The sequence below is a fragment of the Littorina saxatilis genome, linkage group LG6 (assembly GCF_037325665.1).
Source record: "Littorina saxatilis isolate snail1 linkage group LG6, US_GU_Lsax_2.0, whole genome shotgun sequence".
Taxonomy (NCBI): Eukaryota; Metazoa; Mollusca; class Gastropoda; order Littorinimorpha; family Littorinidae; genus Littorina; species Littorina saxatilis.
This window is the reverse complement of record NC_090250.1, coordinates 22,690,752-22,762,840: the sequence shown is the minus strand read 5'-3', so window position 1 is coordinate 22,762,840 and position 72,089 is coordinate 22,690,752. Positions and strand designations below refer to the sequence as shown.

General features: G+C 42.8%; 3 protein-coding genes and 3 long non-coding RNA genes across 6 annotated transcripts in view; 4 read left to right on the top strand and 2 right to left on the bottom strand.

Annotated features, from left to right (window-relative positions):
- Positions 1-1,208, top strand: part of LOC138967961 (gamma-aminobutyric acid receptor alpha-like) — a 28,386-nt gene extending 27,178 nt beyond the window's left edge. Inside the window, exon 9 of the mRNA XM_070340521.1 lies at positions 502-1,208. Within this exon, the coding sequence (XP_070196622.1) occupies positions 502-780 (279 nt within the window). The 3' untranslated portion in view covers positions 781-1,208. The remainder of the gene's footprint in view (positions 1-501) is intronic.
- A 2,507-nt stretch (positions 1,209-3,715) lies between these two features.
- On the top strand, positions 3,716-5,438 carry LOC138968773 (uncharacterized). The gene is made up of 3 exons (XR_011456278.1): positions 3,716-3,775; positions 4,370-4,475; positions 4,865-5,438. It is a non-coding gene; the product is annotated as an uncharacterized lncRNA (long non-coding RNA).
- A 1,910-nt stretch (positions 5,439-7,348) lies between these two features.
- LOC138968774 (uncharacterized) lies at positions 7,349-9,321 on the top strand. The gene is made up of 3 exons (XR_011456279.1): positions 7,349-7,404; positions 7,999-8,104; positions 8,494-9,321. It is a non-coding gene; the product is annotated as an uncharacterized lncRNA (long non-coding RNA).
- Positions 9,322-25,164: 15,843 nt separating this feature from the next.
- On the bottom strand, positions 25,165-55,313 carry LOC138968772 (uncharacterized). The gene is made up of 12 exons (XM_070341415.1): positions 54,183-55,313; positions 46,266-46,357; positions 45,288-45,377; positions 43,725-43,824; positions 42,965-43,123; positions 42,244-42,382; positions 41,613-41,719; positions 39,955-40,102; positions 36,922-39,266; positions 28,836-28,873; positions 27,749-27,997; positions 25,165-25,745 (listed from the first exon to the last, which is right to left on the bottom strand). Exons 1-12 carry the CDS (start codon positions 54,202-54,204, stop codon positions 25,182-25,184), a joined length of 4,053 nt encoding a protein of 1,350 aa, XP_070197516.1. The 5' UTR covers positions 54,205-55,313; the 3' UTR covers positions 25,165-25,181.
- A 7,427-nt stretch (positions 55,314-62,740) lies between these two features.
- Positions 62,741-72,089, top strand: part of LOC138968770 (cytochrome b-c1 complex subunit 8-like) — a 14,656-nt gene continuing 5,307 nt past the window's right edge. The window contains exon 1 of the mRNA XM_070341414.1: positions 62,741-62,768. Coding sequence (XP_070197515.1) covers positions 62,756-62,768 — 13 coding nt within the window. The 5' untranslated portion in view covers positions 62,741-62,755. The remainder of the gene's footprint in view (positions 62,769-72,089) is intronic.
- On the bottom strand, positions 66,137-67,949 carry LOC138968768 (uncharacterized). Its single transcript, XR_011456276.1, has 3 exons — positions 67,517-67,949; positions 66,960-67,057; positions 66,137-66,339 (listed from the first exon to the last, which is right to left on the bottom strand). It is a non-coding gene; the product is annotated as an uncharacterized lncRNA (long non-coding RNA).

The following is a 72,089-nucleotide window of genomic DNA, read 5'->3' as shown; positions in this document are numbered from 1 at the left end:
CACCTGCACCACCACTATAATTTCTATTGCTTGACATTATAACATTTATTTGATTGATTTGATGCAGTTATTTTGAAAAAAAATTGCATGATCTTTTTTCCCTTCACTGACATTATTACGCATATAAACATTTCTACAAATTTGAAAGTAGTAGCGTAAAGGTTCGATTCATTAACATACTATGCAGGGTACTGTTCTTCTTTCTCCTTCTCTCTCATCTGAGAGTTGATTTTCTTCTGTGCCAGTCCTGTAGCTTCCAGCCACCTCTATTCACCTTAAAGCACGTCCTTAATTGAGCCCGAAGTCGATTTTGCGAAGACTGCGCATAGACTTTTTACCGAAAATGTAGTGCTATAGCTTCGTGCAACAAGCTTCGCGAAGTATACTTTACGTAGTCGACTTCGCCCAATTATGACAGGCTTCACCCTCTTACTAACTTGATGTTTTCTTACTTTTAATGAATCTGCGCTCATCGTTGTTTTTTTTTCTCTGCCTTCAAAGGACTCGATGGAATCGGAACTAGGACTGACCGCAGACGAACTGGACAACGGTGTGGGCCGCCAGGGGCCCACTAAATTCAGCTCTGCATGTCCACGCAGCCTGACCGTCGCTCTGTCTTGCCTGTTGTCCGCCAGAAAGACCCGCCTCAACAAGCGCGTGCGAAATGCCCTGGGTCTCAACAGCGTCAGCAAGATTGACCGTGCCGCACGTGTGGTTTTCCCTGCTTCCTTCATCGTTCTCAACATCCTGTACTGGATCGCTTACATCGATCTCGGTTGAAGAGGTCTGCTGTGTTTTGTTCGTTTGCTGTCCCCGGAAAGCGACGTTTGGCTACCTAAATGGCGGGATACAAACAGTAAAAACTCACTCGTGCAAAAAACACAAAGTGTACGTAGGAGTTTCAGCGCATGAATGCAGAAGAAGATAGAAAGAAGTTTGTTTGCTGGACTTTCTACAGGTGTAAACCGTTTGGAAATAAGAACAGCACAGTGGGAGGTGTTCCTGCTTCTTTCGTCGTTTTCAACATCCTGTACTGGATCGCTTTGACCTTGGCTGAAGAGGTCTTCAGTGTTTTGTTTGTTTGCTGGACGTAAAATCCAACCTCTACATCATGCTTGCGGGGATCCTTGCCAGACATTATTCATACATCATTTTTCATTGGTGCTTGCACGTATATGCTGCATGCAGTGACATAACCCCTACATCATGCTTGCAGAGATGCTTTCCAGATAGTATCCATACATCATGTTTCATGGAGGCTTGCATGTAAATGCTGCGATATATAACCCCTGCATCATGCGTGCAGAGATAATTTGAGATATTATCCATACGTCATGGGGGCTTGCACGTCGGCCTACATGCTGCATGCAGCGATATATCCCATACATCATGCGTGCAGAGATCCTTTCCAGATATTATCCATACATCAGGTTTCATGGAGGCTTGTACGTACATGTTGCGATATATAACCCCTGCATCATTCTTGCAGAGATGCTTTCCAGACATTACCCATACAGCATGTTTCATTGGGGCTTGCACGTAAATGCTGCATACCGAGTGACATAACCCCTTCATCATACTTGCAGAGATGCTTTCCAGATATTATCCATACATCATGGGGGCTTGCACGTCGCCCTACATGCTGCATGCACTGATGCAGCGATATATCCCACACATCATGCGTGCAGAGATCTTTTACAGACATTATCCATACAGCATGTTTCATGGTCGGGGCTTGCGCATGCATGCTGTATACAGTGATATATCACCCCTACATCATACCCCCCCCCCTACACCATGTGTGAAGAGATCCTTTCCAGATATTACCCATACATCATGTGTCATGGGGCTTACGCGTGCATGCTGTATACAGTGATATATCACCCCTACATCATACCCCCCCCCCCCCTACACTATGTGTGAAGAGATCCTTTCCAGATATTACCCATACATCATGTGTCATGGGGCTTGCGCGTGCATGCTGTATACAGTGATATATCACCCCTACATCATACCCCCCCCCCCCTACACCATGTGTGAAGAGATCCTTTCCAGATATTACCCATACAACATGTGTCATGGGGCTTGCGCGTGCATGCTGTATACAGTGATATATCACCCCTACATCATACCCCCCCTACACCATGTGTGAAGAGATCCTTTCCAGATATTACCCATACATCATGTTTCATGGGGCTTGCGCGTGCATGCTGTATATAGTGATATATCACCCCTACATCATACCCCCCCCCCCCCTACACCATGTGTGAAGAGATCCTTTCCAGATACTACCCATACATCATATTTCATGGGGCTTGCGCGTGCATGCTGTATACAGTGATATATCACCCCTACATCATACCCCCCCCACCCCCTACACCATGTGTGAAGGGATCCTTTCCAGATATTACCTATACATCATGTTTCATGGGGCTTGCGCGTGCATGCTGTGACATACCCCCTACATCATCATGCGTGCAAATCTGCTTTTTATTTGCCATGTGTAGGGCTTAATTTTTTTATTTTTGACCCTTTGTGCCAAGGATAATCCGACGGTCAGTTTTCAGTCAACAATATTTCATTTTATAAACAGATCACACGCAACCAAATGCACACATCTCATCAATTTAAACAACATAAAACGGTTTCATACACTATTTTCCCAAGAAAACTGAACTTCATACAGTAATTAGCGTTGGAACACGGGTGCAAAAGTTCGTCTGCTAGTCCCATTTGACGAAAGAACATTATCCTAAGCGATACTAAAACATAAACAGAACACACAATATCTGCCTTTACCGCCACAGCAGAATAACAGCATATCTGTGTACTTGATTTTAGTCCAAAACAGGGAAACTGACAAGAAGTGTTAACAGAATGGAACGATTTGCACGGAACTATACAACCGCGCATTAATCGATCGCCTGCGCAGGTTGACTGGTTGAGTGATTCGGATTCGATCAAACTTTCGCACAAAAACTCCTGTTTTCTTTGAATAACTGAAGAAAGGAGGAATAAAGAGGTTACACACCTCGTCTCAGTGATTATTAAAAATAATGGTCTCAGTTCGCGGTCATGAAAAAGCTCGCTGAAGCTTGCATTTTTCATGATCCGCCAACTTCGACCATTATTTTTAATAATCACTGAGACTCGGCATGTAACCTCTACTTACAAATCCAACATGTGTGTAGAAGTGGTCAATAACTCGTTATGTGTGTGTGGATCATATCCATTCATCAATGTGTAGTGCTCTTATCCATCGTGTGTGCAGAACTGTTATCCATGCACCATGTGTGTAGAGCTCTACCTCGAGGATCATTTGTCCAGAGCTCTGAACCATACATCTTGTTAGTGGGGCTCGTATGTTGCAGACGCACTCATAAATCATTCACATCTTGCAACAAACATCATACTTTGTGGTATTGTTCCTTATAATTATTTAAGGGATTTCAGATACAGAGCCACTTCAGAAATCGTTTTTTTGGTCTTTGATAGGGAATAAAAGGCTGCATTTACAGCAGACGAAATTCGTACCAAAAGCGCTCAGCAGTAAATATTCCCAACTCAGCAAATGTAAAATTCAATGGTTTACCATGCACCAGAAGTTGTCTGCTGATAACACATGCATGACATAAATACTCTTATGGGTATTTTTGTGTTCTGGTATTTAATTTGATCGTTTTTAGAATTTTATATATCCGCAGCATGAAAATTTAAGATGGCGGCCTCCGCAACATTGCGTGTTTTGATTTGAGCGAAAACAACGTTTCTGAAGGTAAGTTTTCAAGAATACGCATCCATTCACCAATGTCACATCATTTTACTGTTTAATTCTCCCCTGGGGTCTGTTATTCATCGGATGAAGCGCTGAAATGCAGAGTAATCTTGCAATAGCTCATCAAGCTGGATTGTGATGCTGATAGATCTAGATCTATCTGTTGATTACAAGTAAGGAAATCATGATCGCCACGCTGGTGATTTTAAACAGATCAAACGAACTTTGAATAAAAGGCGAGGAGAAAGAGATTGTTCATGGTATGATAAATGATTAGTCCTGCCTACGTTAAGGACTTCCATAAGGTGGGGAGGGGTAGAGTCAAAAACTGAGTGAGGGTAGGCCAGATAGTAGGATGACCAGCTGGAGATAAAAACACTCCACTCCCCATGTCTTTACAGTGTTGTGATCAAACTTTCCAAGACGGTAGGTAACAGACAAAAGCATACAGTATGCTAATCAAATGAGATAAGTGGTTTTGAAAAATGAAGAGGTACCGCTCTTTGAGTTTTACAATTTTGGTTTGTTGCTTGTTTCTCATCCTTTTGCTTATTTTAAGTTGACCGTGCATTGGTGTGAATTTTATTTTTACAGGATATATACAAGAGTTACACCACATGCCGGTTCCTGGGAACAAGCGTTCTGCATTTATTCCGGTGCCACAGAAGGGAGCCGATTTCACTAGTACTACTGTATCAAGGTTTGTTACCTAATACATCTTAACAGTAAGATTTTTTTATTTGTATTAATTGGAACATGTTTGCACATCATTTGTAAGCGACCTCTGTGAATTTGATGGGTTTAACGTACGAACCCTCACTATGGTCAACATTCTGTTAGCGACTGTTTGAAGCGAATAAATGTAGCGGTCAGAAAGATTCCAGAATCAGTTGGGTCACTGGAAACTGTGTTTGTTTGTTTTTTAACCTGAAACAGTAAGAATTATACGAATTCATGAAATACAATTTTCTTTCATTTTGGTCTGTTGTGTGAAGACTTGCTAACCCGGCTTTGACCGACTCTCTGAGATAGTAAACATTATTCAAATACATTCAAATAAAAATGTCACTTTTCATCTTTTGTGTGAAGGGTACCACAGGCTGATTTCCTGCACCATGGATGTAGAGGAGGCCAGACAGTCTGCTTCTCATTCCAGCTGTGTTGCGGTTTTTTCTGCTCGTGAAGTGTATCGCCACATTGCCAAAGCCATTGGCCAAGAGAAGTCACCCTGTCTGCCCATTTTGCATAGCCTTACAGGCTGTGACACTATGTCGTTCTTCAATGGTATTGGGGAATCAGAAGGCTTGGGAAGTATGGCAAGCATTTGAAGACGTCACTCAAACTTTCTTCAGGTTGTCTGCTCCTCTTTGTAAGCTGAGTACCACTGACAGGGCAGCACAAGAGCTTTTTGGTGTACATTTGTAGGACAAAACCAGCAACGTACTGGGTGTAAACAGTGCTAGACGGTACCTCTTCAGTAAAAAGAGCTGCCAAATTGACCATAATCCCCTTACAAGTGAGGTGCTGCTGCAGGACATGAGATTGAGAAGAGCCATCTACCTATTAGACTTCCAAACTCTGTGGGCTGGCAGTTCAAGGCTGGAAAGTGGGAGTCATTCTGGACGAGCTTTCAAGAGGTATCCAGCGTGTGCCGAGAACTCATGAGGTGTGCCTGCAAGAAGAGCTGTACAACAAAACGCTGCAAATGCTGCTAAGAAGGACTGCAGAGCACAGCTCTCTGCAAATGTGCTTGCATGCCTGTAAAAACTGTCAGCATCTAAACTGTGCAAAAATATTATTGCACCCATTTTCATACCCCAACTCAAACTTTTATTCCTGTGTCATTTTATTCAAACTGTCTATGCCATTAAAGGCTCGCATCTTCGCTATCTGGCACATTTTTTTTTAACATCATCATTTACGCCGTCAAAATAAGGATACCCTTGACGTGACAAAGAGATGTGACAAAAACTTCGGGTACCTTTTAAAAAGCCGACGACAATTCCTGAGGCACAACTGGGTCACTGTTGTATACGAAGAGAAAGTCAACTTGATTATCCATCCAGAACAGGTTGTTTTATTTCGCCATCTTGCATATTTCTAGTGTTGTGCCATTGTACCTACTGATGTATGTGTCGATCTCACGGATGAGATGTTTATACGTGTCAAATTTGAGGGATACCCAAGTCAACTAAAATCCATGTATTTTAGCAATGACCAAGTGGGTTGCGTTGAAACTTTCAGGAATGTGTGTCTACGCACGAGGCGTAGTTCAACCGTTTGAGTACACTTTCAAATCTTCACGAAATAATATTTTAAAAACTGCCACAGGTTTGTTGACTTACATCCCACATATTTTTGACTTCGCATGTATATATGACAGATGGTTGTTTCAAGTACTGCCAAAGTTTCTTTTGAGTATAGACACTTGCCGGAATGTGCTAGTTGTGTAAACACATGAGAACAAACAACGTTTTCGAAATACAGCGATTATGAATTTTAGTCGACTTTTGAGTTGATACATTACATTTTTATCAGTTTTATTTTGGGGGTACCCTTATTTGGGCGGCGGTCAAATAACCCATGTAAAGGCCACCTTTTATCTTAAAAGTGTTCCAGTTAGCCAAGTTGAGTGCCCTCAATAGCATACATTGAATATAACAGCACAGGAATGAATGTTTTCGTTTTGGTATGAAAATTGGTGCAATATATTTATTTTTGCACAGTTTAGGTAATCCACAAATTCTTCAACCCTGCCACCCACACCGTCCAATCATTCTCTGCACCAACAATACATGTATTGTTTTGTTTAAAAATGTGTTTGTGTTAGTTTCTATTGCAAGAGAATGTCTTGTAGCATCAAAAATGCCTAAATACCCTTTTATTGGCGGCCATTTTGAAAATTGTAAAAAAAACTACTGATTTCTTAATTTTTTCACGGTGGCTCTGTATCAGGTTTTGTTAAGCAAAAGCAAATGTCCATTTACGCCAAATTTGCTGTTAATCACATAAAGTGAAATATGCCTAACATACCCAACCGTTTACACTGGCGGCCATTTTGAAAAATTGTTTAAAAACTACCCATTTTTTATTTTTCGCGATGGCTCTGTATCAGGTTTTGTTAAGCACATAAAACTCTTCATATTTGCTTAATTTGGTGTTTGTTGCATGATTTGAATGATTTTGCAACATAGGAGCCCCACTAGTGGGGCTCGTATGTTGCAGACGCACTCATAAATCATTCACATCTTGCAACAAACATCATACTTTGTGGTATTGTTCCTTATAATTATTTAAGGGATTTCAGATACAGAGCCACTTCAGAAATCGTTTTTTTGGTCTTTGATAGGGAATAAAAGGCTGCATTTACAGCAGACGAAATTCGTACCAAAAGCGCTCAGCAGTAAATATTCCCAACTCAGCAAATGTAAAATTCAATGGTTTACCATGCACCAGAAGTTGTCTGCTGATAACACATGCATGACATAAATACTCTTATGGGTATTTTTGTGTTCTGGTATTTAATTTGATCGTTTTTAGAATTTTATATATCCGCAGCATGAAAATTACAGATGGCGGCCTCCGCAACATTGCGTGTTTTGATTTGAGCGAAAACAACGTTTCTGAAGGTAAGTTTTCAAGAATACGCATCCATTCACCAATGTCACATCATTTTACTGTTTAATTCTCCCCTGGGGTCTGTTATTCATCGGATGAAGCGCTGAAATGCAGAGTAATCTTGCAATAGCTCATCAAGCTGGATTGTGATGCTGATAGATCTAGATCTATCTGTTGATTACAAGTAAGGAAATCATGATCGCCACGCTGGTGATTTTAAACAGATTAAACGAACTTTGAATAAAAGGCGAGGAGAAAGAGATTGTTCATGGTATGATAAATGATTAGTCCTGCCTACGTTAAGGACTTCCATAAGGTGGGGAGGGGTAGAGTCAAAAACTGAGTGAGGGTAGGCCAGATAGTAGGATGACCAGCTGGAGATAAAAACACTCCACTCCCCATGTCTTTACAGTGTTGTGATCAAACTTTCCAAGACGGTAGGTAACAGACAAAAGCATACAGTATGCTAATCAAATGAGATAAGTGGTTTTGAAAAATGAAGAGGTACCGCTCTTTGAGTTTTACAATTTTGGTTTGTTGCTTGTTTCTCATCCTTTTGCTTATTTTAAGTTGACCGTGCATTGGTGTGAATTTTATTTTTACAGGATATATACAAGAGTTACACCACATGCCGGTTCCTGGGAACAAGCGTTCTGCATTTATTCCGGTGCCACAGAAGGGAGCCGATTTCACTAGTACTACTGTATCAAGGTTTGTTACCTAATACATCTTAACAGTAAGATTTTTTTATTTGTATTAATTGGAACATGTTTGCACATCATTTGTAAGCGACCTCTGTGAATTTGATGGGTTTAACGTACGAACCCTCACTATGGTCAACATTCTGTTAGCGACTGTTTGAAGCGAATAAATGTAGCGGTCAGAAAGATTCCAGAATCAGTTGGGTCACTGGAAACTGTGTTTGTTTGTTTTTTAACCTGAAACAGTAAGAATTATACGAATTCATGAAATACAATTTTCTTTCATTTTGGTCTGTTGTGTGAAGACTTGCTAACCCGGCTTTGACCGACTCTCTGAGATAGTAAACATTATTCAAATACATTCAAATAAAAATGTCACTTTTCATCTTTTGTGTGAAGGGTACCACAGGCTGATTTCCTGCACCATGGATGTAGAGGAGGCCAGACAGTCTGCTTCTCATTCCAGCTGTGTTGCGGTTTTTTCTGCTCGTGAAGTGTATCGCCACATTGCCAAAGCCATTGGCCAAGAGAAGTCACCCTGTCTGCCCATTTTGCATAGCCTTACAGGCTGTGACACTATGTCGTTCTTCAATGGTATTGGGGAATCAGAAGGCTTGGGAAGTATGGCAAGCATTTGAAGACGTCACTCAAACTTTCTTCAGGTTGTCTGCTCCTCTTTGTAAGCTGAGTACCACTGACAGGGCAGCACAAGAGCTTTTTGGTGTACATTTGTAGGACAAAACCAGCAACGTACTGGGTGTAAACAGTGCTAGACGGTACCTCTTCAGTAAAAAGAGCTGCCAAATTGACCATAATCCCCTTACAAGTGAGGTGCTGCTGCAGGACATGAGATTGAGAAGAGCCATCTACCTATTAGACTTCCAAACTCTGTGGGCTGGCAGTTCAAGGCTGGAAAGTGGGAGTCATTCTGGACGAGCTTTCAAGAGGTATCCAGCGTGTGCCGAGAACTCATGAGGTGTGCCTGCAAGAAGAGCTGTACAACAAAACGCTGCAAATGCTGCTAAGAAGGACTGCAGAGCACAGCTCTCTGCAAATGTGCTTGCATGCCTGTAAAAACTGTCAGCATCTAAACTGTGCAAAAATATTATTGCACCCATTTTCATACCCCAACTCAAACTTTTATTCCTGTGTCATTTTATTCAAACTGTCTATGCCATTAAAGGCTCGCATCTTCGCTATCTGGCACATTTTTTTTTAACATCATCATTTACGCCGTCAAAATAAGGATACCCTTGACGTGACAAAGAGATGTGACAAAAACTTCGGGTACCTTTTAAAAAGCCGACGACAATTCCTGAGGCACAACTGGGTCACTGTTGTATACGAAGAGAAAGTCAACTTGATTATCCATCCAGAACAGGTTGTTTTATTTCGCCATCTTGCATATTTCTAGTGTTGTGCCATTGTACCTACTGATGTATGTGTCGATCTCACGGATGAGATGTTTATACGTGTCAAATTTGAGGGATACCCAAGTCAACTAAAATCCATGTATTTTAGCAATGACCAAGTGGGTTGCGTTGAAACTTTCAGGAATGTGTGTCTACGCACGAGGCGTAGTTCAACCGTTTGAGTACACTTTCAAATCTTCACGAAATAATATTTTAAAAACTGCCACAGGTTTGTTGACTTACATCCCACATATTTTTGACTTCGCATGTATATATGACAGATGGTTGTTTCAAGTACTGCCAAAGTTTCTTTTGAGTATAGACACTTGCCGGAATGTGCTAGTTGTGTAAACACATGAGAACAAACAACGTTTTCGAAATACAGCGATTATGAATTTTAGTCGACTTTTGAGTTGATACATTACATTTTTATCAGTTTTATTTTGGGGGTACCCTTATTTGGGCGGCGGTCAAATAACCCATGTAAAGGCCACCTTTTATCTTAAAAGTGTTCCAGTTAGCCAAGTTGAGTGCCCTCAATAGCATACATTGAATATAACAGCACAGGAATGAATGTTTTCATTTTGGTATGAAAATTGGTGCAATATATTTATTTTTGCACAGTTTAGGTAATCCACAAATTCTTCAACCCTGCCACCCACACCGTCCAATCATTCTCTGCACCAACAATACATGTATTGTTTTGTTTAAAAATGTGTTTGTGTTAGTTTCTATTGCAAGAGAATGTCTTGTAGCATCAAAAATGCCTAAATACCCTTTTATTGGCGGCCATTTTGAAAATTGTAAAAAAAACTACTGATTTCTTAATTTTTTCACGGTGGCTCTGTATCAGGTTTTGTTAAGCAAAAGCAAATGTCCATTTACGCCAAATTTGCTGTTAATCACATAAAGTGAAATATGCCTAACATACCCAATCGTTTACACTGGCGGCCATTTTGAAAAATTGTTTAAAAACTACCCATTTTTTATTTTTCGCGATGGCTCTGTATCAGGTTTTGTTAAGCACATAAAACTCTTCATATTTGCTTAATTTGGTGTTTGTTGCATGATTTGAATGATTTTGCAACATAGGAGCCCCACTATGTTGGTTAAGCTCTTCTCCGTGTATCACGTGTGCAAAGCTCTTATGATATGATATGATATGATATATTGACAGACTGGTACTTAGGCTGTTGAGCCTTTGTCTGATCTTTTGATCAGTTACTATCCTAGCCTAACTTTGAGCTAGGTAACCTACACGATCTTTTGACCGTAGCCTATTCTATCAACTTTTTCTTGGCTGGTGGGAATTTGTAGTGAGAGGCATACTGACATTTGGGCTATACATATAGTCTTTCAGTGCATTGTCCAAGCGATTTTTGAAACTGTTCATTGTCGGCGCTTCTACCACATTCTTGTCCAAGGAGTTCCATGTGTCTATGATTCTGTTCGTGAAGAAAGATTGTCGGAGAGCTGTTCTGCATTGTTTCTTCTTGAGCTTGAACTGATGTCCACGGGTATTACACAGACTATTCAGCTCCAGTGGGTTCTTGCAATCGTAGTATCCATGCATGAATTTATATGCTTCAATCATAAACAGATCCATTCATAATTTCGGTAGAGCTCTAATTCAATGATCATGTGAGCTCTCATTCACTGATTCATAGTTTGGGTAGAGTTCTTATCTACTCTTAGATGTATAGCTTTTATTCACTGGCATGCATAAGATGTGTTGAAATGTTGTCCGGGCATCTTGTTGAAGTGCAGCTTTAGTGAAAGCATTCTGTGTAAAACAAACAATTTTCCGCATGGCACTTTCTAAATTATCTCATGTTTGTTTCAACCATGTTCATAGACGTGGCACAACTTCCGTGTAGTTGTTCAATAGTGATATTGATATCTCCATAGTTACCAGAATTGCCACAACGACCGTAGAGAATCAACACTATTAGTAAAACGCACAGCCGTAGTCCATCATAATAAATAAAACTTACATTACTTAATGTACATGATCTGTCGTTCTATTTGTAGTATATCGTATATGACAGCTGAAAACGAGTTGCAATGTCTGCAGTTTCTTTTCTGTCTCTTCAACTGTTCATCGTGTATATGTTGAGATAGTAAAGTGTGAATTCTTTCTACGATATCAAATGAATCAGATAGTTCAAAAATATGTTAGAAACAGACATGGTGTGCACAGGGAACATAATGTAAAATGTTACGTTGCTTTGATTGTTAGCTATTGCATTGTATTAATCATTTGCAGTAAATCTATTACATGTTTCTTTTTATTTTCCCTCCATTTTCGGGAAGGGTTTTCAAAAGTTTAAAAGTGCAGGCCGCAGCTGAGTGCAATCGTTTTCTTAGTCGGATTCGTTCAAAAAATGGAAATTTGTGGTGATCATAGTTGTACCAGAAGTTTAATTTTGCCTGAAAGGAGTTCCGGTATAAGTCATGATCATCACCACTGTTACATTTATTTTTTAAATCCCTTCCATAAATAGATATATGAATACATCACCCAAAATTTTTTGTTTTCAATGGTTATTTTTGTATTCTTTCTGTGTGTTTAATTTTCCATTTCTGGACGTTTACAGACGTTTAACGTCCTACAAAAAAGAAATGTTTGTCACACATACGCATTTACGTACGAACTCAATAGTGACATTGAAAATAAAAGTAATTAAGACAAGAATGAGCACAAGCTTGGAGTATTTGTGTTTGCTGGTGCGTCTGTTCGACTTGTTGCTTCTTTGTCGTTCTCTGGTAGTTAATTGTATCAGTCACATATGTCCATCATACATTGAACACGTAACACCCGCTTAGCATCTCTCTCTCTCTATCTTTCTCTCTCACTCGAGTATATATATATGTGCATCGAAAACCTTGAAGCAGTGTACATTGAAACACCCTGAAATTGCCGCAAAATTAGTGTTATGAAGAAGTCATATATACCCGCACGTACCTAACATTTATTTCTGGCTGATTTTACATCACTCACTTTTGTCATTTTATGCGGAACTCTGAGAAGAGGAGAGAGGGAGATCAAATCAAATCAAATCAAATCAAATTTTATGCTACGAGGGTTGTGGCATAAGCAATACAAACGACCTTTTTTTCTAACCAGCCCTTGCCCAGAGAGGGAGCGGACAACTCCAATCACATTGGTAAGTTTCGTAAGTATTATTGCGGTGCGTCCCGCTAGCGCTACGTGTCATTTGTGCTACGTATCGTTTGCGCTATTTTCTGTAGTGCTATCGACACAAATTGCCAAAAACAGTAGTGCTATCGGCACGTAGTGCTATTGCCACAATGCACACATGCCATTATCACTACGTCTCAGTAGAACTACGTGTCGATATAACTATTTTTGAAAAAACAATGTACTGTAGCGCTACGTGTCGATAGCGCTACGTGTCGATAGCACTACTACATGTTCAAACGGCAGACACTTCCCTTTGTGTGTGCGTGTGAGTGTGTGTATATAATATTGTCTGCATGGCTGTCTGTGTGTGTGTGTGTGTGTGTGTGTCTCTCTCTCTCTCGCTCTCACTCTTTTTAACCACGTATTTATTTCATGGATGTAGTTGGTGTGTGTTTGTTTTGTTTTGATTTTGTTCTTCCCCCATCCTGCGTGGTTTGTATACGAGTCTGTGGCCAAAACCATTCTGAGCACTCTCTCTCTCTCTCTCTCTCTCTCTCTCACACACACACACACACACACACACACACACACGCACAAACGCATACGTACACACGGTATCGTACACACAAACTCACACACAGAAAAACATCCGTGTATGTATATATACGGTATAATACGAGAGAGAGAGAGAGAGAGAGAGAGAGAGAGGGAAAGAGGGGGGGAGGGGGAAGGGAGAGAGGGGGGAGGGGGAAAGAGCGAGCGAGAAAGAAAGAGCGAGAGAAGACAGAAAGACAGATGGGGAGATAGGAGAGGAGAGCGGGAGAGACAAGGAGAGAGCGATGTTTAAAGAGGTACAGCGATTAAGAGAGAGAGAGAGAGAGAGAGAGAGAGAGAGAGAGAGTACTCAGAACTCAGAATGGTTTATTATATTAAGGCCACAAAGAGAGAGAGAGAGAGAGAGAGAGAGAGAGAGAGAGACAGACAGACAGACAGACAGAGACAGATAGAGACAGAGAGACAGAGAGACAGAGTGAGTGAACCAGCGAGTGAGCAAGAGAGAGAGAGAAAGATAGAGAGAGACAGACACACACGCACATACACACACACAGACAGACACACACACAAACACACACACTGAAACAGACATACATACACACACACAAACCAGAAGGAGTGAGAGCGAGAGAAAACAAGAAGAGCAAACGCTCGATCGAGTCACTTTCGCAGTTCTGAATATTATTTGAGGCATCAGATGGACAGGAAGAAATTGCTATTCACAACACAATGAGTCACGTTCACATAAAATTTGAGCCCGGTCACTTTTATAGTTTCCGAGAAAAGCCCAACGTTAAGTTGTGTGTTGCCGAACAGAAAAGGCTAGTTATCTCCCTTGTTTTTCTGATAACGTTCGTAAAAGGCTACAGATGTAAATACTTTGATGTAAAGAATAATCCTACAAAGTTTCAATCACATCCGATGAACTTTGTCAAAGATATAAAATGTCTAAGATTTCCTTTGACGCTGACCTGTGACCTTGAAAAAGGTCAAAGGTCAACGAAACCATCGTTAAAGTGTAGAGGTCAATGGAGGTCACGACTAAACAAAATATGAGCCCGATCGCTTTGATAGTTTCCGAGAAAAGTCCAACGTTAAGGTGGTGTCTACGGACGGCCGGCCGGACGGCCGGCCGGACAGACTAACACTGACCGATTACATAGAGTCACTTTTTCTCAAGTGACTCAAAAATGAGAAAGAGAGTATCGTCAGTAAGTAGTGGTTTCGACACGTAGTGATAATGACACGTAGCGCTAAAAGATGTAGTGCTGTCGACACGTAGTGATAATGAACGAATGATAGCAACTCATAGACAAATTATTTGTAGCACTAATCAACGTAGCGATAGCGGCACGTAGCACAAATGACACGTAGGACAAATGACACGTAGCACAAATGACACGTAGCGCTAGCGATACGCACCCGTATTATTGCCCAACAGGAAAGGGTGTATCCAGGTCAGTTGCGTAGGTATTATTGCAAAACAGGAAAGGACATCATTTATGGGGCAGGAAACGGCGTGTTGTTTACGTCAACCAGAAGATCATCTTTTTTTCTGTAGAAAACCATGTCAAAATAATAAATGAAAACAACAATGACGCTCACATCGTCTGGTTTCAGTGTTTTTGTGCCTTAGAGTTCATTTTCTTCAAATACTTCTGCACCTTCGTCAATCCTCTCACGAACACGAAAACAAAGCCATGAACGGTGAAAGTTGCAGATTTAAGTTAGATTTCAATCAAACATGTCAACAAAACAGGATCTAAGGACACATCTTTCAAATTTCTCATGACGTTTTCGAGGGTTTTCAGGGTTTTTCGGAGAAAATAAGTACCGAAGCAGAAACTTAGGCACAGACTCATAGATGACTCAGGCACTTCCAGACAAACACGCATGCACACAGACAGCCAAGACAGCCGCTCATAGAGCACACACCCCCCTCCCCCTCCCTATATACACAGTATCCCATAGCTCAAAACAGGAGTACTGGATGTAACATGTGATTTGCAACAAGAAACTATGAAAGTATGAGTACGACACAGACAAAACTTTGAATCTCTGGAACAACCTGTAACATCAGGCATGGAAATTGAAAAAAGTAAAAAAGGCTGAAATTTTGTAAGTAATATCAAAATTGACAGGGTGTTGGGGCGCATGCCCCCCCTGGAAAATGTCTCCAAAGAACCCAAATTGTGCAATTTGGTGTCATCTGAGCTCCAAGTTTGCCATTAAATTCAGTTTTCAAAACCATTTTGCCTCCCCCGTTTATTTTTTCGGCGGACACTTTTGCTTTTTCAGCGTGTGTTTTTGTGTTGTTGTTTTTTGCTACTTAGCGGTTTTGGCTAATTACTGCTACACATATGCTTTCTTTCTTTCTTTATTTGGTGTTTAACGTTGTTTTCAACCACGAAGGTTATATCGCGATGGGGAAAGGGGGGAGATGGGATAGAGCCACTTGTCAATTGTTTCTTGTTCACAAAAGCACTAATCAAAAATTTGCTCCAGGGGCTTGCAACGTAGTACAATATATTACCTTACTGGGAGAATGCAAGTTTCCAGTACAAAGGACTTAACATTTCTTACATACTGCTTGACTAAAATCTTTACAAACATTGACTATATTCTATACAAGAAACACTTAACAAGGGTAAAAGGAGAAACAGAATCCGTTAGTCGCCTCTTACGACATGCTGGGAAGCATCGGGTAAATTCTTCCCCCTAACCCGCGGGGGGTACACATATGCTAACATTTGCAGCTTTAGAATGGTTTGGTTTGTTCAATGAATAATTACAGTGCTAACCCGAGAACCGCATAAATCTTCATTAATCAATCAATCAATCAATCAATCAATGAGTCTTATATCGCGCATATTCCGTGGGTACAGTTCTAGGCGCTCTGCAGTGATGCCGTGTAAGATGAAATTTTATACGGCCAGTAGATTGCAGCCATTTCGGCGCATATTTACCTTTCACGGCCTATTATTCCAAGTCACACGGGTATAGGTAGACAATTATTAACTGTGCCTAAGCAATTTTGCCAGGAAAGACCCTTTTGTCAATCGTGGGATCTTTAACGTGCACACTCCATTAAGGAGCAATTAATACTTCATACTCATTGCTGTTATTTGAAGATGCCAAGCACCTGTTGTGTAGGGAGTCCTTGATATACTACACGGTCACAGTAACAAAAGGTATCTCCGGTAAAAAAAAAAACCACAAAATACACACACCAAGACAAAGGGTGCTAATTGTGCAAGTAACAATTATAAACGGGAAAAAACACCTGTGTTCGCAGACATCAAGAGTCACATCCATGCAAATGCACACACAAAACATACACGTTATTTAAAAAATCCATCATTTATTCACTAAAATCAGATAATCATACAAATATATCAATATTTGACAATAATTGCGTAAAATACAGTTTGGCCCCAACATAGCAGCTCCCATACCCCCTCCCCCCCCAACTTTCTACAAATCATGCATCATGAATCACGTTTGTATAACAATACAACTTGACTCGTGTCGTGTTCATTTAGATATAAAGCAATTGCACATGGATAAAAAGCATTGCAACTGGATATTCACAAAATAAACTCAGCAACATGCCACGAATCTCCACTGCATTACATATATCCTGAACGATATGTTCATGAAACTGAACACACTCCAAAGACAGAAAGAAAAGGATAGCTGGTGCTTACTGAGAGGTCGGGTGGGTGGAGAAGAGAGAGAGAGAGAGAGAGAGAGAGAGAGAGAGAGAGAGAGAGAGAGAGAGAGAGAGAGAGAGAGAGATACACAGAGGGAGACAGACAGACAGAGACAGACAGACATAGAGACAGATACAACCTCAGAATGATAATATCAAGAGATCTGATAACAGGATCAAAAGTGGTTTACTCGTAATAAGTTTTGTATGTACATGTGAATCCAAATATGCCTTTGATTGGGCACATGATTATGTAACCAAAACGTAAAATGCTCGAGCACAAAACCTTCAGAATACAACATGACAAAGGAACAGAGCATGGTCATTTATCACAGTACTGACAGCACTTTAAGCAGAAGCTACATCTCCTGTGCTTTTACAACAATGCAAAAAAAGTATTTACTTCAAAGTGAAGACTTGTCCATCATTTTCTCACTTTTACCAAAATGAAACTGAGCACATCTTCTAATGCATTGAGAACCCACTCTTTTTGTTCTCCTTCTTCACCCTCTATTATCAAACATTGTGTGTGGTATTCATGATAAAAGTTTAACTAATAAACAATGCAAAATACATTCATTTTCTTCAGAATCCCAAAGCCACCAGTTAAAAATCAAAACAAAATGAAAAAAAGTTCAGAAAATAAAATAAAATAAAGTATAAACAAATGAAATTCAAAACACTCGGAACATATAACTAATGGGGACTAAAGCCAAAGTACACAAGAGGGCCAGAAGCAAAATAACTTGCTGAATTGTCAAACAACATTCTGATATGGCCTAATTTTAACCAATCTCATGATATGATGCAAGAACGTTAGGTATTGATATATATACTAAACATTTGCTGAATGACAGTGACAAGTATCTAAGTATCTGTTTTCACATTATTCTAATGTACTGCATGTAATTTAACATTTCTAAGACTAGTGTATAATTGCAAACGTTCTCGTTTTATTACATATACGTATTATGGCCGTTATCTTCATTATCACGTCTCCACCCGTCTCCATCATCTCTTCATAATGAAACCAATAAAAATGTATGATTCTGTTTTATGTCTACCTTGTCTTTATCACTTATATAGCCCTGATGGGTTATATACTACAGCCACAAGCATATGTATACCCTTATCAACAGTTAATATATCACTCATACTTGTACTCATTATGATGTTATTTAATGTATCACTTTCATCATCATGATGTTTATTATGATCATTACCATTATCAAAATGTATTCATACTGCCCGAACTTTCGCACAGATATACAGTAGAACCAGTTACCCCATTTTAAGGAGGGTTTCACTGTATGTTCATCTTTGCAGGTACTGCTACTGACAAAATTAGCATAAAAGTGAACAATGCATCCAGGTTCTACATGATGATCCCTTCAAGCAAAAAATCATCTCTTTCATCCATCCCGAATTGAACATCAATAAAGATGCCAAACCTAAATTAATTCTCATGTAAATCTGCCATTACTTGTGGTGGAAAATACTTCAAACATCAAGTGTAAAATCACACTCATGAAACGTAGGCAGAAAAAGAGCATGATGATAACACAGGCAAAAACAAAAATATATATAAAAACAACAAACAAGCTGGTTATTCTCTTGGACTAAGACTTTTACTCCCAAACAAACAGTTTTAACTTTTAAAAGACCATTCATTTCTATGTGAAAGATTACTACCGATTCAAAGAGACAATTATAATTCCCTCCCCACATCAAATATAAGGAAAAAAAAATAAAATTGTCTGTTTCTGGTAACACAGCTAAAAAATATAGGGAAGGTAGGTAGGGATTTTTTTTTTTTAATTTTTATTTTTTTCCCCCAAATGTAGACCAATAAAACTAACTTTAAAAATCGCGCAAAGTAAATTTTAAGGGGCTTATTGTCCGTCAGGTCTTAATTGCCTATATTGGACATGAATTGGTTTATACGATTCGAGTTTTACGCCCTCACGGCTTTTTGATGTTTGCGTGTTTAGGTGGTATCAGCCATCTGCACTTATGGTAGAATGACCAAGATCTTTAACGTGCCATTGTGGTGACACGGGGGTGGGAGATGGATACCGTCTCTGGGTCTGCACATAAAGTTGACCCGTGTCCGTCCCGGCCCGGATTCGAACCAGCGACCTCTCGATCACAAGTCCAGTGCTCTACCACCTGAGCTACCCGGGCCCCCTTAAATCGCGCAAAGAGACTGGATTCACTATACATAGAGACAAGACACTCAACACATTTACAAATCTGTGACAAAGACTGAAAGAGTATGACATGTTTTTCTTTGTTTACCTGGTCTGATATTTCCATGATGAAACAGAAAAGAAGACTTGAGACATCTTACATCTTGAGCTTGGACAAATGGGAAAATTTTTTGAGTTTGGAAAAAAAAAGTTTAGGGTCGGCGCCGAAATTAAGGGTCGGTCGGGTGACCAGAAACAGAAAATTTTTTTTGTTTGGCCTAAACATGTCTTTGACAAAGCAAGCAAATACAGACACTGCACACATGTTCTCTCTCTCTCTCTCCCTCTCTCTCTTTCACTACACTTTAGTAGTCATGCTAATGCATCAAAGTATGCTTACTTAGTTGCACCTTATTTAAAGCCAAAGAGGCTGAAGAAAAATGTTCTTCTTTTGCGTTCATGGGCTGCAACTCCCATGTACTCTCTCATTCTTTGCACAAGTAGGCTTTTGCATGTATGACAGCTTTTTTCCCCACACAATTTACGCAGCCATACTCCGTTTTCAGGGGATACATGTTGGATATATTTGTGTTTCTATAACCCACCGAACTCTGACATGGATTACAGGATCTCTTCCACGTGTACTTGGACTTGTGCGTGCGTGTACACAAGAAGGGGGCTAAGGCGCTAGCAGGTCTGCACAGTTGACCTGGGAGATCGGAAAAATGTCCACCCTTAACCCACCAGGCGCGGCCGGGATTTGAACCCTGGGCCTTCCACATGCAAGGCCGACGTGTAAACCACTGGGCTATTGTGTCCGTCAAAAGGTTTCAATGGTGCATGGAAATTCTCTTAACCAGACCCTAAACTATGCTAATGTTATAAGAACGTAAATTAAGTTTGACTTGACTATAACCTTCTATTTAACTTATTTTGATCATATTAGTTATCTCAAAATATACCTTGTTTCCTTTACAATTTAGCCACTTATAAACAATAGGCAGCATAACAACAGGAGCTATTTTGTTTGTCCATTTGCATTTCAACAAAACAGAACGTTTTACCACTACTATGTGCAATAACAAAATAAACTGTAAGCAGCAAAACGTTACCTAAAGCTACAGGTAATCAACATGTTTCAAAGCACCATTGATGTTTCAGGAACACAATTACATGTATACTGAAAACCTTACGAACCTTACGAGACAGTCAACAATATCAGTAACATACATTAACAGAAGCACCACAACTAAGTTTAACACAGTGTTACAACTTCTAAACTTCCATCAGTGTGAACAAAAACAAGAAACTCTGCAAACTTGGATACAACAAGAGTTGTTCAACAATCTGTATGGCACATGCTCTAACAGAATGTTAGTCAGAAATTAGTCAGAGGTATACTAGCTGGACTCAAATGTCAGAATCTTTCTAATTTCAGATTCATGTTCAAGGATTTCTTTCTTTTTCTTCATTCTTGAACGAACGCACAAAAAGCAGGGTTTTTTGCAACAACAAAAACCACCACAACAACAACAACACACACACAAAACAAAAGTGCAGCCCACATGCGCACAGTTCAGCCTGGGAGAAAACACTATGAGTCATTCAGGGTTTAGCCTGGGAGAAAAAGGCAATGGGACATTTGTCCCCCTCAACCAAAATCTGATGGGACATAGTCGAAGGCAAGAAGCGCCAAAGAGGCTTGTACGCGTTTTGACCAAAGATGCAAAATGGTGCAATATATGGTGCCATCAGAGAATTAGCCGCTATATCGTGTTATCTATGTATGTGTGTGTGAGTGTGTGTGTGTGTGTGTGTGTGTGTGTGTGTGTGTAATCCGATGTAAAGTGTACATTTGATGGCACAGTGGTACGTAATCTCAATGCGCCCTTTGACGCACTAAAGGGAATTGTGATGGGACATTTTCAGATTTAATGCGCCAATGGCGCAGGGCGCACTGGTAAATGAAACCGGGCTGGTCATTTGACCCCATCAACCAAAGTTGGACTTAGGGTCCAAAAGAAGCTAAATGGTGCAATCTTAGCTTAGGATTTGCCACTTTATCCCCATACAAAATTGTGTATGTTTGCATAAGTGTGTTCGGTTTGATGCACACTTTTGCTGTTCTCAGTCCAAATTCAAGCGCTGTACACTGTGCACAGGGTAGCCCAGTTGTAAGTTCATCTTCTTCAGCGTTCCAGAAATTCTGGTGACGTGTGAGCTCGTTTGCCCATTTGGGTTCCCCACGCTATACTCTGAGAGCATGAGTCAGTTTCACAACGCTTTCGTTGGGTGGGCATGCTGGGTATTTTCATGTTTCCATAACCCACCGAACTCCGACATGGATTACAGGATCTTTTCCGTGCGCACTTGGTCTTGTGCTTGCGTGTACACACGAAGGGGGTTAAGTCACTAGCAGGTCTGCACATAAGTTGACCTGGGAGATCGGAAAAATCTCCACTCTTAACCCACCAGGCGGCAGCGACCGGGATTCGAACTCACATCCTCCCGATTAGGAGGCGACGTCTTACCACTGCGCCATTTCGCCCGTCAGTTGTAAGTGATTTTGATGCACTGAATAAAATTCTTGTGGGTCATTTTCAGATTGTATGTGCCAATGTTGCATGGCACAAAACCTGAACTCAGTCTTACAATGTGTTAAAGGTTCTGTACATGTCATCCCTCTGAGCGAATTTGATCCCTATCACATGTAAGCACACATCAGCTTAATACTAATAACAGAACATTTTTATCACAACAACAGAAATATCAACCAGGAGCATTTTCACAAAATTGTCACAGCCATTAATCAACTCAAATCAAAATTGGAAATAAAAGAAACAATGATAATAAAATAAAATAATAAAAGAAAACTGGAAAATTGTGGTTTAGTTTGGTAGGGAACAACTTCAAGCCGGAAGAGAGAGAAAAAGAGACAGAGCAAATTTGTTTTAACGTACCATCCTTCTAGTGTATACAATCATAACTAAACTCACTCCCACAAATTTGTCCAGGCTTTTACACGAGATATGATCATCCTTCAATTTGAAGACAACCCAGTGGAAGAATGTTCTCACTGCCTGTAAAACATTGACAGATATCTGATTGTGCACATGATCGATTATTGAATCCCCCCTCCACCCCCCCCCCACCCCCCCCCCCCCAGATTTGGACAGCTTACAGGTACATGTATTCTTTTTTTAAATAAAATTCAAATCTCAACTCTTTTCCCATGAAATAAATCTTTCATAGTAAGATATGCAGGTAGGACGCAGTGGATGAAGCACTATCTGAGATCTGAATTTCAACTTTCTTTTATTAAAAAAAAAAATAAGGTGTTGTTGCCAATTCAACAACGAAAAAGAGATCACCTGCCAGCTGAGCTTTTCAAACACAAAAAACGTAAGCCTAATGTATGACACAACTGTTGTGCGATACAGGTATTCAGCAGAATGTGCAGAATATATGTGACCCTCCACCACGGAATGAGTCGCATGTCACCTTTGGATGATTTTTATATTTTTACATTTTCTTAAAGTTGTTTTTTTATGCTCTATCCAGTGGTGAAAATCGTTTAAGAAAAGAGCGAAAACTTTTCGAGTTATCAGCCTGTGACTAAGGTGACCCTCACAGCGATACCTAACAACCCCCGGACGTATAATATTACTTTATTAGGCCTAGCGCAGAACCGAGCGAGGTGACATCCGACTCATTCCGTGGTGGAGGGACACATTATTGTCTTGCACCAGCCTGCGGTGAATGAAGGAACATGAGGCAGCTTCATCGACTGTCTCTCTTACGTACTTTATTCATCACTGTGGTTATTACAATCAAATGTGATCAGGCAAATTTACTTATCACATAAGTGCCATTTATGCAACATTACTCTCCTCAGCCAAGTAAATACATGTATAGTCAAAATGTGTCTGTTAATCAAAGACATGTCTGGCACTCTGTCAACACTGAAAGACAGGCTAGCAGCTTCATTTATCATTAATTTTGTCTTACAAATACACTCAGATGACAAAGTCAAAAAGATTCAGGAATCATCGACAGACATACTATAATTCGAAATTGCTCATTCGAGTCTAAAAGAAAAGCCTTCTACAACATTCATCAATTAATTCAGGAAAATGGAAAGTGTCATCAGATGTCTCAGTCACATACTGCACAGGTGCAAAAAATTGACCGTGCTGGAAGTATGCGATTTCAGGCCCAAGCTGGTCGAGAGCGCATGCTGTAACAACGCCTTAAGTCACATTTTGATGTTTTTGACATTGTGGTTTGGTCGAAACGACAATCTTTGTCTTCAAAATCTATAGTAAGGCTAATGAGAGAGTGAGCGATCTCTCTTTTTAATCTTCTTCTTCTTGTCGTTCGCTGTTAGATCGTCAGTCCGGACTGCAGGGCGAAACGTGCTGTCCTCTCCAAGTCCTCTTTGGGATCGTATAGCTTCTTTTGTAGCGCTGTCTCCTCTGTCCAGATGGTGTCCCTCAGAGCACTGTGGTATGGACAAGCCTGCAGGATGTGCTCTGCTGTCTGATTCTTGCCACACGGACATAATTATCTCTGGTATCATCCGGTCAAGCATTTACATGCAGTAAAGTCTCGCAGCTACCCTGTCCATGATTAACGTTCGGTCACTTCCATGAATGGAAACCTCCAAAGCTTTGTAACACAGTTTCCCCACACTAAAAGATGATTAAACAGCCCACAAAATCAAAGTCTTGCTAATCTTGTATGCCGTTTCTGCCATGATTTCAGACAACACAAAATTGAAGTCTTCCTAATTTGTGTATGCCGTTTCTGCCATGATTGGAGACGACACAAATCAAAGTCTTGCTAATCTTGTATGCCGTTTCTGCCATGATTTCAGACAACACAAATCAAAGTCTTGCTAATCTTGTATGCCGTTTCTGCCATGATTGGAGACGACACAAATCAAAGTCTTGCTAATCTTTATGCTGTTTTTGCCATGATTTCAGACAACACAAAATCAAAGTCTTGCTAATCTTTATGCTGTTTTTGCCCTGATTTCAGACAACACAAAATCAAAGTCTTTTTCAATCCTGCGTGCTGTTTGTGCCATGAATGGAGACAGTCAAGGAGCTAAGGTATCAAAAAAGTCTTGTGAGACTTGGAAAACAACTAACCACACTGTGTACGTTGTTGGATGTGAACAGTATATCTGCCATTCACAAAAGTGGGGTCGACCCGTTTCAAAATTTAAAATCTTACAAAAACAGGCCACCAGTAACCAGGCAAGCAAACGAAAGAGTTCAAATGTCACAAAAATGGTTATCCCTTATTATAAAACAAAGAACACCGGAGGGATTTGGTTTACTTATTGATCTTGGGGAATTTTGAATTTTGGGATTTTGAAGCAGAAGCCTGCCAAACTGAGCAAAGTCTACGACCGAACGTCTCACACAAAAGTCCATTTCAAGAATAACAGCAAGTCTAACCTTGAAAGCCAACCAAAAAGGCCTTGATCTAAGAAAAAAAAAAGTAATGGAACTTCATCAGACAGCAACAGACAATGAACAGGTCATCCATGATTAAAAGTCTCATGCTAGACCTGGTTGGCAACAGGAAAAGAATTGTGGCCACTGAGTAAGCCAATGCCATGTCAGTGAGTAGGACCCTGTTGTTGGTTAAGGCAAAGCCATCCCTTTATTTCAACATTAAAAAAACAGCCAAGAAAACAGTTTCCTGATGGAATTGATCCATGGTCCCTACAGCAAATTAGCATCCCTTGATGTTAATCATAGCAACAAACTAGTACGTATCAAAACAAATCTACACCACTATGACAAACTTGCCACAGAAGTAAGATCACTACAGCAACGTTGTACCCTACCCAACACTCCCTCCATGCTCCCCCCATAACACGCATAACCCTCCCCCACAAAAAAGGAAGTAATGCATCAATCAAAATCCTGCAAGTCTTGAAGGAAAGTCTGCTGCTGGCTACCCAACAGTCCCCACTCTCCCTCAATGCTCCGCCCTAACACCCCCTTTCCTCCCCCCCCCCCCCCCCCCCCCCCTCCAAGACATGAAAACCAAGTAATGCATCAATCAAAATCGAGCAAGTCTTGGAGGAGAGTGGGGCCCTGGCTAGCCATCAGGACCCCACCAGAGGAGTGTTTTTCGAGCGAAGTGGAGCACACCTTGGTGCCAGACACCTGGTCCTGTGTCCCCATCCCCCCCGTCCCCCCGTGGCTGCTCTGCATGTGTGGGTGGGGGGAGGAGTTGCTAACTACTCCGGGGGTGTGGGGGGTGTGGGGGGAGCAGTAGATCCCACCCGGGGTAGCCGGGTGTGGGGAGCAGCTACTGGCGACGGGATGTGGGGAACAGATAGATGACGAATACGGAGAGCAGTTGGCTGCGGCGTTGGGTGTGTTGGGGTGGGGGGAGCAGTGGGACATCCCCGTGGAGGAGGAGAAGGTGTTGCAGTCCGGGGTGGATGGGGTGGAGGGGGCGCAGTCGTTGAGAGCCAAGGTGGCGGAGGTGGAGCGTGGCAGCGGGGGTACGATGGCCAGCCGGCGAGGGGGGGTGGCCTGCAGCTGATTGTGGATCTGATGCTGCAAGCGCGACCTCAACACGCCCAGTTCCTCCTGCTGCTGCTCCCGTGTGGTCTGAAACAGTAAAAAAAACAGCTTATACACTCATTACGACTAAAAACAAATTCCTCTTTAACCCTTTTTTTCCTCTGATGAGAGGACGCCCTTGGGGTCAGCAAAAAGTGTCCCTATACTGCCTGTCATAAGAGGGATTGTTCTGTTGAATGGAGAAAAAAAAGGGGACAACAGGAAGCGTCTTTTATTGGGAGTTGTCCTCCCATCAGAGGGGCCTGAGATTACAGGGACCACCATACCTTGATGACAGTATGCCGCTGCTGCAAAGAACCAGTCCTCACTAACTAACAATTTAGTTGGACATTCTCTTCAAAGCTTATGCACTCGTTACAAACTTGACCCCTTTTTCTACCTTGATGATAATAAGACGGTGCTGCAATAGCTGCAGGAAGGCATCAGTCTTCATTAACTAACAATTTAGTTGCATTCTCTTCAAAGTCTGTTAAAGTCTCGCTGCAAGATATTGTCATCCGTATGTTTGTTTATCCTTTTAGGATCACCACTATTATGAGTTATTTCTAATATGCTGATTGTTAGCAAATGATAACAGGCATGTCGAGAAAAAAGATATCAAGCATGAGCCTTTCAGGCGAATGCTGATATCGTTTGTGAGACATGCCTGCTATCATTTGCTAACAGTCAGCATATTAGAAATAACGGTTTTATTACCGTTTATTTCGACCAAATGAAATTTCGAAGCGACTGCGCGAGTTAGACAGAACATCTGCAATGGGAACTTGAGCGCTGCTACCTGATTATGCCTGTCAGTCAAAGAATTCTCGTGACCTGGGTCAGCCAATCTGAGTCACACACGTGACGTGATGAATATTCACAGGTCAAATGCGTTTGACACACAACAATCTCACAAGATAAACCATGTTGAACATGCGTTTCGGTTGCTTCGGTTTTTCTTGTTGAACAGAGAGCGACAGATTTAGAACCGACTCCGGACAGATGGGAAATGACGTAAAGATACATTTGACATAAAGCGAGTGACGCAGTTTCACTTGATTTTTCCGAACTGTAATCATTTAGATTTCAAGTGAGCGGGTCGGCATTGCACACTCAGAGGGTTAGGTTGTGCCTTGCCGCTGTTCCGTAAAGCACCAACCGACAAAACTCGCTTTTCGGTATTTTTTAGATAAAGAAAGTATTATCTGACAGTAATTGAAGTGTCATTCTTTAGAATAAATCACGCTGATATTGTTGATTTAAATTTTTACTTTGTCTTGTTTATTTTTAGCGTGATAAACAAAAAGGGTCCCTGCCTGAACGTTATAACATATAGAATCCGTCCTGATTGGTCAAAAAGCCATATGGGGCACTGAATTAGTAATAAAAGCTTATAACTTGTTGTTGATCCTTTACATGCGTATTATATATTATATCCATACATTGTTGAATAAAACACTGTTTAAACCAAAGCTTATGCACTCGTTACACACTTAACCCCTCTTCCTACCTTGATCACAATAAGACGCTGCTGCAAGAGCTGGAGCAGAGAACTGACAATTTTGTTGGACATTATTTTCAAAGTGTATGTACTCATTACAAACTTAACTCCTCTTCCTGCCCAAAGGGTTGGTAGAGCACTGGACTTGTGATCCCTAGGTCACAAGTTCGAATCCCGGTAGGGACAGACACGGGTCAACTTTATGTGCAGACTCAGAGACGGTATCCATATCCCACCCCCGTGTCACCACAGTGGCACATAAAAGACCTTGGTCATTCTGCCATAAGTGCCCCCGCCACCTTGATGACCATAAGACGCTGCTGCAGGCACTGCAAGAGGGCATCAGTCTTCATTAAGAAACAATTCAGTTGGACATTCTCCTCAAAGTCAAAGCTTAAACCCCTCTTCCTACCTTGCACTGCACCAGCCTTCAATAATTTACTTGGACATTCTCTTCAAAGCTTATGCACCCTCTTTTCCCACCTTGATGACAATAAGACGCTGCTTCAAAGCTTAATGCACTCATTACAAACTCAACCCTTTTTCCTACCTTGATGCCAATAAGACGCTGCTGCAAGCGCTGCAGGAGGGCAGCGGTCTGCTCCTCCACCGGCTCCTTGTCCCTGGAGTGCTGCACCACTGTCTCGATCTGCTGCAAGACGCTGTCCTGCGATGTCAGGTTGCTGGCCAGGTGGTGGTGCTTGCCCAGCAGCTGTGCGGAGAACATGTGCAGCTCCTCCAGCTCTCGCTGTGTCCAGCGGCCCACCAGGCGGTCATTGGTCACCCCGTGCTCAGGGAGCTGTAAGCATACACTGATGCAAGTGAAAAACGGTTAGGATGTGATTCTTTTTTCTTCTTTTGGGGGGAGGGTGGGGAGGCAGTGTACAATAGTTTTTAAAGAAATGTGTTTTCTGTGTGTGTGTGTGTGTATGTATGTGTGTGAGTGCGTCTGTATGTGTGTGTATGTGAGTGTTCATGCCTGTGTACAATTTTGTAAGTGTGCTAAGAACGCATGTGAAGATGTCCTCACATGGGAAAATGAACAATGTAAATTTAAATAAAGCCTAAAGGGTTGGTAAAATTTTGACCGGTCAAACTGATACAGTACAGCCTCTCATTTGGAATAGATTGTAAGTCAGACCTGTTTACCCCCATAAGTTTTTTGGAGTAATGCTCAGCCCCAAAAATAGTAATCCTGGCACAAAAATAGTAATCATCCAGCATTCGTCGCCAATTACAACGCACATGACAACTGTGTCTGCGAAACGCAATCATGCACATATATCCATCATTCACAAACAAAACACAACAATGCCAAACATGTGAATTGAAAATCGTAGTCTTGACACGGATAGCGGAATGGCGTATTTTTTGCAGAAAATCGTAATAAATTACGCCAAAATCGTAAGGGTAAACAGGTCTGGTAAGTCATACATTACTTAGTGACTGGTGAAAATGACAGACAAGAGCTCCGACATGTATGCAACTGCAAGTGACCTTAACACACCCCCGCCCCCCCCCCCCCCCCCCCCCCCCAGCATTCTTCCAGGTCTGCTTCAGGTCCTGCCTCTCAAACAAAGTTAGTAAAATCAGTACTAGTGGTCACAAAAGCGACAAGCACACACAAAATGCTTTACCTGTATGCGACCTTTCTTGGCTGGCACACCACTACCATCTGAAAATAATCAGAAGCGTGTTAAGTTGAATCAAATGTCGGAAATGACTACAGTATCTAGACTTATGACACTGCTGCTGTGTGTCATTGTAACATTTCTACTGCAGAAATTAACAAGTCGCGTAAAGCAAAATCTATACTTAAATTACTAATTGTCAATCTGTGGGCCTTACAGAATGAAACGAAACGCACTGCATATTTTTTCACCAAGACTAGTAAATCATAGGCTTGGCATAAACCATGCGGTGGAGACAGAGCTGTCTATCTCTACATTTAACTTATAACTTTGACCTCATTTGCAAGGAAAATTCTGACATTTCTCATGTACAGTGGAACCTATGTTTGAAGACCTCCACAGAAAATCGGGTCTTGTTTGTTTGTTTGTTTGTTTGTTCGTTCATGGGCTGAAACTCCCACGGCTTTTACGTGTATGACTATTTTTACTCCGCCACTTACATACGCCGTTTTCGGAGGAAGCATGCTGGGTATTTTCGTGTTTCTATAACCCACCGAACTCTGACATGGATTACAGGATCTTTTTCGTGCGCACTTGGTCTTGTGCTTGCGTGTACACACGGGGGGTGTTCGGACACCGAGGAGAGTCTGCACACAAAGTTGCATGACTGAGAAATAAATCTCTCGCCGAACGTGGGGACGAACTCACGCTGACAGCGGCCAACTGGATACAAATCCAGCGCGCTACCGACTGAGCTACATCCCCGCCCCAATCGGGTCTTAAAAAGGAAGGAGTCTTAAATGGGGGTAATTTTAGTTTTACAGAGGTTAAGAACAGAAAGTCCAAGAAAACAAGGTCTTATGGGAGGGAGTCTTTTAAATTGGGGGATCTTAAAAGGGGGGTTCTACTGTACTCTTGTACAGGTTTAGGTTTTTACACAGATTTGGTACAGTGAAATCGAAAATTTTTATCTAAATTTTGATTTGATTAATATACTTACCCGAATCACATGATTTGCATTGACCCACTTCGATGCTTAGGTTATGATAAAAGCTACCCCGTCTAGGTATAAGGGGAGCAACCCCAACTAAAAAAGTGACTGCACCAGCATGACTGACACCCTGGGTTACGTCCCATGTAGCCTACTACGTCATCAATGGTGCTGGTCACGTGATACCCCTTCAATCGACTAATAGAACATTAAAATATCGAGCGGGGCAGGAGGGAGGGAATTACTCATGTGATTCGGGTAAGTATATTAATCAAATCAAAATTTAGATAAAAATTTTCGATTATAATTACATATTCTTACTCCGAATCACATGATTTGCAGATAACTCCAACCAGGAGGTGGGTAAGATCAAAAAAGGTTCAAACTCACCATCAATTTCTGGAAATGCACTGGCCCGCTGCCACCAAGGCAGGCAGGGACCTTGATCCATCGTTACAGAGCGAAGCAATGTCTCTCAGATAAAAGCTGATGAATACATCGTCTGATCGCCAAAAGGCTGTATTCAAGACTTCGCTCATTCTGTGGGACCGCAAGACGGCCAAGGAAGAGGCCCAAGGCAGCAATGTCTCCCTATTAAACTGATAAAGACAAAAGCCGAGCACCAGTAAGCTGTGTGCAGGACATCATCCAACCTCCCAGACCGTAAAACGGCCGAGGAGGAGGCCCAGGCCCTGGAAAAAGAGCTCGGGCTGAGCCTAGGGGAAAGATAGCCGAAAGCGACGCCAAGGCGGAGGGAAAGAGAATCCCTCGCCAAAAAACAGGCCCACTGCCAAACATCAGGGAAAGAGCCGGTGAGAAAGAAAACATCTAGCTCACTCTAAAACCCTTGCCAGGAACTGGCCCACTGCCAAAAGACAGAACGAGGACCGAGAACCAACCTAAAAGACAGTCGCAATGCCGCTCAGGCAAAAAATGCGAAAGACAGCATCAGAGAGCCCGTAAGCTGTGCTCAGCACTTCTTCCCATCTCCTGAACCATAAAAAACAGCCCAGAAAGGGGCTCAAGTCTTGAATAACCCGAGCCGAGTAGAGGGACAGACAAGCTGCCCCCCCCCCCCCCCCTTACTATTGGAAGGAAATGCCAAAAACCCTGGAAACGACTAAGCGTAAGGTTGACCGATCATAAATGAAAAGCACCAACCTTCCCCAGGACCGTAAGACAATCATGCCAAAGAAAAAGCCTTGGCATGGAGAGAGGCCCGAAAGGCCGGAGAGATAACGGTCAGCTCCAGAGAGGAGTGACCTGTTTCCTAGAAAGAGAGAGAGACGTCTGAGTACAAAAAACCAGAGTCAAACTCCAAGAAACAACTCAGAAGAGACGGTCACCAGAAGTCCACTACCAGTCCATGCAGAAGCACAGAGGGAGGTAAACAGAGGAAGAAGCGGCCTACGAAAAGTGTAAGCCGCCAGCAGAGCGGAGAACGCGGTGACCAAAGCCTGATGTGACCGGTGACTCTAACCGAAATGACTAAGGTCAGAGTGATCACAAAGCAGTCTGCTTGTAGGTAAATGAAAGAAAATCAAAAACCCAAAACAGAAACGAGACTGGAAAGGAAAACAGAAAACTGTGAAGCTAACCAGCCTTAAGACTCCCTGAACGAGAGTCCTCAAGAAGAAGGGCCCGAAGCAAAAATCGCGGCCGACCGAGCCCAGAAAATTCCTGAGTCTGGCTGAAAAACCAAACACGTCTGATACCTCAGAACCGAGAATCAGACACGGAACACAACAGGCAAGAGTCCGAAATAGATGCAAATGGTAGAAGGGTGACCTTAACAGGCAACCCACCCCACCGGAAGTCGACCCGACTCGCCTCATGGCAGGATGAGGGAGAAGAGGAAGACACAAATTCTAGAGACACGGAGACCGTAGTCGCCCATGCCAGGCAGGAGACTATTACACGAGCTAAGGCTGAGAGCCGGAACGCCCGTAGACCTGCCATCAAAGATGCTGGGCTGAAAGCCCGCACCAAGAAACCAGGAAATTAACTAGACCTCCACCGAAAGGGGAGGGTTAGCCAATAAAGCTGAGAAAAGTGATAGGCCACAAGAATGACCCCTCACCATGCATTGCTAAAACCAATGCAAACTCAGTAAAATCTGAATGTAACTTCCGAGGCCAACTCAAGTAAACCTTAAGTTTGGACGAAACACCAGAACCAGTCCGATCGCTAGAGAAAGACAGAGTCTAAAACGGCGAAAGACCCACAAGGACCGAGCCCAAAAGAGCAAACAACAACCACCACCACCAACGGATGAAATGGCCGTTGCACCAGCCGAGGCTAAAAAACCCGGATGCCCTAAAGCCGGCTGTTGTTCCCAAAAAGCACAGACTAAGACGTCTGTGAAAGGAAGAACCTCTCCGGATAAACCTGAGCTGAGGACTTAGCCTGAAAAAGCTGAGTCTGCTTAGGTAGAGCCCGTTTTGCTGCTTCAAAGTTTGAAGAGCAAAAGAAGAGACCTGAAGGTCCCTACAAATCTTTATCTCCTTGGAGGCCAGGAGGCCAGGGAGGCCTTGGATGCCAGGAGACCTTAGAGGCCAGAAGACCTTAGAGGCCATGGAGGCCAGGGAGACCAGGAGGCCTTAGAGGCCAGGAGGCCTTGGAAGCCAGGAGACCTTAGAGGCCAGGAGGCCTTAGAGGCCAGGAGGCCTTGGAGGCCAGGAGGCCTTGGAGGCCTTGGAGGCCAGGAGACCTTGGAGGCCAGGAGACCTTGGAGGCCAGGAGACCTTGGAGGCCAGAAGGCCTTAGAGGCCTGGGAGGCCAGGAGGCCTTGGAGACCAGGAGGCCTTGGAGACCAGGAGGCCTTGGAGGCCAGGAGACCTTGGAGGCCAGGAGGCCTTAGAGGCCTGGGAGGCCAGGAGACCTTGGAGGCCAGGAGGCCTTAGAGGCCTGGGAGGCCAGGAGGCCTTGGAGACCAGGAGGCCTTGGGGGCCAGGAGGCCTTAGAGGCCAGGAGGCTTCAGAGGCCAGGAGGCCAGGAGGACTTGAAGGCCAGGAGGCCTTAGAGGCCAGGAGGCCGAAGAGAGACCCATCCACCAAGGGTGAAGAACTAAGGGTGTCTCTCATTGATTCCCCACAAACTAGGAATGGGCGAGGAACAAGTCCCGTCTGTACATGACCATATGGGCATTGTGCAGAGAGGAGGGCCTTCTCCGCTCTAAAATCGCCCTAGCAAAGGTGGAGAAAGCATCCCCTGCGTCCTGCTCTTTACTGAGTGTAAAGGGCGCCAAGGACTCCGTAAAGGAGTGTCTCCGAAATGGAAGCAAGTTCCAAAAGCTGTCTGCCCACTTCCTCAGAGGGGAAGAGAGTCTGCTCAGAGAGCAGGGGACTCGAAACGTTCCCCAAAGAAGAAGTTCCGGCGTGACCGGCAAAGGTGCACGCAGAGGGGCAAAAGACGACAGCAAACTCCGGGACATCCTGGGCAAAGGCAACTTCCTCTGAGCCGCTAATGTCCCGAAGCTGGGAAGGCCGGAGCCTGAAGCCCCTTTCCTGCAAGTCAACGGCCAAACTTCACCCCTGACTAAGAGGAGGATGAGAGGCGTCGAAGACCAAAGGCACAGGAAGTGAGGAGAACGGCAGAACCCACTACCAAAGTGTGTGGTAGCTGCTAATCCGCCTGAGGCAGGGAGCCTGCAAGCCCAAAGGGCACTGCTGACGAAAAAACCAGACTCAAACCAGATGGGACCATAGCAGGTCCACTATCCAGTGAGCCCCCACCTCCGGCCGGAGCCAGAAGCGCAGAGGTCGCGCACGATCGCCGACATAAGGCAAGGTTCAAACCGAACGTGACCGTAGTCTGTGCACTAACCAGTGAACCTACGCTTCCAGCCGGAACCAGAAGCAAAGCTGTCGCGGACGACAGCTGAAGTAGGGCAAGCTCGAACCAGAAGTGACAGCAGCCTGTGCACTAACCGGTGAGCTCACCTTCCGTCCGCAGCCAGAAGCGCAGAGGTCGCGTACGACCGCCGCCGTAAGGCAAGGTTCAAACTGGACGTGCCAGTAGCCTGTGCACTAACCAGTGAACCGATACTTCCAGCCGGAACTGGAAGCACAGCCGTCGCGTACGACTGCTGCCGTAGGGCAAGGCTCGAAACCGGACGTGACAGCAGTCTGTACACTAACCAGTGAACCTACGCTTCCGGCCGTACCCGGAAGCGGCGCTGTCGCGGACGACTGCTGAAGTAGGTAAAGGCTCGAACCAGAAGTGACAGCAGCCTGAGCACTAACCAGTGAACCTACACTTCCGGCCGGAACCGGAAGCCCAGCTGACGCTGACGACTGCTGACGTAGGGTAAGGCCCAAACCGGACGTGACAGCAGCCTGTGCACTACCGGTGAACCTACACTTCCGGCCGGAACCGGAAGCGCAGCTGCCGCGGACGACTGCTGACGTAAGGCAAGGCTCAAACCGGACGTGAACGTAGTCCGAACACTAGCCAGTGAGCCTTTTACTTCCGGCCTGAGCCGGAAGCAGCTGTCGCGGACGACTGCTGACGTAAGGCGGGGTTCGTACCGGACGTGAACACCATCTGCTCACTAGACGGTGAACCCCTACTTCCTGCAACAGCAGGAAGCCCAGCTGTCAGAACCGACTGCTGGAGTACGGAGAGGTTCAGACCTGACGTGAACACCGTCTGCTCACTAGCAGGAGAACATCCGATTCCGGAAACCGGAAGTGCAGCTGCCGTAAACGGCTGCTGCAGACACCAACCTTGTTGTGGCCGGATCCCCGGAGGGACATGCACTGTTGCGCTACCGCAAGCGGAAGGCAACAAATGCCGGCCAGGAAGAGGAGAAGAAGATCCCCAAGGGACCGTCCAGAAACATCACGGTGGACAGCAGCCTGGTCCGGAGAAGACCCAGAGTCTGAAGGAGAGAACGTCGCCTAACCCCCAGGCGGGGGGCAGAGCTGGCGACGAAGTCCGCCGCGGCAAACCTCGCGAACGAGGGAATCTATTTCTGGAAATAAGCAAAAGATAAGTGCAGACCCCAGAGCCCTAGACTCTGGAGCCGAAACAGACGTAAAACGACAGCCTTAGAGGCCAAAACGGACGGCTGAGAGCCAGACGGCCGATCGTCCGTAACAGAAAAAACGGCACAGAACAACGTAAAAAATTGCCTAAAATTGTGCCAACATGAACAACAAAGGAGTTCATCAAAAGAAGAGGCTGCTGAGGGATAGAGCTTAGCAGGGCCCAAGCCCTACCCTCGGCCTTAGCTCCCTCTAATTCTCATTAACGGCCAAGTAAGCACCGAGAGAAAAATAAACAAACAACTGAAACTAGCAAAGTCCGAACGGACGCCAACCTTTCAGAAGCCAGCAAAGAGGGCAGCTAAAACCAGTTTAGGAGCTACCAAAGGCAGCTAAACAACTAGCTATACGAAGAGTTAAGCGTCCGAGAACGGACGAAAAATCAAAATAACAACAACATGCTAGCTAAAAATGGCGACCAAAGAGGAAGCCACAAGTCTGAAAATAATAAAGTCCTTACAGACACAAACATTTCAGAAGCAAGCACGCAAAAAGATAAGCACATACGTAACAGCTACCGACGGCAGCTACAAAGCAAGCTACAACAGCGTTAATAGCCGAACACGGCTAAAACAACAGAAGCCAGACAACGTGCTAATGCAAATGGCGACCATGAGGAAGCCAAACAACTGCTGAGAACTTCAGAGTCCAACAGACATGCGAAATTCACAGCAGAAGCAATAAAATATACAAGAAAATATGAACGATCTCACCAGCTGCAAGCCAGCAAGAAGTAGACGGGGGCCGAGGCCGGAGGGTGCCGTAGACACAAAACCAGCCAGAGCAAAAGCGTACACAACCGTCACCCTTGAGTGATAGTAGTCGATTGAAGGGGTATCACGTGACCAGCACCATTGATGACGTAGTAGGCTACATGGGACGTAACCCAGGGTGTCAGTCATGCTGGTGCAGTCACTTTTTTAGTTGGGGTTGCTCCCCTTATACCTAGACGGGGTAGCTTTTATCATAACCTAAGCATCGAAGTGGGTCAATGCAAATCATGTGATTCGGAGTAAGAATATGTAATTATAACCCCCTTATAAGACACTCCAATTAAAGACTTCCTCCATTTTAAGGACCTGCTTGTTCAGATTTTCTGTTCATAAGCGCTGTAAATTTACCTCCATGTCAAGACCTGATTTTCTGTTCATAAGCTCTGTAAATTTACCTCCATGTCAAGCAAGACCTGATTTTCTGTTCATAAGCTCTGTAAATTTACCTCCATGTCAAGACCTGATTTTCTGTTCATAAGCTCTGTAAATTTACCTCCATGTCAAGCAAGACCTGATTTTCTGTTCATAAGCTCTGTAAATTTACCTCCATGTCAAGCAAGACCTGATTTTCTGTTCATAAGCTCTGTAAATTTACCTCCATGTCAAGACCTGATATACTGTTCATAAGCTCTGTAAATTTACCTCCATGTCAAGCAAGACCTGATTTTCTGTTCATAAGCTCTGTAAATTTACCTCCATGTCAAGACCTGATTTTCTGTTCATAAGCTCTGTAAATTTACCTCCATGTCAAGACCTGATTTTCTGTTCATAAGCTCTGTAAATTTACCTCCATGTCAAGACCTGATTTTCTGTTCATAAGCTCTGTAAATTTACCTCCATGTCAAGACCTGATTTTCTGTTCATAAGCTCTGTAAATTTACCTCCATGTCAAGACCTGATTTTCTGTTCATAAGCTCTGTAAATTTACCTCCATGTCAAGACCTGATTTTCTGTTCATAAGCTCTGTAAATTTACCTCCATGTCAAGACCTGATTTTCTGTTCATAAGCTCTGTAAATTTACCTCCATGTCAAGCAAGACCTGATTTTCTGTTCATAAGCTCTGTAAATTTACCTCCATGTCAAGCAAGACCTGATTTTCTGTTCATAAGCTCTGTAAATTTACCTCCATGTCAAGACCTGATTTTCTGTTCATAAGCTCTGTAAATTTACCTCCATGTCCAGACCTGATTTTCTCAGATTTCTGAAGGTCTTAAAAAAGGATTTCCACTGTTTATGTTCCCATAAGTTTTCCATCAGATCATTTCCTGCAGGAACTTACCACTGTGCTGCTGTTTCTCCTCCTCTCCAAGGAATGTGTCAATGGAGCTGTCGACGCTGGGTGGTCCCATGGCCCCTTCCAGCTGGGACACAGACCGTTTTCTGGAGAACGGGATCTGCTGCATTCCCTCGCGACAAGGGCTGCCCATGGACGATACCGATGACCTCTCCGACCGCATCGGAGACTGTATCCGACCTTTCAGAATGTTCTCCAGAATGGATTGATCTGTGGAGGTAGAGCCTGATCTGGGAGTAGTGTTTCCCACTGGCATGCCCCCCTGGGAGCTTGGGGGTGTCATGTTTCCTTGGACGACATTTCTGTTGAAACCTCTCGTCTTCCAACTTCCATCGGAATTTGTGGAAGTCGGGTGTCGACTCGTGTTTCCGTGAGGGTTTGCAGCCGTCCAACTTCCATCAGAATTTGTGGAAGTCGGGGGTCGACTCATGTTTCCGAGAGGGTTTGCAGCCGTCCAACTTCCATCAGAATTTGAGGAAGTCAGGTGTCGACTCGTGTTTCCGTGCGGGTTTGCAGCAGTCACGTTTCCCTCTGCCACTCGAATAAAGCATTTGGCGGTAAAGTTCCCGCCCGAGCCCCCCTGCGGGCCAATAGATGTCAGGTTTCCAGCCATACCTCCATGATTTCCAGCCATACCTCCATGATTTCCAGCAATGCCTCCATGATTTCCAGCAATGCCTCCATGATTTCCAGCCATACCCCCATGGACACTTCTAGGAATCATGTTTCCGACAGCACCTTGGTTTGGGCTACCGTGCATCATATCTCCTTCCAGACCCCCATTAGTGTTTCTGGGGGACACACTAACACTGGCTCCCATGCCTTGCTGCCGACTTCGAGGAATCACATTTCCCTCCATACCGCCTTGATGATTTCTTGGTGTCATGTTCCCTTCTTGGTTCCCCTGAAAATGTCGAGGGGTCATGCTTCCGTAAGAACTTCCAGGCGTGAGATTTCTGTCAGCGTTTGAATGATGCCCGATTGCTTTTTGGCTGGGTACACCCTGTTTCATTTCTGACCAAAAATCTTCATCCAGCAAGGGCTGCTTTGGGCTATTTTTTGACACATTCAGGTTATGCAGGAAATTTGGCTGAGCACCTTGGTGGTTAATGGTATTCTGACCTTGACTGCGAAACAAGTGATCCTGGGTGACGTTCCCACTGTCTTGCAGTTGAAAGGGCAGGTCACAGTTAATCGTGGTCTGGCTCTGCTGGTTGTCATTGAGTACGGCACTGTCGTTTTTCAGGGCAAAAGCACTGTCTGTTTGAGCGTACAGATCCTGTTTGTTGATAGTATGGCACGGCTGTTTGTGTTTCACAGTATGATACTGGCCCCTACCCCGTCTTGCGGGCCCGCCATGCCCCTCGGAGTGCATGCCCCTGGGACTGGTGTGGGAGTGATCGTACCCCGGGCTGGCCACTGATTTGGGCGACGCCAGATACCTGGGGTTGCCGCTGCCATAGCCCATACCTGTCGGGGTGCAGGGCTGGGGTGAGCACATGTTTGACTGGGGTGAGCACAAGCTGGACTGCGGTGAACACATCATTTCACTGGATTTGGACTGACCACCGATACTGGACGCGGGACTGCTTTGACCCATCCCTCCTTGCCACCAGTTGCTGCTCTGCTGGGGTGGGTCTCCTCCCACCCCGACACTCACACTGCCCTCCCCATTCCACCCTCCTTCTAACGTCAGTGACATGGCACGAGCGAGAGCGGCTTTTCCTCTGGAGCCGCGAGGTCGACCCCGTGGCCTTTTGGGGATGACCGGCACAGTCGCAGTCCCGTCCAGAGACATGACTCTGTTCAGACCACGCCCCCTTCCGCGACCTCGACCTCTCCCCCTTCCTCTTCCCCTTCTCCCGGAAGGTGCCCCGCGCAAGCTTTCTGGTGAGATTGTTTCCAAACCAGCACTGAACGGGCTGGTGGCACACATGTTCTCCAAGCTCACGGTCTGGCATGAAGCCGATGTTTCCGACTTCCTGTGAGCGGCGGGAGAAGGGAAGCTCATGGGGGAGGAGGATAAGGAGCTGGTGTGAGCGGCCTGACTCATCGGACTGGGCATGGGGGAGGTGGCGGAGTGTCGTCGCGACGGGTCACTGGGCAAGGACGAGGACAAGGCCACGGCGATGAGGTCTCCTTCAGCGGTGCTGGCGTGGGTCAAACACTGTGAGCTGCTCACAGCGCTGGCCGCCGAGGCGGCAGACTGAGCGGTGAGGCGAGTCAGCACCTTGGGAAAGTCGAGCAGAAGCCAGGACTGACCCACATCCGACTGCACCGCATGCACTTCCAGCTGGCTGCGTTCAAGCATTGCTCTCCCTTCCACTTTGCTGTGTAAAAACAGATCCAGAAAATGTTATAAAACGACTGTCAAAGATTTCCTTCACCCTGCAGGGAAACAAAGATATTGTTACTAAATGTTCTGCTTCATTCACATTCCTCTCCCCTTCACTTTGCTGTTTAAAGAAGAAATCTTTTACCCTTGGGAAACAAAGATATTGTTGCTGAATGTTCTGCCTCTCTCACATTCCTCTCCCCTTTACGTTGCTGTTCAAAAAAGATATGTAGAAAATCTTATAAAAGACTTCACCCTGTAGGGAAACAAAGATATTTTAACTGAATGCTTTGCCTCACTCACAATCCTCTACCCTTCACTTTGCAAATGAAATAACAGATGCACATAAATCATCAATCCTGACAAATGTACAACCAAAATCAAATAAGTTCTTCATCCTGTGGGTAAAGAAAGACAATTACTGTAACTGCATGTTTTGGTGCGTTCACCCCCCCCCCCCCCCTCTTTGCTGTTGAAACAAGAGATGCAATACAAAAAAACATCAATGGTGTCCTTCATTCTGTGGAAACAAGATATTGTGACTGCATTATTTTTTTAACATCCAGTCTCATTACAGAAGACCAAGAATTAGAATCTGATTAAAACCAAATTAGTAAAATAAAGAATTAAAATAAATAAAAACGAGAAATTAGGAAAAAAACAAAAAACACACTACTGCTTACCCAAGCACAGTGCAGAGGGTGAGAATGAAGCGTGGCTGACCGCTGTGGGGGTGGAAGGCCAGCCGACATCGTGTGTGGATGACCTCCACTCTCTGACCGCTGGTCAACACTCTATACACACTGCACACCTCCCGGTCCTGGGTCAGCACTGCACAGGGTTATGCAACATATCATTAGAGATATACATGGAGCAGGGAAATGGCTTCAAAACCAGTTGTCTCTGTAGGCGTGGGTTAGATCCCCTACTTCGGCAAGATATTTATATTCAAGAGTCAACTTTGTGCAGACTCTCTTTGGTTTCCAAACAACCCTGTGTGCAAGCATGCAGGAAAAAACAAGTCGCGCAAGGCGAAATTACTACATTTAGTCAAGCTGTGGAACTCACAGAATGAAACTGAACGCACACTGCATTTTTTCACAATGACCGTAGTCCGCTGCTTGTGCAAAAGGCAGTGAAAGTGACGAGCCTGTTCAGCGCGGTAGCGGTTGCGCTGTGCTGCATAGCACGCTTTACTGTACCTCTCTTCGTTTTAACTTTCTGAGCGTGTTTTTAATCCAAACATATCATATCTATATGTTTTTTGAATCAGGAACCGACAAGGAATAAGATGAAATTGTTTTTAAATTGATTTAGGAAATTTAATTTTAATCATAATTTTTATATTTTTAATTTTCAGAGCTTGTTTTTAATCCGAGTATAACATATTTATATGTTTTTGGAATCAGAACATGATGAAGATTAAATAAAAGTAATTTTGGATCGTTTTATAAAAAAATAATTTTAATTACAATTTTCAGATTTTTAATGACCAGTCATTAATTAATTTTTAAGCCTCCATGCTGAAATGCAATACCGAATTCCGGCCTTCGTCGAAGATTGCTTGGCCAAAATTTCAATCAATTTGATTGAAAAATGAAGGTGTGACAGTGCCTCCTCAACTTTTACAAAAAGCCGGATATGACGTCATCAAAGACATTTATCGAAAAAATGAAAAAAACGTCTGGGGATTTCATACCCAGGAACTCTCATGTAAAATTTCATAAAGATCGGTCCTGTAGTTTAGTCTGAATCGCTCTACACACACACACAGACACACACACGCACAGACACACACACACACACATACACCAGAACCCTCGTCTCGATTCCCCCTCTATGATAAAACATTTAGTCAAATGTAAAAAGGGGTAGCGCCGTACTGTATGGCAGCTCGCTTTTCCCAGTGAGAAAGCAGCCTGAATTTCCATGAGGGTAACCTCACAGGACCATACGAAATCCTATTCTCATTCTTATCCTAGAAAGGCAAGGATGGAAGTTGGCAAAATAGAAAATCGGGATGGTAAAACAAAGTGAAGGGGCATCAATCTTGAGGGGGTCCTTGGTCTTTGGTCATTGATGCATACTTTTCAAACAAAATTTTTTTTTTTTAGATCTGATGCATTGTTCTGACCTCTTGTCGGTTGACTCGGATGTTTTGACTTTTTATGGCTCTACTGACTGAAGGATTTTTTTTCGTAGCCAGGATCTATGCATATTTTCAGTTCAGTCGCCCCCCCTCCCATTATAAGACTCCCTCCTTCCTGACTTTCTCCTGTTTGTGGAGGTCTCAAAAGGGGGTTTCCACTGTACGGAAGCAACTGAAGAGTACCAGACTTACCTCTGTGGTGACCCAGGGCAGCGATCTGAAGATCCTTGGGATGCACGAAGTTGTACAGCGACCGCCCGCACAGCTCCTGGGGCATGTAGCCCAACACTCTACACCACCTTTCAACAGAAAAAAAAAGTGTATGTAGATAAACGAATGAACACACACAGTACACCTATGCCAACACACACAGTACACCTATGCCAACACACACAGTACACCTATGCCAACACACACAGTACACCTATGCCAACACACACAGTACACCTATGCCAACACACACAGTACACCTATGCCAACACACACAGTACACCTATGCCAACACACACAGTACACCTATGCCAACACACACAGTACACCTATGCCAACACACACAGTACACCTATGCCAACACACACAGTACACCTATGCCAACACACACAGTACACCTATGCCAACATGCATGCACGCAAAGTGCCACCCCTCTACTCCAAATGCAAACAAAAACATACTAAAACAGAGCTCAGTCACTCTACCAGAAGTGCAGGTGGCTGATCACACCTCAACACCCTTGTTGCTGCTAGCTTTCCACTAAGAGGAAGCGACCCGAATTTGCCAGCAATAAATGTAGTAATGGAACAGAAAGGAGTGTTTGGATTGTTACCTGGAGTCGGTGAAGAGGATTGTTCCGTCGAGAGCGTGGTGCATGACACACTCTACCACCTGTTCATCCTCCTCCACCTGTTTCCACAGGCCGTACGGCCGCAGCACACGACACACGTACACCAGCGTTCTGCTCCCACCTGAAAACGTACACCAACAATCCTTGAATGCATGACTAAACCATGAACTATTATCTGCCATATGCAGCATGCACAATGGAAAGCCCCTTTTGATGAAGAACCTTTAACAACTGACGAAATCTACGTCTCAAACAGCAGTGAGTCTTAAAATAGAGCAGCGAGTCTTAAAATAGGGGTTACGAGATTCTTCTTCTTCTTGTCGTTTGCCTAGGTTACACTTGTGAGTCCAGCTCTGAGCTGAGACCCAGGCCTGGTGACACACATGAGATACACGTTCATTGACCTTTGAAAAGCCTCTTGCATACTGCAGAATTTGCCAGGCTTCCCGAGTTGCTATATATGAGCAAATGAACCACCCAAAAAGAACCAGAAATGGACTCCCTTCTTTTTAGAATACAATTTCTCAGATTTGTTTAGGTCTTAAAAGGGGTTCCCACTCTACTTTGCTTTCCAAGTCTTACCGCTTTCTTTTCTCCTATAACTTTTTTCCTTTCTAACAAGGTTGCTCTACTTCTGAATTTTAAAAAAAGAAGAAAAGTACATATCTCAGACACAGCATGGCAGGCCCTCTCTAAAACATACCTGTGCTGCATGGATTTAGCGTCAACTGTTTCAGGTGGGGCTGTCCAAGAACATGCACTGTGGCAAAATTGTCCGCAGAGTACCTTCCCTTGCCACTGGCATCGCGCAATCGGACGTAGACGGAGACCCGCTTGTCGCTGTTGGTGCTGAGGTTGAAGTCTGAAAAAATCAGTCGCAAACTTCAGTTATTTTTACTTTCTGTGAAAATCACACACAAGGTTCATTTTTATTTTAAGAAGGAATACAAGAAAAACAACATACACTGCGTTAGCGCTTCAACCTTAGAAAATGCAGACACATTGTATTATTTTTCCTTTTCTTTGTTGTTCCAGAATGTTACATTAGTACAGAAAGGTAAACAGACTAACATATGAATGAAAAGATAAGCACACAAATACACTCCCATTCAGCATAAGCTTGGGGCAAGTATTTGAAGAAAAGAGAGAGAGAGAGAGAGAGAGAGAGAGAGAGAGAGAGAGAGAGAGAGAGAGAGAGAGAGAGAGAGAGAGAGAGAGAGAGAGAGAGAGAGAGAGAGAGAGAGAGAGAGAGAGAGAGAGAGAGAGAGAGAGAGAGAGAGAATAGCTAAACATTAGTGGGGTAAATATGATTGATTTCACAAGAAGGAATGTGCAATTCTTTCACTGCGTTCATTAGCGAACAACTCCCACTTGCACTCGTGTTCTTATGTATATATGACGTTTTACTTTTAGGCAGATGTTTTTCGCTTTCAGAACAATTCTGTTAAGAATCAGATACTGACCAGCTACAAGCAGCTGTTTGGCGGGCAGTAACTTGGTGGTGAACGTCTTGACATCAGCTGGGTGCAGGTATGGTTCCAGTGACTGACCCACCAAGGACTCCTGTATGTGTTGAAAAATCACAGACACTGGTTAGGAAGATGACCCAATATTCAGAAACTGTGAGGAAGTATGCATCAACCATGAGTGTTTCTGATAAGAGGAGGTGGACAATTTCCACAACTAGCTTTGTAAAACATTGTGATAATACTCTAGTGCATCTCAATACACAGTCAGTGATTTCCTGTGTATTACTCTAGTGCATCTCAATGCACACTCAGTGATTTCCTGTGATCATACTCTAATGCATCTCAATGCACACTCAGTGATTTCCTGTGATCATACTCTAGTGCATCTCAATGCACATTCAGTGATTTCCTGTGATAGATTCTAGTGCATCTCAATGCACACTCAGTGATTTCCTGTGATATATTCTAATGCATCTCAATGCACACTCAGTGATTTCCTGTGATCATACTATATTGCATCCCAATGCATTCTCAGTGATTTCATTATTCTAGTGCATCTCAATGCACACTCAGTGATTTCCTGTGATCATACTCCAGTGCATCTCAATGCACACTCAGTGATTTCCTGTGATCATACTCCAGTGCATCTCAATGCACACTCAGTGATTTCCTGTGATCATACTCAAGTGCATCTCAATGCACACTCAGTTATTTCCTGTGATCATACTCTAATGCATCTCAATGCACACTCAGTGATTTCCTGTGATAGATTCTAGTGCATCTCAATGCACACTCAGTGATTTCCTGTGATCATACTCCAGTGCATCTCAATGCACACTCAGTGATTTCATTATTCTAGTGCATCTCAATGCACACTCAGTGATTTCCTGTGATCATACTCCAGTGCATCTCAATGCACACTCAGTGATTTCCTGTGATCATACTCTAGTGCATCTCAATGCACACTCAGTTATTTCCTGTGATCATACTCTAATGCATCTCAATGCACACTCAGTGATTTCCTGTGATCATACTCTAATGCATCTCAATGCACACTCAGTGATTTCCTGTGATCATACTCTAATGCATCTCAATGCACACTCAGTGATTTCCTGTGATCATACTCCAGTGCATCTCAATGCACACTCAGTGATTTCCTGTGATCATACTCCAGTGCATCTCAATGCACACTCAGTGATTTCCTGTGATCATACTCTAATGCATCTCAATGCACACTCAGTGATTTCCTGTGATAGATTCTAGTGCATCTCAATGCACACTCAGTGATTTCCTGTGATCATACTCTAGTGCAACTCAATGCACACTCAGTGATTTTCTGGCTCAAGGACCACAACACACAATTTTACAACCAATTGCATAGTTTGCATGAATGTACAATAAATAATCTGATGACTATTATCTGATGACTCTTAAACTGCAGATTTCTATCAGTATCATGAACCTTGAAAATATTTTAGCATGACAATGTCTAGCTTGAATCTGAGCTAAACTGACTTTCACTTGAATATATAATTATGAGAACAGCTGAACGCTAACCTGTCTGAGTCCCAGCAGTTGGGAGATTGTTTCCGAGACGTAGACCACCCTGCCTTCTGTGGATAGCATCAGCACAAAGCACTGCAGACCCTGCAATCAATCAATCAGTCAATCAATCAGTCAATCAACCAATCAATCTATTGGTATAACAATCCATCCGTCAATCAATCAGTCTCAATCAGTCAATCAATCAGTCAATCAATCAATCAATCAGTAAATCAATCAATCTATTGGTATAACAATCCATCCATCAATCAATCAGTCAATAAATCATCCATCAATCAATCAGTCAATGAATCATCCATCAATCAATCGGTCAATCAATCAATGAATCAACCAATCGAGCTGACAACAACGTGTTCAATCAGCACAACTGCATAACAACCCAAATAAACTTCTGTACACAAAAAAAGTCTTCCTGTATGAAAGCAGCATGAGCCTCTTCTAAAAAATGCCTAACTCAGAAACGAGAACAGAAGTTTTGCTTACGTAACCGTAACAACGATTTCCGGTGGTCTGAGAGTTTGTACTCTCTAACACATGATAGATACCCTTTCAGTAGCTAATTCCCCTGTAGTCTCACTGCAGAAATGCCTGACACTGAGTTAGGTATTTTTCTTACGAGCGTGACGAAATGTAATAATTCACAAATGAGAACAATGCAATTTGAGAATAAACGTTTCATTTTTACTTAGGCTAAAAACGGGAACTTGGAAGAACATACTTACTTATTTGTTTTTGATTTTTCTTCTTCTACAGTTCTACTAAAATATTTACGACACAAAGGAGAAATTGCGCAATACCAGAGATGTACATTAAAACTATTTTTAAATCTTTACAAAAACATCTAAGAAAAACATGTCAAACTTGAAAGATTAATTGCAGAAGTGCACTGTAACAGCTTGTCTGTTGCTTTTTCTTTAGGGGAGGGGGGAGGGGGGGGGTGGGGGTGGGTGTGTGTGTGTTTTGTTTACTCACCTCCTGAAGACTTTGGCAGAGATCTACGGAATCCAAAAACTCTGGTTTCCATCGGAAGTGCCTGCTGCTTTCTTGCTTCATGGTATTCATTGCTGAAACAAAATCATCACTTAACTCAAAGATCTTTATCAGATTCACAGCATTTTGGGCTGTTCTTCGGATGATGGATTATCACTTTTAAATGTTGCTCAAACCATCATAAAGAATTGATCAATTTTGTGCAGTACATGTACTTATGCAAACATGATGAGAACCTCATTACCTATACATGTACAGTGGAACTCCCCTTTTAAGACCTCCAGAAAACTAGGTCTTAAAATGGAGGTAAATTTACTGATGCTATGAACAGAAAATGTAAAAAATCAAGGTCTAAACAAGAGGAAGTCTTAAACTGGGGGGGTCTTAATCGTGGGGTTCCACTGTACAGGCGAACAACAAATCCAGCTGTGTCAAAATTACACTATCTCAGTCCACACATACTGCTCATCTACAAAGCTATTAAACTGTCAGCTTTGATTTTCACACAATCTGCTCCACTGTGGTTGTTCATACTACTCGCTGAATGTGACACACGTCATCTTTTTTATTTGGCACTTGAATTGTAATCACTCAAGGCAGGTGATTATCCAATAAAGTATAGCAAAAAACGAAAGAATAACAAGTGTCAAAACTCAACACTGAACAAAACTTGAACAAAACTTGAACAAACTGCGCAGGATGATTCACCAGAATTAGACTGGAAAAACACAACTGCGTGTAGCTTCTGTAATTATCTTGTTGCTTGAAAACGGAGAGATCGAGTGGAAGAAACAACCTGAGACAGACTGAGGGAAACTTCGAGCCGCAAGATTCTACATGAGCTAGAGAGATAAATAGAAAAAAGGACATCTTAATAGGAAGGCATGACATGTAAGAAGAGAATTTTAACACAAGAATAGCTGAGCAAGAACTAAAATGACGGTAAAGCCACCTCAAATTCAGAATGTACAAATGAGTTTTCCGAGAGCTTCATGCAGATTAGTAACACTGCCAAACAGCGAAGCGATACAGATCTTCAATGACATATCACATTTCAATCCTCTCTTTATTTTAGGGTCTGGCAGATCGAAATAGATCCTGCTCCAAATAAGTGGGATCAGACAGATCCTGTTTAGCAAAACGTGAACAGTTGAAATTGGTACATTATTGTATTAACATTCCAAATTAAGTGCTGAAAATTAAAAGGAGAGTAAAATTACACTTGAATAAACACAAATGTGCTACAATACAAATGGATGTTGAAACAGAAATTTATCCCAAGTACAACAAAGGAAACAGAAAGTGACGTGGAGTCAACATGAGCTAATTCCATTGTTGCTTGTGAATTTGCAATCACAAAAATACTATCTGTACAGGAAAACATGAAGAGAAAACAAGAACAACTGTGAAACTCAAAATTGAGTATACATCTTAATATGTATACCGGATCATGGTTCCAATATCATACAAATTTTACAAACACTGGTAGATCTATTGTAATAACCATTTAATGTTTTACTTTTCACTAAATCATTCGCAAATGTATAACCCTTTTTTTTTTTACTTGAAGCACTCATGACCCTCTGTGTTTTAAGACCAGTAACTTTAAAGATCAGAATGTAATTTCTGTTCATGGGCAATTTTTGGCACTTAAAAATACAAGTTAAGAAATAATGTGAGTATATAAAATTACAAGAGGCGAAGCCTTCAAGGCTCCCGTAAGAAATCCACAAACAGTAACACAAACTCATTCACTCCATCACACATACACACACACAGTAAGCATAGGGGACACGGTGCAAGAGTGGGAGACACTAGATCTAGATCTGTCTTCTTCTTCTTCGTTCGTGGGCTGAAACTCCCACGTACACTCGTGTTTTTTGCATGAGTGGAATTTTACGTGTACGACCGTTTTTTACCCCGCCATTTAGGCAGCCATACGCCGTTTTCGGAGGAATCTAGATCTGTCTGTCTGTAGCCTTTACTACGGGGACACGCCTGCCGAGATCGATACTGCGCTAGCGGCTTTCGACAGCACTTCGTCGCGCACACACTGGAAACACGCTGTGCAGATCAACCTGTAGGAAATCTGCTTTGGTATCTTCTTTATTTATTTTTCTGGAGCTACGAAACCGAACAATGAGAAATCGTCTTCCCCGAATCGGCGAACTGCAGCACGGTGAGAACTGTATCTATACCACAATCCTTCACGCGATCTGACCTAACCTTGACCCCTGACCTGGTCTACATACCACACACGACACAAACCAGTTTCCTGTTTTTACCCCCCCCCCCCCCCCCCCCCAAAAAAAAAAAAAAAACACCACCCATTTTCTTTGGATACACACTTTAACTGCATACGTGCCGACGAAATGTTGATCATTTTGCTTCAATACTTTGAAGCTGTTGCTTGGATAATAACCAGGTAAAATGAGTATTTCGGTGTTTAGTCAAATGTTAAAGTTTCTACCACAGACATACACACATACATACGCACGCACAGACAGACAAAGTTACGATCGCATAGGCTACACTTTTGTGAGCCAAAAATGAACGAATTAAGAATGAACTTTTGGTTAAGAATAGATCAGATTGAGCTTGTCTTCATGTTTTCATTGTCATTATATTTCTGACATCCGCAAGATATCAGAATCATTTTTCTGTTTCCTTCTTTTACAGATAAAAGATATTATTTGTTTGCAATGATTAATGGATGCATGCATATGTCTCAATAATTACTTCAATTCCACCCCATTCCAAAGTAACCTAGAGTACTGGTGGCGCTGCATACCAAACGTATATTTAACTGTGTATATGTTCATGTGTTTCCCCCTCATTATTAATTAAACTCTCAACCAAAGACGTTAGCCCCCAGGAAAGAGAACTCTGTAGCAAATCTTGCTGCGATCGCTTCCCTTGGGTACATAACTGCAGCTGCTATGTGAAAATTAAATCAACTGCTGCCTGGAGTGCATCAGATTTTTTTCAATCAAACAAAATTTAGATGATGACAGATCATTTTTCTCCTTTGTATTATACATTACTGATTCATTTTCATTACTTAGCAGTAATCAATAATTCAAAAGGATAAATAGAACAATTCATACCCGAAAGTGTATTTTAAGTACAACAAAAACGCCCACAAAAAAAACAGACACTGCACACATTACACATCAAAAGCAACAGTTCCAAGGATATTCAGTGTCACTTTCATAACTTTACAAAGGGAAAAATTCCAGGAGCAACACTGCTATAATACAATTTAGTCCACATAAACTGTGGACTTTAAGTTTAACTTCAGGGCACATTCCTTCCACAAGTTCTGAGTCTTAATCTTCTGCTCTAAACCTTCTCACATGAACAGTCATGAGATACATCAGTTAAAAAGCATAGTCCCTCCCGCGTGAATGATTCAGCTCACTATTTGAGTATCTCTGAACTGGCCTGGCTGTTAATTGGATACAGTGGAACCCCCCTTTTAAGACCCCCCCAATTTAAGACTCCCTCCTTTTTAAGACTACGTTTTCTCAGAATATCTTTTCACAACCTCTGTTAAATTTACACCCATTTTAAGACTCCCTCCTTTTCAAGACCTGATTTTCTCGGATTTTTAGAGGTCTTAATATGGAGACTCCGCTGTAATGCCATCCCTCCACATGGACACACAACACAAACCAACAGCTTGACTGCTTTATATACCGTAAAGTACCTTGTAAGTGCCCACCCCCCCTGTGCACAAATTCCGACCCAAAGTAGGGGGTGGGCGCTTACTAGGTACTACACCCTATGCACGAGCAGTTTTCAGTAAGAATTGTGATCTTTGATCACTTCGTAATCATATCTTCTTTCTTTTTTCATATTCCATTATTTTTCTTGTTCGTATTGTCATTAGAAGAGCTTGGGGAGACAAATGTCGTCGCATCCTTTTCTTGTCTGCAGAGGTGCCGCTGTCGGCCACACTGTGTCTCTGTTTCCCTTGAACAAGGCGTAAGTCTTCTGGATATGGGGCAGCAGTCTATTTTACTTGGCCAAAGACTGTTTTCAGCACACACAGAGAGAGAGAGAGAGAGAGAGAGAGAGAGAGAGAGAGAGAGAGAGAGAGAGAGAGAGAGAGAGAGAGAGAGAGAGGAGATCAGAGAGAGAGATCAGAGAGAGAGAGAGATCAGAGAGAGAGAGAGAGATCAGAGAGAGAGAGAGATCAGAGAGAGAGAGAGAGAGATAAATCAGAGAGAGAGAGAGATCAGAGAGAGAGAGAGAGAGAGAGAGAGAGAGAGAGAGAGAGATCAGAGAGAGAGAGAGATCAGAGAGAGAGATCAGAGAGAGATCTTCTGATCTTCTGATCTGACGTCTCGACCGCCATGTAACTTTCGCTTCTTCTTTTCCTTTCCGGCCTGGTGACGTAACAGGGTATCGCGATTCTCTCGCCATTCTCGTATCCTTTTTCTATCTACCCCAAACTTGCTGTTTGCGACACATTTCCATTGGCGTTATTTTCCAAATAGTCAAGAGCTGACAGCTTAAATGCAACGGTGTATGATTTGATCAGCGGTATCTTGTAATCATTGACTTCAGGCGTTTAGATCCAAGGCGTGCAGACACACGTGATAGGGTTTGCAAGAAAGGGAAATCATTCACAAAACTAGCAGATCAAGTGCGGAATTTTTATTTTCTCTGATTTCAATGGTGTAAAGTGGGGGGTGGGCGCTTACAAGGTACTATACCCTATGCACGGTTTTGGATTAAAAGTGGGGGGTGGGCGCTTACTCGATACTGGGCGCTTACAAGGTACTTTACGGTACATGTGCACAATGGGATTTTTTGTATGACTTAAATTTCCCAGAAAGACACTGTACTGGCTTCTAAGAAATGTATTAATACAAAAAATTGCACTTAGCACAGGAAACAATCGATCAAAGAGTTGATTTCTTTCTTTCTTTATTTGGTGTTTAACGTCGTTTTCAACCGTTCAAGTTTATATCGCGACAGGGGGAAAGGGGGGGGGGGGATGGGATAGAGCCACTTCTTAATTGTTTCTTGTTCACAAAAGCTCTAAGTCTAATCAAAAAATTGCTCCAGGGGCTTGCAACGTAGTACAATATATGACCTTACTGGGAGAATGCAAGTTTCCAGTACAAAGGACTTAACATTTCTTACATACTGCTTGACTAAAATCTTTACAAACATTGACTATATTCTATACAAGAAACACTTAACAAGGGTAAAAGGAGAAACAGAATCCGTTAGTCGCCTCATCCACGGCATGATTTGTTTTTCCTAGACAGAGAAAAGATGCACTGTATAAGAGCACATGGCAAGAACAAATGGGTTTTTTCTTTCTGACTGAAATTTAAGGCTAGTGCCCTCAGCATACAACAGAATGTTTTACAAACTTTTAGAACTTAATGTTATCAGTAAATTCTAGACTGTAAGAAGTAAGGTCACCATGCCCAACCAGCCTGTTAATAATAGTACTAGTAGGGTAACAGCATTATAGCTGGGGTCACATGAATGTGGTCATGACCTTCTTTTCCTTTTTTGGGTGGGGAGGCGGGGAAGGGGGGGGGAGAGAATAAGATAGAAAGGAGCCTGAATGTGTGGAAAAGTTATGAAAAGCAAACAGTTGAACAACAAGTTGTAGAACTTCATTATGTAAATCGGTCAATGCTATTCAACACGTCATGTCTGACCAGTGTTTGCAGGGGAGCACTGGCATAACTGAGTCAAATGATATGACTCTTTATGAGACCAAAAAGGTCACTTAAGGTCAGATTTAGCAACTAATGTTATCACTATCAGTCAATTCTGTTTAACAAGGTCATGCCAGACCAGTGGCAGTAGGGTAGCAGTGGCATAACTGGGTGGAATGAATGAGGTCATGACCTTTCTGCACCCTAGTTCAGAACCATCTGGCCAAATAACAGATCTATGGATCTGCAGTGATTCAATTTTTTTTTTAAAGTAATAGCACCTGACAAAGAAAATGTCACCTTTGTTGTCTGAAACTTTTGACCTCTCGTTAGCAAAATAAAGTGGAACTGGAACCCCCCCTTTTTGGACCCAAGTTTTCCAAATGTTCGGTTTATAATCTATACACACCTTCCTTTTAACTTTAAGACCTGATTTTATCAGATCTTTAGAGGTCTTAAATGGGGGATGACACTGTAATCCGGCTGTTATCCCTGGGAAAAGTGTGTGCATAGTTATTGTATCCCAGGCCTCGGTCTTCGATCAATAACACATATGATTTTGTGATCTGACACATTAATTGGTCTGACCCCTGAACAACAGACCATCAATAGTTTTGACACGAAAAGGAAGTTTATTGACAATGAATTTTCCAAAGTGGACATAGCCAGGAATCTTAGACCTTTACATATTTTTAATCCAGGTCCAACCGACCTATTGAAGTCTTAACGAATGACGTCTCACAACGTGCGTGGTCGTCCTTGGCGGTCAAGAAAGCCGCCACGATCATTGCGCAGACGATACTTCTAGACCGCCAATATTTTTTGTGCGCATCACGTGCTCCACATAAATCGGCCAGAAAGGAAGCAATTGGGAAACCTGGATTGCCTTCTAAGGTTGGGAACAACACCTCAGTTGGTAGAGCACTGGACTTGTGATCAGAAGGCCGCAGGTTTGAATCCCGACAGGGACGGACACGGGTCAACTTTATGTGCAAACTCGGAGACAGTATGCATGTCCCACTCCCGTGTCACCACAGTGGCACGTAAAAGACCCCGGCCATAAGTATAGGTGGCTGATTACACCTAAACACCTACACATCTGGGTAGTGCGACTCTTGTTGCTGCTAGCTTAATTTCCACTGGGAGGAAGTGACCCAAATTTCCCAGCATTGGATATAAAATATAAAATAAAAAATAAATAAAATAAACACTGGGGCAGGTACTTGTACTTGTACTTGTTAGATGTTTGAGGCCAATTAGGCCTGTTCATCCTTCTGTGGTCGTTTTCGTAGTAACTTTAGCAACTTTGGCATGCATGGTGGGATCAGCCTAGTTACTAGCTAGTTACTAGTAGCACTCAGGATCAAACACAGAGGGGAGATCTTTCCAGTGGGCGTCCAACCTGGCCTTAAAGGCATTCACAGATGGTGCAGTCACGACCTGGTCTGGCAGGCTATTCCACGTGTTCACAACCCTCTCGCTGAAGAAGTTGCCTCGGACATTGAGTCTGTAGCGGGGCTTGCTTAGCTTCAGGGTACTGCCTCGGGTGTCTCTACCAGCGAAGAAAGATTTTTGGTGTTGGACTAGTTACTCTTTTTCGAAAACTACGTTCAAACCCTGAGACACAGTATACATTTTTGCAACGGCTGAGCAATGTCTATATCAATCTATGTTAAGTATAAGTTACAAATAGGTTACTTTAAAATGAAACTTACTTATTTCACCGAAATGCTTTAGGGGTGACAGATCTGGCAATATCTATACTCTTAAGTCTAAGATAGACGCATGACATTTAATGATTACTCAAGTTACTGTAATGCAATCACACATTTATGATGAAATGTGATGTCATAAACAACAGTCATACAAAACATCTTGAAGATATTATACTACATATATTATAGAAAAAAACAAAAATGAGCTCTCAGGATTATACCCAAACTTCACATGAGCAGAAACATGAACGTAGCCTACTTAGTGACTAAGATATATACACGCACTCAACGTTGAAGATGTTACACGTGTATAATAGAAACAAAATAAAAATGAGCTGACAGGATTATACCCAAACTTCACATGAATAGAACACAAACTTAGTTGAGTTGAGTTGACTCTGAACACAACAAACCAGTTACCAAGAAGTAAACGCACTCAACCAGGCTTTGAAAACTATTAAATGTACAGAGCTAAATTAACACCACTTGAAACTTACCAGGTTTGTTTTGTGTGTTCATGTGTCAGTGTGTTTGTGTACACAGCAGATCCGTGTCACTGTCACAACCACCCTGAAGATGACAACCGAAATTGAACGAATGCGTAGGTTGGTTGGAAACCCACACTTCTGTCACTGACAAGCCTGGGTGCGGCTATTTTTGTAGGCAAAAGCACATCCGAGTATCACATTACTGCCAGACGTCTTCCCGTCCCTGCGCGGTACCCACACTCTAGCTGCCATGTCATGCCAGCTTCACCAGACACGTGTGTTGGGGTGCAGACAGCTGCAGAGAGAGACAAGAATGTCACCTAACGCCAGCGTGTGTAGTTGTCTTGTGTCACCGTGTGTTTTCAGCGCTGTGCATTCCGTCGTCCCCGACACCGCGATATCACGGGGTCTCATTTTGCTTGTTCGTACTCATTCCGTCCCTTCCTCTTCATCTGCCAGGCCTCAGAAATCGTAGATCGAAGGAACCGACAGTCACCTTGCAATAGCCGTCAAATCGCACACAACACAAGCCTGAGAAATGTATTTTTAAAGCTTAGCCGCAAGCCTGTCAGACAGACTGACACTTCGGCCGAATGATGGCCTTCAGCTCCTCACTTCAAAAAATCCGTCTGCCACTGCGCATTGCTGCTTCTGTACCGGTAACACACGATGGAAAAGGACAGAAGCTACCAGTCTCACCTCCAGCCTACACACATGAAACACTAGAACCACCGTCAACCGCCTACAGTCATTTTTCCCGAAGAGAACAGTCGGCCATCGTTCGAACAACGAGTGAGTGCCATGTCTTGCAATCAGGTCACAAGCGAGCAAGGAACAGCAGACGAGCGCAGCGCGTGTTTTGGCCTCGTGTGGCTTGTCTCGCTTTCTGCACGGCGCTGATATCTGTGTCAAGGACAGGCTGGTCTAAATTTGGGCGCCCAGTGACCTCATTCAGGGCAAAGGGTTCAACGGAAAAAGAAATTCGGCCAGAACAGGATCCGCGTCTTTGTTCGTCCGTTGACGACGGTTGACTAGATTGCATGCCTACATGTACATTTCTTGCGAACAAATTAACGTGCTCCTCTTTCTCTGAGTTGCAGCAAAACATAAAAGCAATACATGTAACTAGCGTAGACTTTACTGAAGATTTTTTTTAATTCATTTTTTCTCTCAGCAGGCATCATTTTCACATTGCTATTTTGCTATAAAAGTAATGCATTTGCTTCTTCTTCGAGTCTTGATGTTGTTGTGTTACGCCGGACTCTCTCTCGACTCTCACTCACGGACACACACGTGTACAAAGACATACACTTCACTCATTACATTTATTAGACACTGTCATGCGACATGCTGCCTGACAAATTTTTCCCCATAACCTCTCTCATGTTCTCTTGTTGTTTTTCGACTTATCAAGTATGTCTCGATTTATACGCAATGTAGTGACTTTTCCTCTGATCACAATATGCATTAACTTTGTGCGAGTGTCTTATGTGCACTTATTACAATTGAAAAAATCCCCTCAAATATTGGCGCTCCAAGTCTTCTTCTTCTTCTTCTTTTTCCCTTAAAGCTAGCTACTAGCTAGCTGCCCTTTCCCCACCTCCTGTATCACCAACCCCTTCCCATTTTCTGCTTGTTTGTGTATCTGTTTTGTCTCTTGTTTTGTTTTTCGTTTCCTGAAATGAGCTAATGTACTTATTCCGCCATCATGCTAACCTTTGTTTTGTAATTATTATGATTGCTTAAAATAAGCATTATATGCTTGAGTATGTAATCATCCATGCATTGTTCTTGTCATGATTAAAATTGAATAAAGTTTTGTTTAAACCAAAGACATACACGTCTTTTTCTCTCCATTTCGTCCATCAACAGATGTGACACTGAACAGCAGCTCAGATACAACTGGCTTGGCAAACTTAATTCTATTCCTGTGTTTAGCATCTTCTCTCCTCCTCTCCGCCTACCCGACCAAAGCCGGTGGCCACAAGCCACAATACAAAATTGAACTACATCTCGTCAGTTAGTGGCCGGGAGCACACTACAAAACATGTCCACCCTCTCTCGCGTCTCAAAGTTCTCTCTCTCACACCCTAGCATGTAGGCCTACTATACATAATAAAACTTTAACTAGAGTCACAAACATCCAATCAACATCTTAGTAACCACCCGTAACCACGACACTCTAAGCAGATTCCGTGTTTCATTGCCGGTTAAACTAAAGACAAGAGGAAAGGGGGGGGGGGGGGGGGGGGAGGGAGTAAAGACTAAAACATTCGAGCCCAGCTACATGCCGCTAGCGGCGAAGATACAGAGACAGACAGGACACCATATTACATAACAACACCTGCTCAGTGGCCAGCGGCTACCCGTCTCTTCGTAGGAGAGCGGCTTAAGTTCAAAGGATCAAAGACTAGTCAGAAATTGGACACAGACGGCTAATCGCGCTTAGGATTTACAGGTGACTGGACATGTGCATCTCAAAATTTAACTTAGAACAGATATTGGCATTACACAAAACATCATAAAGCGATCGGCAACATGAACTACAAACACTAGACTGGACAATGACAAAAACTTTACTCTATAAAAAAAAAGCCTGTGAATGAGTCACTCAGTTAAAATCGATGACGTGATCAGTGAGTCAAGGCCAAGTTTGATTGACAACTGACAGAAGAGGTGTGTGCTACGGAAAGAAAACAACAACGGTGTTAATTATATCACCCCGTCAATTATGAATCATATATATGTCAAGCCGTTCTGTTACCAAGCCGGGCCTATACAGCCTTTCCGAGTCCCGCCCCCCCCCCCCCCCCCCCCCCCCCCACACACACACACACGCAGAAAGGAAAACAAATGACTGAACTGTCAGACGAGGTGTGATACGGATGAGAAAACAACAACTGCCTTTACAACCTCCCATTAATTAAGCCTATTTCAAGTTCTGATGCCAAGCCTATATTTCTGTCACAATAACTACTCCCACCCCAAAGGAAAACAAATAGAACAAGAAATTCCTATGAGGTAGGAAAAACACCCCCGTCAAAGGGAAATAACCTTCTCAGTTGGTGGCAGTGACTGAGTGAGAATGGTTATTTCCCTTTGACCATGAAGATGTCCCTGTATAAGTCCTTGTATAATTTTAATCCACCAATAACTCCCTAACCGTGTGTTTGACTGGTCCCAATTTTTGTAAGGACCGTCTCAGGAATGTATAGAACCTGTTCACCAAGTTTGGTGACGATCGGTCCGTTCATTCTTGAGATCTATATGCGAACACAAAAACACAAACACACAAACAAACACCCAAACAAACACACAAACACCCAAAACAAACACATCGAGCGAAACCTAAACACACCCCTATACCGGGGGTGTAAAAAGTAGAATAAAATCTATCAAACCTGTCTTTGTGCTGCACACTATGGTAACTTAGTCTAAGTTTGCATCCCTTTTTCTTTTGCTTTGTTTTGTTTTGGGTTTCTTGTCTACCTGGCTGGCGATTATCGCAGTCCACAGTGATTTCTGTAGTGTAATGGCCCTGTCACACGACCGTTTTAAAGCCTGCGTATGCCGACGTATGGGACATTTGAATAAGTACAGTACGCTGGCGTACGTCGAATACGTTATGGGTACGTTTTGTATACGTTAAGAGGACGCTGAAGCACGCTGGCATACGTCGTAGTACGCTGAGCACGCAGCAAAGTTTTGTGCATGCACAAAAATTCTCGACGTATGGTTCATACGCACTGCATACGTTGGCACACGTTCACACACGTTACTTGTACGTTACTCATACGTCGATAAATATCTGTATCTGTAGATAGTGCTGAGACATTCCGAACGCAAGCAACACTTCTGCCGTATAAACAGTTCTTCATGGACACGACATTCTGCACAGAGAGTACAGAACTTACCACTTGATTTACCGTTACATAACAAGGAAGAACTAATACAGTTTCTACTCACCAAATTTGCAGAATTACTTGCCGATTTCCCGCGATTTATAGAACAAATGACGTGATCGCATGGCGTCATGTCTAATAAAACAAAACTTCCGAAATATATCTAATAAAACAAAACTTCCGAAATACGTTCTATCCATTAGCAGCGGCGACGACATGTGATCGTCAGCGATAAGCTGTTGCGCGCAAGACTATCGTTAGGCATACGTTGTGAACGCCGGCAACACGCTAAGCATTCGTTGGGCATAAGTTGTGAACGCTGGCAACACGCCAAGCATACGTTGGTGTACGCTATCTGTAAGTTATTGAAACGTTCTGCATACGTTACTAATACGTTATGTATACGTCCAACTCGTTATGAATACGCTATGTATACGCCAAAGATTGAAAAAAACATCGATAGTTCAGCGTACGCCAGCGTATGTTCATACGTCGGCATACGCTGGCTTTAAAACGGTCGTGTGACAGGCCCATAATGGGGCTGACACACTATAACGTATAGCAGTAACTTATGCTGACTTATGAGAATTTTCATCGAAACGCTGGAGTACGTTTGACATAAGTTAGGGGTAGGTTTGGAAAAAGTACCATACGTTAAAAGCACGCTGGTAAGCTTGGCATACGTTGTTGTACGCTGAGACCGACGTATGCCGACGTACTCTTCATACGTTATGCTAGACATACGCTACGCACATGTTAGGGATAAGGGGATAAGATTTTATATAGTCCATGAGGGTAACCTCACAGAAATTCGGGCTGCTTTCTCCCTGGGGAAAGCGACCTGCCATACAGTATACGGCGCTACCCTTTTTTTTTTTCCTGCATGCGTGTATTCATGTTTCCAAGCCCTGAGACTTAATGCCGTGTGAGATGGAAATTTTTTACACTTTATTTCAAGTCACACGGGTATTTGGTGGACATTTTTATCTATGCCTATACAATTTTGCCAGGAAAGACCCTTTTGTCAATCGTGGGATCTTTAACGTGCACACCCCAATGTAGTGTACACGAAGGGACCTCGGTTTTTCGTCTCATCCGAAAGACTAGCACTTGAACCCACCACCTAGGTTAGGAAAGGGGGGGAGAAAATTGCGGCCTGACCCAGGCCTGAACACGCAACCTCTCGCTTCCGAGCGCAAGTGTACGTGTTACCACTCGGCCACCCAGTCCCTTTTTTTAAATACGTTACAGGTAGTTTACTCGAGTCATACGTCGAGATACTACTGACGTTGAGATACGTCAGTCGAGATACGTTAGCAGGAAGGTGTACCATACAGCGGCTAACTTATCGATAACCTGACTTACTTGTAACCTATGTCTTACCTATATCTAACGTATTAGAAGTATGTCCGCCGATCGTGTAACTTATTGAACGTCAGTGTCGCTACCGTACAACTAGCGTATCATTGGCGTTTTGCTGTAATGTCCCTGTATCAGTATAACTGAATGGGGGCATGTGAGTAGATTAGTCTACATCACTTCGGACGTTGGTTGCTCGCACAGTGTGGAATGATATGTTCTGTCAGGCTGAGATTGACGCAGTTTATTGTGATTGTCACGTGTTCGTTCGAAACACACCGAACCCGCTGCGCATAGGTTTCTCAAAAGTTACTCATACGTTGGGCATAATTAAGGCGAGGCCGCTAGACATGATACGCTGGTCATACGCTCTGATACGTTATCATAAGTTTTATATAAGTTACTGATGTGTTTCTAATAAGTTAGACGTACGCTATGAATACGTTATGCATAAGTCCACTGATGCTTTTTTTGGGACGTAGGCCCCTATGCCAACGTATTGACATTATTTGACTTTTCATACGCTAGACATAAGTTTCTCTAAAACGCTAGAGTGTCACAGCCCCATTAGAAGGCCGTGTTGGCAGAAACATCTGTTACCAAGGTCAACTATCACTATGTATGTTGCAGAACCTTACGCGCAGCTGTGACCTCACTTCACTTAGCATCGACAGAAAAATTGTGAACTTGGAGTGTAATTGGTCAGTTGTAATGTGGGCGGAGAAAATACGTTACAGTCACAAATATATCGACCCAACGGTCTAAGTGCACAGACAAACACTGAATTAGTTACAAAAACTTATCTTGATGGAATTTTCTACCGCCTGCCACGTGGCCAATTCGTTTTTGTAACTAATTGTTTGACTGTAACGTATTTTTGTCAATAACGAACGTTCCAACAACTGGCCTTTCTTGTTTTTTGATTCTCAACAGAATGCGTATATGAATAAGGCGTCAACTGGAACTTGAGGACCGGAGTTCATGCATTCTTCACAGAAGTTCATTAATTATGTAAGATCATTCAGCCGTGTTCTATCATAAATGCGTTAAACAAAAATGTGGGGTCCCTAGTGATTCTGTTGTATCACGTCACCGTACGTTTTTCGAATAAATTATGTTAAACAAACAGAAAATTGACTGAGAGCCAGGGATGCAGGGTGGAGGGGGCGGGTGGGTGAATGCACACTTTACCATCTGTTGTTAACTTTCCACAAAGTTGCAATGATTGTTTATTACATGCACATTGACACAAAGACAGAGATCCACATATGGGACATTTTATATTGGAGATTATTTTGTCTGTCTGTCTACCCGTCAGTCGGTCGGTCTGTCTGTCTGTCACTGACATACATAGCAAAAATGCTCTGGTCTTCTTTGCAGACTTCTCCAAGAGTTTTTACTGAGACTCGGTTCCGAAATTCTGAATTATAAACAGTGGCCACCAGAGATAAACAACGGCAACTCGCCGCAGGCCGGCTAGCGGCGAAAGACAAACCGTTTACGGTTGACGAGCAGGGGCTTGTTTTGTCAGCACACGCTAAACAAAACAAGGCAGCTCTAATACTGAATTCGCCTCCACTGATTTGATATGACGTCATAGTCTGTCTCCCTTACATACACACACGCACGCGGACACATAGGCACACGGCGCATGACTCACGTGCTTGCGCGCGCACACACACATACACGCCGCACTGACACACACACACACGCGCGCGCACTGACTGACGTGCGCACGTATACACACTCATACACATACACTGACACTGACACACTTGAGAGAAGAAACAAACAAAAAACAAAAACACAAATCGTTCTGAAGAACTTCGTGTAAAGCCCTACGGAACGCGGATCGTATCAACTGATGCAGGAAATTGATGCATCCAAAACCAATAATTTGATGCATCATTTTCGTATTGGATGTATCATTTTCAAAAACGGATGCATCCGATACGAAAATGATGCATCCTTTTAGAAAAGGATGCATCATTTTGATGCATCACTTTCGGTTTTGTATGCATTCAAAAAATCATTCATTTCCGGTCTTTCCGTAAGAAATGCCTGAGCACGGAAAAACTTGAAATTACATTTTTACGAATATAAACAGATTGGTTAGATAAAACAAAAATAAACGTACAACATACCAATAAATAGGGAACAAGTCAAAGTCACGGGGCCGGCATTATGCATTTAAAGGCATTTTTTGTTTTGTTTGTGGTTTGTCTTTTGTGCACACGAAGTTTTGACGCCCTTGACCTTCGACTCAAACTTTCGTTTTCCGACGTTTTCAACATGGCCGAAGAAGAATCGTTTTTGACTGGTGTTCGGCGAACCTTTTCTTATTGTGCAAATGTTTTGCGATCGGGATCTTACACACAAGTAGCCCATGTACGATGCATCAAATTCGTGGTTTTGGATCAATTTCCTGCATCAGTTGATAGAAATAGTTCGTTTTGCTTCATTATTCCGGTTCAAATTTTGCTTTTTGTTCGGCATTTTCCGGGAAAACCAGAGAATTCTGATGCATCCAAACGATGTATCAAATTCTTGGTTTTAGATGCATCAATTTCCTGCATCAGTTGATACGATCCGCGTTCCGAAAGCCCGGCCCCACTCCGCCTCACAGGAGGTTTACAAAATGAGCCGCCTAGCTTTTCACGAAAAAGTCATAGAAACCCGATGAAACACACTTTGTAGGGCCTTCAACACCATTTTATGACGCATACAGGTCTTTTGCGTGGCTATAAAGTATAATTAGCAATTGTAAACCAGTCAGGCGCTTCACTGAATGGTGTATTATGTAACTGCAGTCATTAGCGTATTGTGTGCAACTGCCATCTGTCAAGTCTGCTCTATAGTTGTATTAAAACTGCAGCAGTTTTCTAAATCTTAGAAGGAATCTGGCGTTATTGTAGGAATTTGGTTACGAACAAAAAATCAGATGTAAAGGGGAAAAACTTCAATGTACGTGGGGCATTACTCATCCAGTTAAAGTAAGTTATGCCTTTTGATCACAATACAACGTCCGCTTTCAAACAGCAAACCGCCGTGCCCGCGGCGAATATGCCGTTAATCATGTATTTGAATGCCGACACTCAGTATAACGCTTCAAACACATCGAGTCAGGTAAGTGAATATCACAGATGTCCATTTTTCCTGTATGACGAGTCAGTTCCGACACGCCGTTCGGGTTTTCGACCTATTGACTGATACAAACTTCCGTAAAGCGCCATAACGAGGCTTCAAAAAGTATCGGGTGTAGAGAACGCAAATATCACATGTGCTTTGAAAAATGCTCGCTATCCAGGGAGAGCAGCCCTGATGTTCTCTGGCGGTAAGTGTTCAAACGAAACCATGTTAGTAATGCATGTAAACACCTGGGGGTCAGTGGCTGTGTCCTAAAACTGGTGGTTTACGGGAGGCGCGCGGAGGGTGTCTTTACTGAAACTGACACGATTCAGTTGATATCGAAAGAGTCGCGGGTCTGTGCTGATCAGCACTACGGTAATCCTCTGACAAAGAAAAGCAAAATTAGTACAAAACCCTGGTGAACAGTTGATGTGTAAATGAACATAATATCTTAAAATCGGTGGACGCAAACCATAGCTTACTGGAGAGTAGGGACTAGAAAATGAAACAGACCACACACAAATTAGAAAATTAAAATTAAACAAAAATGTAAAAGAAAAAAGTGAAGAAAAGAAAGGGGTTAGAATAAAGCTATAGGCCGAAGAAGATAATGGTAAAAACAAAACGACATGAAATGTTAGGTGACCATGCATCTAATTCTTAACTAAAGTCAAACTACGTGTTGGCAAATACAGTCATCCTCACATCTCCATGTACTCCCTCGACTGTTCCAATCATCCATACTAAAAACCAAGACAGATCAAAATGTGTACTTTTCATTTCAATATCAGAAATCCTATAGACGTGCAGCCAATTTGCCATGGAGATGACAGAGTGACGAGATGTCTATCTGGCTGCCGGTTGCAGGCCAATTTGCCCCTCCCCCCCCCCCCCCTGTATCGGACAATCCCCTTCAGTCCACCCCCCCCCCCCCCCCCCGACAACTGCCGGGCCCCCACCATGGTAGGAATTTTAACTTGAAGTTCAGTTACCGCCCCCATCGTCTCCCCTTATGTGTGTGTGTGTGTGTGTGTAAATATGTGTGTGTGTGTGTGTGTGTAAATATGTGTGTGTGTGTGTGTGTGTGCTGTCGTGGGTGTGTGTGTGTGTGTGTGTGTGTGTGTCCAATTGTAATGGGGGGCAATTGTTCTCGAGGCCAAATATCCAGGGGGGTGGGGGTGGCGCGAGGGAAGAAGGAATCACGTAAGTCTGGAGTCTATCCTTGATAAAAGGAAGTAGAACTAAAATAAGGATAGAAAGCATATTAAGTCTGTTAAAGATTAGAAATGTCTCATTATTGTTTTCCCTTTGTTTCATGCATGAAGTTTGGCTTCAATATTAAGTTGGTGCAACTGAAGTTGTCGATTATTCGATTACCCGTAAATTTTAAATAACCGTTTTTTTAAGATTTTATTTTCGGAGGGGGGGGGGGGGGGGGGGCGGGGGTGATTCATTTTGTTCACATCTCAGTTAGAAATCTACTTTGTACTACACACGGCATCTCCTGTGTTGGTATGAGCGCGCGCTTCCTGTGCATGCTTGAATGCGCCCAGATGCCGCAGAGTACATTATAAGTTGTGTAACAGACGGTCTCTGATGCGCCCTTTTCCCGCGAACCTACTAGACTGCAGTTTGCATTGGCTGTTGCTGACCACATTTCCTGTGACGTCATGGAATCTCCCACTAACGCTCTATAGTAGGTTGACAACGTCGACTTGCCCTCTTTCTCTGTTGAGTCGCCGCCCTCAGTAAAGACGGCTCATGCACCCCGACTTCGTTTCGTGCTTTGCGGATTCTTAACAGAACAAGCTTTAGAGTACTGCCGTGTACAGGCAGAAGGAAGCAAGTCCATGAAACATAGTTTCGAGAAAATCGACATTTTCTGTTTGCATCACTGTTTTGGAATGAAAAGCCTAAAATGATGTTTTTGTTTGCTGATAACATGAAGGACATTATTGTGCGTTTCTGCTATGAATATTAAAACCCTCTTTTGATTCATCACTTAGAAATAATGATTTTTGTGGACTTACTGCCTTTTGCCGAATTAATTCCCCAAACTCATTCACTCAAAAATAATGGTAAAAGGCAGTAAGAGGACATACTGCTTTCTGCCAAATTATATCCCGACTTAAATCTTATTTTTTAAAAATGGCAAAAAGCAGCATTGGACTTACTGCTTTCTGCCATATTATATCCTGGGCGATATATCTGGCTGAGAAAAGGGCATAGAGCAGCAAGTGGACTTACTGCTTTCTGCTAATTTATTATCTCCGAAAATTGAAAGTAAAAGAAAATACACGCAACACTGCTTTTGGAACTTTTTTTCAAATGTGACTTTACGTCCAATGATTTCGTGAATTTCTGAATGCACAAACAACTTCCTTGGTGAACAATCTTGTATTTTCTTTTGTGATTAACTGAGACAAATGTTCCCGTTTTCTGAAATTTCAACACATGCTCAAGTTAGTCTTTGTCTTGGTTCCTCGTTTTGCTTATCATTCTGTGGTCGCTCACTCATGATTAACTTTATTGTTAATCCGTTCTTGTGTCATTGATATCGTTTAAAAAGACCATTATTTTTAATACAAGTCTTGATACTCTCTTTTGATATTCACAAGACAAATATTGACTTGAACGCAAGTCTTTTAACATTAAAATAAAAATCTAAGAAAACGTTTACACACACACACACGCTTTTTATCCTGCTGCTTGTCTGTAACACACACACACACACACACACACACACACACACACACACACACACACACACACACACTTTTCTTTCCTTCTCACTGTCTTTCTCGCTTTCGTTTGCTAATAAGAATTAGAATCCAGGATCTGACAATAAGACGTTTTATTTATTGAGTTTGACTAACGATTTACAAAGGACACAAAATTAAAGCAACAGCATGACAAAAATAACTAGTGTGTCAAGCCGCCATTATACCAGAATTAAGAATAGGTCATCGTGCAGTCTTGATTTCCAAAGTACATGAAATTAAAGCAACAGCATGACAAAAAGAACTGGTTTGACAAGCCGCCATTATACCAGAATTAACAATAGATAATCGTGCAGTCTTGATTTCCAAATGACACAAAATTAAAGCAACAGCAAGCCAAGACAAAAAGAAATGGTTTGACAAACCGCCATTATACCAGAGTTAACAATATTATCGTGCAGTGTTGACTTTCAGCTGAAGTGTTCCACTTTTGAACAAAATTTGTTTAATTAGTCTTGAAAACTGTGTGATAAACTATATAAACATTTGTAGTTGTACACCATTTGCTACATTTGCTAGTAGAATTACATAGTAATTCACACACTGTCCACAAACATTGTAGTTGAGTGTTCAACTAGCAAAACCACAAACCTGCAAACTATGATGTAGTATATTTATTTATCACCCCATCTACCCCAGTTACAGTCTACATCCCTTCTAAAACTATTAACTGACATTCTGCCATCCGGCTGATGACAATTATCAACTACAGCGATTAACTGGATGCAGATTTTTTTTCCATGAGCCTGTTTTGATAACTAACAAACAACATACAATCCCCCCCCCCCCCCCACCTCCTCCCCCTCCTCGTCCCCACGTTCTGCATCTCTGCGCTCAGCATCTGTTATTGTCAAACTGAAAGTTGTCAGTATTACTCCTCTTCCTCTTCTTTGGCCCATAACCGTCGTATGTTGCTGGCATTTTCATTTGAGCAAGTTCCTGCAAGCCGAGGTGGTTGTTTCTCGCAGTTGCAACCTGCCAGCAACGCTTACGCATCTGTCAAATGAAAAAGGCAGCAAAAGTGAGACAATTTTATTGACAAATCTCCTCCCCACCCTCCTTCACATCATCCTTTTCCTCTCCCGCGCACATCACCTCCCCCCCCCCCCCCCCGGGCTACTATAATGACAAACGATTACTGCTGCTGCTGCTGATACTAATACTACTGCAACTCGCGACGGGGAAAGGGGGGAGATGGGATAGAGCCACTTGTCAATTGTTTCTTGTTCACAAAAGCACTAATCAAAATTTGCTCCAGGGGCTTGCAACGTAGTACAATATATTACCTTACTGGGAGAATGCAAGTTTCCAGTACAAAGGACTTAACATTTCTTACATACTGCTTGACTAAAATCTTTACAAAAATTGACTATATTCTATACAAGAAACACTTAACAAGGGTAAAAGGAGAAACAGAATCCGTTAGACTAGTCGCCTCTTACGACATGCTGGGGAGCATCGGGTAAATTCGTCCCACTAACCCGCGGGGGGCAATACTACTGCAACGAAAATGATGTAAAGATGTTGCTCGTTTTAAAATATACCTCTTCAGCCCGAGAAAAGAAAGGAATGAAAAAATGTTGCACGCTATTTTTGGCTGTGTCAGTGAAACATACCTTGTTTTGGGCCCCTGAACATAAAGGGTCAGTGGTGGCGAGTATCCCTCAGTGTGCTGCAGCTGTCGTCGCTGCCTGTCCCACTTCGACTCACATTTCTGTCAAATACAATAGGACATAATACTTATTCCGATGGTTGGAAGCACAAAGAGACCGGAGAACAATCCTCCAGTATAATGTCATACTGTTCCAGATCTAACACGCTGTCAGCGCTCAAGACCACAAGTCACTCATTCTAGATCAAAACAACTATCTCTTTGTATTAGAAACATGCTAAATGCATCCATAAATATCATGATGAAAATACGGAGCAGAAGTGAATAGTCAAGAAGTCACGGTAGAAGTAGCGTACAACAACAAAACTATAATAAATGGGCATTTGAACTATGGCATTTTACCTGCTAGCTCCGTAATGCAAGTGCACATTAGAATACCCAAAATCAGTCAGAAAATCAGTGTTGTCGTTGTAAATTCCCATACACCTATTGAGAGAGAGTCATTTCAGACCGGAACGCAAAACTGCCAACAACAAAAATGAAACAAACAAACCAACTTACTGTTGCTTCGGATAGTTGAACACGTCGGCAGCAGCTCTCATCGCCATTTTCCCCGACAAAGGCCAGGGAAATAATGATACAATAAGCTTAGTTCTGATTGGTTAACCGCAGTCAGGATTACAAAAGGGTGAACGCGATTGGCTAATGGACATAGAGCGCTAAACCATGCAAACTCGTTTTGAGGCTTGCAAGGAAGTAAGTCCAGTGCAAACCTGAAAACCAAAAGTCCCTGGACTTGCTTCCATTTGCCGATTTTTATCCTTTGATTAATTTTTTTTTAGTGGACTTACTTCTTCAAAAAGTCCATAAATATTGATCGCACATCTTAGAAATTTTGACACAAGATGCGCCTTTTTCCCCTCTGCATTATGATATGAAAATCTCATTTTTACCAAATTTGGACTTACTGCCTTCTGCCAATACACGGCAGAGTAGAGTCGAACCGTTTGAGCTTGGAATTTGAGTTCTCTCATGCAACCCAGTTGTCACGGCTGCGGGAGTAGTACCGGTGTGACGCCCGGCATATGCTAAGTTACCCCCTCGATTTATACTCGAGACTGAAATGTTGTTTCCTGGTAAAATTAATGAAGTAACATCCTTTAAGGACGAAAAGCATGTCACTGAGTTTCTTGCATGTGAAGAACATTGGTGGTGAAATTTAATAGATTTCACCAAAAAAATCGATTTCTTCGAAAACGTGTACCGAGTGGTTACGTCCCTTAAATGAGAAGGAAAACATTTTAGGATGAATCAAATTTTTAAGTTAAATACAAAAAATTGGTTGGACAAATTTGGCCCCATGAATGTAAGGTACCCAAGGTCGCTCATCAATACTATCGAAGGGTGTTTTTTTGTTCAGTGTGGAGTTTATCAGTACAAGCATGATCAACGAGGCCGAAACTGAATCCCGGTAACTTATTATCATCAGTGACGCCGGTGTCACGATTTCATCTTTCGCCTGTGTACATATTTCCCCCTCGACATATATACTCAAGACTGGAATGTTCTTTCCTGGTCAAATTAAAGAAGTACACTTATTTAACCTTTGCCGTGCTTCCTGGGTTCACCTGTACCCAGAGACACACTAAAATCATTGTAACTCTGGAACCATTAAAGGTATCGTTTTGAAATTTTAAGTATCTCTCACACACCTAATTTGCTCTCTGTCTGCAAATTTTTAGTGTGTACATGACAAAACATCAGAATTAATTGATTATGATAATTTACATAAACACTACCGATGGCGCGGGTTCACACATACCCATACTTTTAAAGAGTAGTAGTGATTGTAACTATCCCTCTGCCGACGGCGCGGGTTCTGCTACACCCATAATTACCAAAGCGGCGGAACAGTGTCTGTCTGCCTGTTTGTCTCCAAGAGACTGTCTGTCTCTCTGTTTGTCTGTCCGTATCTCTCTGTCTGTATGTCTGTTGTCAGTTGCTCTGTCTGTCTGTCTGTCTGTCTATCCGTCTATCCGTCTATCTGACTGTCTGTCTATCTGACTGTCTGTCTCTGTCTCTGTCTCTCTCTGTCTGTCTCTCTCTCTGTCTGTCTCTCTCTCTGTCTCTCTCTCTCTGTCTCTCTCTCTGTCTCTCTCTCTCTTAGTCTCTCTCTCTGTCTCTCTTTCTTAGTCTCTCTCTCTCTCTTTCTTAGTCTCTCTCTCTTTCTTAGTCTCTCTCTCTCTTAGTCTCTCTCTCTCTTTCTTAGTCTCTCGCTCTCTCTTTTTCTTAGCCTCTCTCTCTCTCTTTCATAGTCTCTCTCTCTCTCTTTCTTAGTCTCTCTCTCTCTTTCTTAGTCTCTCTCTCTCTCTCTCTCTCTCTCTCTCTTAGTCTCTCTCTCTCTTTTCTTAGTCTCTCTCTCTCTCTTAGTCTCTCTCTCTTTCTTAGTCTCTCTTTCTCTCTCTCTCTTTCTTAGTCTCTCTCTCTCTCTCTTTCTTAGTCTCTCTCTCTCTTTTTTAGTCTCTCTCTCTCTCTCTCTTTCTTAGTCTCTCTCTCTCTTTCTTCGTCTCTCTCTCTCTTTCTTAGTCTCTCTCTCTCTCTCTAGCTCTTTCTTAGTCTCTCTCTCTCTCTTTCTTAGTCTCTCTCTCTCTCTTTCTTAGTCTCCCTCTCTCTCTTTCTTAGTCTCTCTCTTTCTCTTTCTTAGTCTCTCTCTCTCTCTTTCTTAGTCTCTCTCTCTCTCTTTCTTAGTCTCTCTCTCTTTCTTAGTCTCTCTCTCTCTCTTTCTTAGTCTCTCTCTCTCTCTTTATTTGTCTCTCTCTCTCTCTCTGTCTTAGTCTCTCTCTCTCTCTTAGTCTCTCTCTCTCTTTCTTAGTCTCTCTCTCTCTCTTAGTCTCTCTCTCTTTCTTTGTCTCTCTTTGTCTCTCTTAGTCTCTCTCTCTCTCTTAGTCTCTCTCTCTCTTTTTTAGTCTCTCTCTCTCTTTCTTAGTCTCTCTCTCTCTCTCTTTCTTAGTCTCTCTCTCTCTCTTTCTTAGTCTCTCTCTCTCTCTTTCTTTCTTAGTCTCTCTCTCTCTTTCTTAGTCTCTCTCTCTCTTTCTTTGTCTCTCTCTCTCTCTTTCTTAGTCTCTCTCTCTTTCTTAGTCTCCCTCTCTCTCTTTCTTAGTCTCTCTCTCTCTCTTTCTTAGTCTCTCTCTCTCTCTTTCTTAGTCTCTCTCTCTTTCTTAATCTCTCTCTCTCTCTTTCTTAGTCTCTCTCTCTCTTTATTTGTCTCTCTCTCTCTTTATTTGTCTCTCTCTCTATCTTTCTTAGTCTCTCTCTCTCTCTTTCTTAGTATCTCTCTCTCTCTTTCTTTCTTAGTCTCTCTCTCTCTCTTTCTTAGTCTCTCTCTCTTTCTTAGTCTCTCTCTCTCTTTCTTAGTCTCTCTCTCTTTCTTAGTCTCTCTCTCTCTCTTTCTTAGTCTCTCTCTCTCTTTCTTAGTCTCTCTCTCTCTTTCTTAGTCTCCCTCTCTCTCTTTCTTAGTCTCTCTCTCTCTCTTTCTTAGTCTCTCATTCTCTTTCTTAGACTCTCTCTCTTTCTTAGTCTCTCTCTCTCTCTCTTTCTTAGTCTCTCTCTCTCTTTCTTAGTCTCTCTCTCTCTCTTTCTTAGTCTCTCTCTCTCTCTCTTTCTTAGTCTCTCTCTCTCTCTCTCTCTCTCTTTCTTAGTCTCTCAGTCTCTCTCAGTCTCTCCCTCCCCCTCTCCCTCCCCCTCTCCCTCCCCTGCAAGAGGTCGGTGAAGGGAGAAACTCGATGCAACCACTGAAGTAGCGCTGTGGGTTTCCCTGAACCCACCCCGTCGTTAGAGAAATAAACGGTAAAAACCCTCTTTCAAATGTATGGGTTCAGACAAACCCGCATCGTCGTTAGAGGAATAAACGGTAAAAACCCTCTTTCAAATGTATGGGTTCAGACAAACCCGCATCGTCGGGAGTGTGTAGTCAAAAGCGGCATCCGGCAAAGGTTAAGGACGAAAAGCATGTCAGTTTCTTGCATATGAAGAAAATTGGTGGTAAAATTGAATAGATTTCAACCCCAAAATCGAATTCTTCGAAAACGTGTACTGAGTGGTTACGTCCCTTGAGTAAGAAGGAAAACATTTTAGGATGAATCAAATTTCTAAGTTAAATAAAACAAATTGGTTGGACAAATTTGGCCCCATGAATGTAAGGTAGCCTACACAAGGTCGCTCATCAGTACTATCGAAGGGTGTTTTTTTGTTCAGTGAAGAGTTTATACTAGATCAACGAGGCCGAGAAGCGAAATATCAACACGGCGAAAGATGAAAACGTCACACCGGCCGCGGGGCCAAGATGACGGCGTCACACCGGTTTCAGCAGTGTGGAAAAATCCGAGGCGGAAGGGTGATAACCGGGCACTGGCAGATCTGTACATAAGCGGTTAACATGGGAGATCAGAAAAATCTCCACCCTTAACCCACCAGGCCGCGACTGACCGGGATTTGCCAGTGAACTGACTGGCGGCACCGTGCCATGCCCACGGACGCCAGTCTGCATAGGAGGCCGATATCTATGCTGGCCTCAGCAATCACTGTTGAAAAAAGTGGAGCAGTCACTTTCAAAGGGGTAAAACTGTCCAGCATTAGACCGTGGGCTAGTCTTCTGTTTATTTTACTGACTTTCTTTATTTTCAAGATGTGTTAACTTATTAACAGTGACTGATCACGCCGGTAGGCCTGTGTTTGTTCCCGACCATTTTGGCGTTAGAGAGACTAAGAGACTCAGAGAGCACACCACAGAGATCCGTCAGTCTGTGGAGCACACTTGTCACGAAGACGGTATTCGCAAACGGCTAAAATCCCCAAATTGCTGAAAACGCACAAGTAGAGCTGAACGGTATTCTGTTTTCGAAGTGCAGGGTAGAAACGTTCTAAAAGAGAGGTTATTACAAGTAAATAACAATCATATTAATTTTAGATTCTTATTTCAATCATATTTTGTGTTATATCAACAAATGTTGAAACGATGTTTGGGGTTTCTAGGTTTTATTCGAAACAGCACAATTTAAACAGAGCCACTACCCAAGGGCACACGAACGACCGACGGTATGATAGCGTTTTACTTGTGTGTAATTAACTGATTTAT

Bases quoted from the DNA above. Each gene is read 5' to 3' on its own strand.
- LOC138968772 (XM_070341415.1), bottom strand. From the start codon at position 54,204: ATGAACACACAAAACAAACCTG. The intron at 43,825-45,287 runs GTTAGCGTTCAG...CAACACATACAG, and splicing joins AACTGCTGGGACTCAGACAG to GAGTCCTTGGTGGGTCAGTC. The intron at 43,124-43,724 runs GTCAGTATCTGA...TGATTTTTTCAG, and splicing joins CAAACAGCTGCTTGTAGCTG to ACTTCAACCTCAGCACCAAC.